General features: G+C 38.6%; 1 long non-coding RNA gene across 1 annotated transcript; it reads left to right on the forward strand.

The window, feature by feature from the left end:
- The first annotated feature begins 20,295 nt into the window (after positions 1-20,295).
- Positions 20,296-49,172, forward strand: LOC131808597 (uncharacterized). The gene is made up of 3 exons (XR_009344843.1): positions 20,296-20,370; positions 29,484-29,581; positions 48,759-49,172. It is a non-coding gene; the product is annotated as an uncharacterized LOC131808597 (long non-coding RNA).
- The last annotated feature ends 22,917 nt before the right edge of the window (positions 49,173-72,089 follow it).

The following is a 72,089-nucleotide window of genomic DNA, read 5'->3' on the forward strand; positions in this document are numbered from 1 at the left end:
GATAAAACATATTATAAAACATACAAATTGTTAAAAAGAAAAGCCCAGACCAATAAAAGCATCACTTAGGTTAAAGCCCCAAGTCAGTAGACCAAAACTTATTAACTACCCTCACTGTAGTTTCAACCTCTTCCTGAAATGCAGTGTCCACTGCTTAGTCAGGAACTTCCTGGTCAACACAATGTGATAATCTGTCACATGGACCCTTTCTATCCCCCAAAGGAAGATGAGGGAACACACCTACAAAGACCCCTCTGTCCCAAAATGAAGGAGACCTCATATTGGATTAGGGTTAGGATGAGTATTTCAATAAGGAAATATTGCCTATTGAAATAATTGCATATTGCCCTGAAATAATCCTTTTTTTTTTTCCTGTTTATGACTTCCTTGCTGTGCCTTAAGAAAACAAACAAACAAAAAAAAAAAAAAAAACAAAAAAAAAACCCTTTCCCTCTTGTAGTTCATTTGGAGCTCTCCTCTACTGGCTAGATACCATGCTGCCTGATTCATGAATTGATTAATAAAGTCAATTAGATCTTTACAATCTATTCAGTTGAGTTTTTGTTATTTAACACAATAAACAGCCAGATGAAAAGGTGCACACCTCCCAAACAAAAGGAGGTGCTGTCTCTATGGAGTTCGGGGTATGTCTCCCTTTGAGCACACATTGGTGTGTTCCCAATCCAGAAAATCTCTGAACCCTATTGCATAGTTTTTTTTTTGTTGTTGTTTTTTTTTTTTTTTTTTTTTTTTTTTTTTTTTTTTTTTTTTTTTACTGAGGTTCCACTACATAGGCATGATTGATTAAATAATTGGCCATTGATGATTCACTCAACCCACTGTCTAACTCCCTTACCAGGAGGCTGGAGGACAAGGCTGAAACTTCCAACACTCTGACAACAAACCACCATCTTTTAAGAGTCACCAGCTCATAGGATAAACTCAAGTATGGTTGAAAAGGGCTTATTATGAGTGAACCAAAGGTAGTCTTCCCACTCCCATCACTTAGGAAATTCCAAATATTTTGGTAGCTCATGTGCTGGAAACCAGGGATTAGGACCAAAGATAAATTTCTTATTATATTAGAGTATCCCATTGGAAGAGGTTGTGTTAGGACTTTTAGTTTAAAAAAACAAAAAAACAAAATAACCACCTTGAGGTAGCTTAAGTCAAAATGAATGTGTCTCTGAGCCCAGTGTCACAGTTGATAATGGACCAGAGCCAAATGCCTGGCTAGCTGGACACTTAATTCTGGCCATCTCACATACTCTCTGTGATCTTAAAAAGCTTGGTAGTTATAAGACCATGACCCTGTTTCTTTTATTCAAGAAGTCACTTAGACTGACAAGGAACCTGAGTTCAATCCTGAATTTCCAGAATAGGACCCTGATTAGTCTAGCAGAGTGAAGGTGCACTTGGAGTCCAATGAACCATGGCTGGCATGGAGAGGTTATAATGAACTGAAATGTAAGGCTGTTGAGGCACACTTTGGGATGTTGGTGGAGAATCAATAAGCTAGCAGCATGCTGGACAAACATCCCAAGAGAAGCCTACAGTATTACCTGCATCTTTGAATGAAAGTTTGGTTCTGAATGATCAATTGGATTCAAAGGAGTAGGAAACTCAAAATGAGGAACACTGCCTTTTTGCTACCTGCCATATGGCTTGTTTCAGCTTACATCACAGATGCATTATCCACAGTACAAGACTGGAAGTCCTTGTGGTAAGAAACCACATTGCTGGTTTTCTGACAAATGCCAAATATTCTGAGGCTCACAAATAAGCAGCAATGACATCATCACCATGGCTTTTTCATTACTGATACTAGTATGGAAGCTATCCTTCATGCCTTAAGTAATCCCCAAGTAATCAAAACAAGGTACAACCTAGTTGGAAAACCCATTTGTTTCACTGCTGGGGACTGCTGTAATGTGGAGAAGTGAGGCATATGAGAATGACGTATGTAAAGGTTCTTTACAAGTAGAGAATATCAGACCTTTTCCACCCCTCCTGTTTCATTTGACTATAAATTAGATTTTATGAACCTAGCAGAGCCCATGGCCAGCTGCATCCTCTTTCCATGAAGGATAGCACCAGCCCTGAAGCCAGAGAAACAGTGACAAGTTACCAGGAATCACAAGGAGTCTGAATTCTCAACAATTTAAATTTGAGGTGTCACGACATCACAGTAGCTGGACGTGAAGCTGGAGTGGAGATGGGGAAGTCACACCATGTGCCCTGTGTCCTACATCTGTCCACATGGCCTCTGTTGTCCCAACAATAAGCCTGCAGGTATTAAACTAGATCATGGAGCAGCAGATAACCACTGAACCACTTAATGCAAGATGCCATGAGAGATGTGCATTGTGTATGGTTCTGGCACAAAAATAGACACAGAGCAGTGGGACAGAATTGAAAGCCCAGAAATAAACTCTCACATATATGGTCAACTAACATTTGACAAGGGAGCCAAGAATACTCAGTGGGGAAATGATAGTCTCTTTGATAAATGGTGCAGAAAAAACTGGAATTCACATGCAGAAGAATGAAATTGGACCCCCTCTCTTATGCAGAGCACAAAATTTCTCCTAAAATGAATTAAAGACTCAAACAAGACCTAAAACCATAAAACGCAGAAGAAAACATCGGGAAAACCTCCTTGGTATTAGTGTTGGCAATGATTTTTTTTGTTTTGGACGTGACATCAGAAACACAAGCAATAAAAGCAAATCTTAACAAGTAGGACTAAATTAAACCAAAGAGTTTCTGCATAGCAAGAGAAACAAGAGAATGAAGAAACAGTCTATGGCATTGGAGAAAATATTTGCAAACCCTATATCTGATAAAGGGTTAATATAAAAAATACATAAAGAACTCATACAATTCAATAAGGAAAAAAAAAAAAAAGCCCTTACCAAAAAACAACTAATATATCTTTTCCAAAGATATTATAAACGGCTAACAAGTACTTGGGACAATTTTTGTAACAATGTGTGGAGAGTGGATTCAATTGTATATACTTTGGAGAAAAAATGTTTATTGTCTGTGGAACAACAACAAAAGCTGACTTAACCCTTTCAAGAAATGAAGGCAAGGCAGGGTTTGCTTATTTACAGGATCAGAGAGCTTTTGGCCAGATCCCCTGGAAGCCTAGAAGCAATGCTGAAGCCCAAGGAGATGAACAGGAAAGGGCTGGGATGTGTGTGTGCATGGCTGTGGAATTGTATCCTGAACTTCTTTAAGGAGGAGCCACGTTTCCTGAAACAGCCCGTCCCCATTATGACCTGAAGGAAAAGGGTGTGATCAATATCCTCTTTGAAAAGGATGGGAAAATGGCACCCTTCTCTGCGCTCACACACTTATTTCTGGCTCAGCAAGAAAAAGTGGGCCTTCCGAGACTCTGCTCACCATCTGTGTCTGAAAAGGTGGAATTACTAGTTATAGACAGACAGACAGATAGATAGATGGATGGATCTATCTATACATAGATCATAGATAGATATTTATATCTATAGATAGATAGATAGATAGATCTCACAAGACAGATACACTCTGGTTCTGAGACTCTTACTGTCTAAAGTTCAGAAAATTTCCTCAATTCTCTCTCATACCCAAGGCAGGCTTGAAACAGAAAAATATTGGTAGATAAATGATCAGAGAATGTATTCTGACAGGAATGTGGGTTCAGGATTTTTCTGGATTTGCACAGATAATTAAAGATTGAAAGTGCTCTGGGTTTTAGTTTATTTGTTCCCCAACAGCTAATGATCATTAATAAGTATATGAATGATAGCATTTGATTAAATTTTCTTTTTTTTTTAAGAGTTTAGTTTTAAATATTCTCTCTACCCAATGTGAGGCTAGAACTCACAACTCCAAGACCAAGAGTCACATGCTCTATCAACTGAGCCAGACATACACTCTACCATTTGTCCTTTCTTTTTTTTTTTTTTTTAAGATTTTATTTATTTATTTGAGAGAGAGACAGTGAGAGAGAGCATGAGCGAGGAGAAGGTCAGAGAGAGAAGCAGACTCCCCATGGAGCTGGGAGACCGATGCGGGACTCGATCCCGGGACTCCGGGATCATGACCTGAGCCGAAGGCAGTCGTCCAACCAACTGAGCCACCCAGGCGCCCCGCATTTGTCCTTTCTAAAAAGTTTAATTCCTATCATCTTTGAGGGCATCCTACCTGTCTAGGCAGCTGGCATTTATAAGGGCATTAGACACAAACAAACCACTGGATAAATTCGTAAAAAAATTTGTTTCTCTGACATATCTGGAGGTTCAGTCAGTTAAGCATCTGACTTTGATTTTGACTTAGGTCCTGATCTCCAGGTTGTGAGATCAAGCTCTGGGCTGGGTTCTGCAATGGGCATGGAACCTGCTTGGGATTTTCTATGCCCAACCCGCCCCTCCTGTCCCCCTCCCCCCAACTTGCTAACACTTGCTCTCTCCAAACAAACAAACAAACAAACAAAAAAGTTTCTCTTAAAGTGAATGTTAAGCATAATCATAGTCAAAAAATAAGATTTTTTTTTTCAAATAATAAAAAGTGACTTAAAACAGCAATGTGATAGTCCAGGTAAGATCAGGTTGGACCAAGAAATATAGATAAAAGGAAGATTAGAACAAAAAATAAGGAAAAGGCAAAATGATTGGGAACAGGAGCTTCTTCTTCATCTAAGAAAATCTTTGGAATGCTCATGACAGAGTTCTTTAGAGTCACCTTTTTTAGTTATCTCATATCTTTATGTTTAAATTAATTGTATAGTGAAAAGCATGTGGCACATATTTTCTTAATGTGACACTGTTAAATGGAAGATAAAAAATCAACTTAGCACCAGAGTTTTGCTTTCTTTTCCTTTAAGAGAAAGGAGCATCATAACATTAATTGTAAACTTTGATTGCATCCCAATTTCAGGAACATAAAGAATGTGACGGAAAAAGGGTGTGTATTGGAATCAGAGAGAATACAATAGCTTCCTCTCCATAGTGCAGTGCATTAGTGCTCACTAATGCTCTATTAAATTCAAACTACTCCAAATTAAAGAATATGTGACTTATTTTTTCCTCTCCTGAGTTTTACCACAAGGACCCCAGTGTCCAGACTGGACACAAACAGGTAAGGAGAAATTCTTGCAGAATCTCATTTTTTCAAAGTCTAGTCACATCCGGGATTCTATCTAATTAGAAGGGGACAATAGTGATTTTCATGTTTGGACTCTTCATGCAGGTGCCAGGAAACTGAATTGTATAAAGGAGCTCAGAGTCATAAGTTATGAGTCCCACCCTGGTCATGTGTCTCTCAAGGTCTTGTAGCACCATCAACCTTCTCCCCATTGCCTTTCCCCTGTCTCCTCCCACCCTTACCCCTCGTACTTTCACTTATATAATTGTTCTGGAGACATTGTTACTGAAACATTTCCCTTAAATGGACTAGTCACTCAACTATATATAAATGTATAAAATTCTCTCTCTCTCTCTCTCTCTCTCTCTCTATATATATATATATATATATATATATATATAATTAAAATAACTATCCTGTGTTGGATGTCATAGAGATCACCAAGTTATTAAATGGTACAAAAGATTTTGTTTTTTGTTTTATGGTGTTTTTTTTTTTTTTTTTGCTTTTTTATTTTCTTTTTGATCTCATAGGCCACTTATGTATTTATTCCACAAGATCATATTATATGCACAAGACTCCTCAAAGCATAATAGAAAGGCAAAGTGGGGGGGGGGAACCCACATGATTCTCCTAACACTAATTGATGCTTGGTCCTTTATTAACGTAACTAACCTAATTGCAAGAGGAGGAGGTGGGGCACAGGCCTGGGAGAAATGGTATGAGTGTTTTGTCTTACACCCATAACATTCACCTGTTGAAATCCTAAGTGATAGTATTAGGATGTGGAGGCTTTGGGAGGTGCAGAGGTGGTGAGAGTCAAATCCTCATAAATAGGATTAGTGCTTTTATAAAAAAGATACCACAGGGCTCCCAAGCTCTTTCCACCACATATGACACAGTGAAAAGATAGCTGTCTGTGAATGAGGAACGGGGCCTTCATCAGAGCATGACCAAACAGACACTTTGATCTTGGACTTCCAGCCTCCAGAACTGTGAGAAATAAATGTCTGTTACCTATAAATTATCTAGTCTGTGGTATTTTGTTACAGAAGCCCCAGTACACTAAGATGTTTAGATCCCTCTATTAGGACAGTATACTCATCCCCTAAGTGCTGGGTGTGTTAAAATTCCCAACACTTCCACATGGTCTAGCCCACAGTTTCCCCTTGTCATTAAATATCTGGAAGGTTAAATAGCCAATGGGTATCTGATACAGGAATACAATTCTAGGAATAAATTCAACTAAGGAGGTGAATGGAAATTTTATATTATATTGAAACTGTGAGATATTAAGGAAGGAAATTGAAGAAGACACAAATAAATGGAAAGACATTCCTTGGTTATGGATTGGAAGAATTAAAATTGTTAAAGTGTCCATATAGCCAAGAACAGATTCAACACAAAAGCTATCAAAATTCCAATGATATTTTTCACAGAAATAAAACAAACAACTCTAAAATTTGTGTAGAACTACAAAAGACCCTGACTAGCCAAACCAATCATAAGAAAGAAGAACAAAGCTGGAGGCACCACGCTTCCTCATTTTAAACTATTATTTCAAAGCTATGGTAATTAAAACAGTATGCTGTTCTGTTCTATGTATCTATGGCATAAAAACAGATACATAGATCAATGGAACATAATAGAGAGTCCAGAAATGAAGTTACATGTACTTGTGGTCAATTAATTTATAACAGAGGAGACAGGAATATACAATGGGGAAAAGATAATCTCTTCAGTAAATGGTGTTGGGAGAATTGGAGAGCTACATACAAAAGAATAAAATTGGGCACTATAGTACACCATACACAAAATTAACTAAAAATGATTGAAGACTTGTAAGTAAAATATGAAGCCATAAAAATCCTAGAAGAAAACATAGAAAATAAACTTCTTGACATAGGTTTTGGTGATAATTTTTTGACTCTAATACCAAAAGCAAAAGAAACAAAACCAAATATAAGCAAGTGAAACCACATTAAACTAAAAAGTTCCTCTACAGCAAAGGAAACCATCAACAAAATGAAAAGGCAGCCTATTAAATGGGAGAAAAAAAATCATAATCTGATAAGCTAATATTCAAAATATACAAAAAATTCCTACAACTCAATAGCAAAAAAACAATCTGATGAAAAAATGGGTAGAAGATCTGAACAGATCCTTTTTCCAAAGGAGACATACAGATGGCCAATAAGTTTATGAAAAATGCTCAACATCCCTCATTATCAGAGAAATGCAAACTAAACCACAGTGAGATATCACCTTACACATGTCAGAATGGCTGTTATCAAAAAGGCAACAAATAGCAAGCGTTGGTGTAGATATGGAGAAGAGGGAACCTTTGTGCATTCTTGTGGAAAATGTATATTGAGACAACCACTATGGAAAATAGTATGGGGGTTCTCAAAATTTAAAAATAGAACTACTGTATGACCCAGCAATTATACTTCTGATTATATTCAAAGAAAACAAAACACAATTCAGAAAGATACATACATCTTCATGTTTCTTGTGGCATTATTTATAATAGCCAAGGACTAAGTGAAAACAAATTAACTGTTCATTGATGAATAAATAGATCAAGAAATTGTGTGTTTCTAAGCAGGAAAAAATATACAGTGGGAAAAAGACAGTCTCTTCAATAAATGGTGCTGGGAAAACTGGGCAGCTATATGTAGAAGAATGAAACTTGACCGGTCTCTTACACCATACACAAAGATAAACTCAAAATGGATAAAAGACCTCAATGTGAGACAGGAATCCATCAGAATCCTAGAGGATAACATAGGCAGTAACCTCTTCGATATCAGCCACAGCAACTTCTTTCAAGATATGTCTCCAAAGGCAAAGGAAACAAAAGCAAACATGAACTTTGGGGACTTCATCAAGATCAAAAACTTCTGCACAGCAAAGGAAACAGTCAACAAAACAAAGAGGCAACCCAGGGAATGGGAGAAGATATTTGCAAATGACAGTACAGACAAAAGGTTGATATCCAAGATCCATAAAGAACTTCTCAAACTCAACACACACAAAACAATCATATCACAAATGAGCAGAAGATATGAACAGACACTTCTCCAATGAAGACATACAAATGGTTATCAGACACATGAAAAAAATGTTCATCATCATTAGCCATCAGGGAGATTCAATCAAAACCACATTGATGTACCAACCTACACCAGTTAGAATGGCCAAAATTAACAAGACAGTAAACAAGTGTTGGAGAGGATGTGGAGAAAGGGGAACCCTCTTAAACTATTGGTGGGAATGCAAGTTGGTATAGCCACTTTGGAGAACAGTGTAGAGATTCCACAAAAAATTAAAAACAGAGCTTCCTATGACCCTGCAATTGCACTACTGGGTATTTACCCCAAAGATACAGATGTAGTGGGAAAAAAAGGGCCATCTGTACCCCAATGTTCATAGCAGCAATGGCCACGGTCACCAAACTATGGAAAGAACCAAGATGCCCTTCAACGGATGAATGGATAAGGAAGATGTGGTCCATATACACTATGGATTATTATGCCTCCATCAGAAAGGATGAATACCCAACTTTTGTACCAACATGGATGGGACTGGAAGAGATTATGTTGAGTGAAATAAGTCAAGCAGAGAGAGTCAATTATCATATGGTTTCACTTATTTGTGGAGCATACCAAAAAGCATGGAGGACAAGGGGAGTTAGGAGATGGGAGTTGGAGTAAATTGGAAGGGGAGGTGAACCATGAGAGACTATGGACTCTGAAAAACAATCTGAGGGGTTTGAAGTGGCGGGGGGCTGGGAGGTTGGGGTACCAGGTGGTGGGTACTATAGAGGGCACGGATTGCATGGAGCACTGGGTGTGGTGCAAAAATAATGAATACTGCTATGCCGAAAATAAATAAAAAATAAATTAAAAAAACCTTAATCGGCAGTCAACGAACTCCTGAAGAATGAATGCAGGTTCCTGGAGAAGTAACCTTGAGGGAACCCCATACTTTCATGAGTCTTACCTCCAAGAACTCCACCAGGTTCTCAGGGCAGAGATCAGAGAAAACTTCCCACCCACTCCCAGAAGGAGGAGGTAAGTAACCACAGGGAGAAAATGTGTGTAGAGCATTCTGTTGTCCTTACCAAAGAACTTTAAGAAAAACCATTTGAGTCTAACCCCGTATGGATTAAGAGGAAATATCAATCTAATGCTTGGGTCCTACTTAAGGGAAGAAAAAAAGATGAAAAGTACTTTGCAAGTCATAGGTCAGAGGCACAGACCTGCTAAAAGCCTGAGACTTAAATATACTACTTCCTCTCCCCTCACCCAATTCACCATCGTATCAGTAGGAGCTCAGTATCATAACAAGGGATACAATAGAAAAAACTGTGAGTTTCAGATATTATTTAAGAAAAAGTCTGTAGGTAAACCTAAAGACAAAGAGACAAAAAAAAAAAAAAAAAAAAGAAAAGAAAAGAAGAAAAAGAACACTAGAGGAAATTAAGTTTCTGATGTTGTCAAATATAGCAGATATAAACACAGCCTAACTACTAGCCAGTTAAGCAAAAACACCTCACAATAAAGGCCTGTTTCTATTTCTCAGTTTCTTTTACTCAATATATCATGTGATCTTCCAGAAAATTACAAGACATACTAAAAGACAAAACTGAACAAAAACAAACAAAACAGCACAGTCTGAAGAGATAGTGTAATCATCAAAGCCAGACTCAATGATATATTGGATTGGAACTAGGGAACGGAGGATTGGAATGAGTATTGGAACTAAGGAATGTGAATTAACTATGATAATATGCTAAGGGCTTCGATGGAAAAAGGACAACATGGGGACGCCTGGGTGGCTCAGTTGGTTGGACGACTGCCTTCGGCTCAGGTCATGATCCCGGAGTCCCGGGATCGAGTCCCGCATCGGTCTCCCAGCTCCATGGGGAGTCTGCTTCTCTCTCTGACCTTCTCCTCACTCATGTTCTCTCTCACTGTCTCTCTCTCAAATAAATAAATAAAAGCTTTAAAAAAAAAAAAGAAAGAAAGAAAAAGGACAACATGCAAGAACAGATGGGGAATGTAAGCAGAGAGATGGAAACTCCAAAAGGAAATGTTATAAACCAAAAGTACTCTAAGAGAAGCGAAGAATGCCTTTGATGGACTTGTCAACACACTGAACACAGCTGAGGAAAAAAAAATCAGTAAGCGTGAATATATATCACCAGAAACTTTCCAAACTGAAAAACAAAGAAAAAAGAAAGACTAGAACATCCAAGGACTGTTGGATAATTTCAAAGGATGTACCTTTACATGTAATAGGAATTTCAGCAGAAAAAAATATATAAAAAGAAGAGAAAAAATATTTGAAGTATTAATGGCTGAGAATGTTCTGAGATAAATGGCAGATACCAGTCACAGAATCAAGAATCCCAGAGAACACCAAGCCAAATAATACTAAAAAAAAAAAAAAAAACACTACAATTAGACATACTATATTCATAATGCAGAAAATCAAAGACAAAGAGAAAATTTGAAAGAGGTCAGAGGGGGAAATAAAGCCACCATACCTACAAAGAAACATGGAAAAGAGTTCTATCATTCATATCTATATCTATATCTATATTTTTTTTTCAACAGAACCTGCGCAAACCAGAAGAAAGTGAAGTGGATATTAGAAGTATTAAAAGGAAAAGAAAAGCACTAATATACAGTATTGTGTCCAGTGAAATTATTCTTCATGAGTAAAGGAGAAATAAGCTTTCTCAGATAAACAAAAACAGATAATTCATCATGTTGACCTTTTGTTTAGGGAACTTGATATATTCATAACTTAATTTCAGAAGTATTTTGCTGTTGATTCTCAGGGATTTTCTACAGAGACTATCATGATCAGGTCATCTGTGAACAAAGATGTTTTCATTTTTCCCTTTACAGTCTGTATGTCTTTTATTTCCTTTTCTTGTCTTATTGTATTTGCTAGAACTTCAAGTATGATGCTTCCATATACTTTCTCTTTTCTCACACACTGTTTACCCAATTGTTACCATCTTCCATTAATGTGATATATTTTATACAATTGATGAGCTAATATTGATACATTATTATTAACTAAAGTTCATATTAAGGCTCAGTCTTTTTTATTTCTATAGCTCTGTGTGTTTTGACAAACACACAATGTATGGATCCATCACTACAGTATCATATTGAATAGTTTTTTTTTTTTAATTAAATTTTATATTGAATAGTTTTACTGCCTGAAAAATCCCCTGGACTCTATTACCTTTCCTGGAGGTATACTTATCCTTCCCTCTCTCCCCAGGCCCCCAACAATCTTTTTACTATCCCAGTAGTTTTGCCTTTTGTCCTATATTTGGAATCCTACACTATGTAGCCTTCCCATACTGGTTTCTTTCACTTAGCAATATTCATTTCAGATTCCTCTGTTTTTTGGTGGCTTGAGAGCTCATTTCTATTTATCCCTAAGTTATTTTCTATTGTATGGAAAGTATGTACTACATTGTATATAACGTGGTTTGTTTATCCAATTACCTGCTGAAGGACATCTTGGTTGCTCCCAAGTTTTGAAAATTATGAAGATACTGTAAATATTTATGTGCCGTTTTCTGTGTGGACATGTTTTCAACTCATTGGCTAACTGCCCAGAAGCATGATTGGTGTATGGTATGGTAAGTCTATGTTTAGCTTTGTAAGAAAATACTGAACTATTTTCCAAATTTACAATTTTGTAATCCCACCAGCCATAAATAAAAGCTCCTGTTACTCCACGTTCTCACTAGCATCTGGCACTATCACTGTTTGAGATTTTAGCCAATCTAGTAAGAGTGTAGTGTAGCATTTTATTGTGTTATCTAATTGTTTTAAGTTATAATTTCATAATGTTGTATGTTGAACATCTTTTCATATACTTATGCACCATCTGTGTAACATTTTTGGTGTGATGTCTAATCAAATATTTTGTTTTCTTGTTAAGTTTATAAAAAGTACTTTGTGTATTTTGGATACAATTCCTTTAACAGATATGTATTTTACAAATATTTTTCATCCAGTCTGTGGCTTGACTTTTCATTCTTTTAACAGAGTCTTTTATAGAGCTGAAGTTTGTAATTTTAAGTCCAACCTATTAACTTTTCTTTTTCCACAAAAATAATCGCCAATAGATTTGGCTGACATTATAATTACCAAGAATAGGTTTCCCTAGATTTTCCTCTATGTTATCTTAGGAGAGTTTTTTAGTTCTGTCTTTAACATTTACATCTATAATCCATTTTGAGTTAATTTTTGTGAAAGGTCTAAGGTCTGTGTGTGTATATATATATATATATATTTTTTGCATGTGGATGGCCAGTTATACCAGCACCATTTGTTGAAAAGACTATTGACTCCATTGATATGCCTTTGATCCTTTGCAAACATCAGTTGACTTTATTTGTGTGCTTATTTTTCTGGGTTCTCTATCCCATTCCTCTGATCTATTTGTCTATTCTGAAACCAATATTATACTGTCTTGATCACTGTAACTTTATTTTAACTCTTAAAATCAGAAAATGTTAGCCTGTATAAACTTTAGAATAAGTATGTTGATATCCACAAAGCGACTTTCTGAGAATTGGACTGGGATTGCATTGAATCTACAGATCAAATTTGTGAGGAACTGACATCTTAAAAATATTAAATTTTCTTAATCATGAACATGAAATATCTCTCCATTTACTTAGATCTTCTATGAGTTCTTTCATAAGCATATTTGTAGCTTTCTTCATATAGATCTTGTACATATATGAATGCCTATACACTATGTAATCATAGTGGTTTGTTGTTAAAAGAATTCTATTCTATTTCTGAAAGAAATATTGAAAATTATAGTTTTAAAAATATTTCATAAAAATGTTACACAGCCCATTTTCTCTAACAGAAGTGAATGCCCTAAGAAGTTAATTTTCCAGGAGTTTGAGAAGAAGGGAAGAGATGGGCAAATAGGTGGAACACAAGGAATTTTTAAGGCAGTGAAATCTTACAGTAAACTATTGTCTTTTAAAATAGAAATGTATCAATGTTTACTCATCAATTGTAAAAAATATATGACACTAATGCATGATATTAATAAATGAGAGAAGTATGAGGTGGGGAAGGGTGTATGTGGGAATTCTCTGTAGTTGTGCAATTTTTTTTCTTTTTTAACCTAGCCGTCTCTAAAAATAAAGTATGGGACACCTGGGTGGCTCAGTCTTTTGTTTATTTTATTAATTTATTTTTTATTTATTTTCAGCATAACAGTATTCATTATTTTTGCACCATACCCAGTGCTCCATGCAATCCATGCCCTCTATAATACCCACCACCTGGTACCCCAACCTCTCACCCCTCCGCCATTTCAAACCCCTCAGATTGTTTTTCAGAGTCCATAGTCTCTCATGGTTCACCTCCCCTTCCAATTTCCCCCAACTCCCATCTCCTTTCTAACTCCCCATGTCCTCCATGCTATTCGTTATACTCCACAAATAAGTGAAACCATATGATAATTGACTCTCTCTACTTGACTTATTTCACTCAGCATAATCTCTTCCAGTCCATCCATGTTGCTACAAAAGTTGAGTATTCATCCTTTCTGATGGAGGCATAATGCTCCTAGTGTATATGAACCACATTTTCCTTATCCATTCATCCGTTGAAGGGCATCTTGGTTCTCTCCACAGTTTGGCGACCATGGCCATTGCTGCTATAAACATTGGGCTACAGATGGCCCTTCTTTTCACGACATCTGTATCTGTGGGGTAAATACCCAGGAGTGCAATTGCAGGGTCATAGGGAAGCTCTATTTTTAATTTCTTGAGGAATCTCCACACTGTTCTCCAAAGAGGCTGCACCAACTTGCATTCCCACCAACAATGGAAAAGGGTTCACCTTTCTCCACATTCCCTCCAACACATGTTGTTTCCTGCCTTGTTAATTTTGGCCATTCTAACTGGTGTAAGGTGATGTCTCAATTTGAATCTCCCTGATGGCTAGTGATGATGAACAGTAGCCATTTGTATGTCTTCATTGGAGAAGTGTCTGTTCATATCTTCTGCCCAATTTTTGATATGATTGTCTGTTTTGTGTGTGTTGATTTTGAGAAGTTCATTATAGATCCTGGATATCAACCTTTTGTCTGTACTGTCATTTGCAAATATCTTCTCCCATTCCGTGGGTTGCCTCTTTGTTTTGTTGACTGTTTCCTTTGCTGTGCAGAAGCTTTCGATCTTGATGAAGTCCCAAAAATTTATCTTCCCTTTTGTTTCCTTTGCCTTTGTAGACATATCTTGAAAGAAGTTGCTGTGGCTGATATCGAAGAGGTTACTGCCTATGTTCTCCTCTAGGATTCTAATGGATTCCTGTCTCACATTGAGGTCTTTTATCCATTTTGAGTTCATCTTTGTGTACGGTGTAAGAGAATGGTCGAGTTTCATTCTTCTACATATAGCTGCCCAGTTTTCCCAGCACCATTTATTGAAGAGACTATCTTTTTCCCACTGTATATTTTTTCCTGTTTTGTTGAAGATTATTTGCCCATAGAGTTGAGGGTCCATATCTGGGCTCTCTACTCCCTTCCACTGGTCTATGTGTCTGTTTTTATGCCAGTACCATGCCTTGGTGATCACAGTTTTGTAATAAAACTTGAAATCAGGTAATGTGATGCCCGCAGTTTTATTTTTGTTTTTCAACATTTCCTTAGCAATTCGGGGTCTCTTCTGATTCCATACAAATTTTTGGATTATTTGCTCCAGCTCTTTGAAGAATACCAGTGGAATTTTGATCGGAATGGCATTAAAAGTATAGATTGCTCTAGGCAGTATAGACATTTTAACAATGTTTATTCTTCTGATCCAAGAGCCTGGAATGGTCTTCCATCTTTTTGTGTCTTCTTCAATTTCTTTCATGAGTGTTCTGTAGTTCCTCGAGTACAGATCCTTTACCACTTTGGTTAGGTTTATTCCCAGGTATCTTATGGTTCTTGGTGCTATAGTAAATGGAATCGATTCTCTAATTTCCCTTTCTGTATTTCTGTGTTTAACATTGTTAGTGTATAAGAAAGCCACTGATTTCTGCACATTGACATTGACATTGACCAAAAAGGAGAATTTCAGACCAATATCACTGATGAATATGGATGCTAAGATTCTCAACAAGATTCTAGTAAACAGGATCCAACAGCACATTAGAATGATTATCCACCATGACCAGGTGGGATTCATCCCTGGGCTACAAGGATGGTTCAACATTCGCAAATCAATCAATGTGATAGAACAAATTAATAAGAGAAGAGAGAAGAACCACACGTTCCTCTCAATCAATGCAGAAAAAGCATTTGACAAAATTCACCCTCCGTTCCTGATTAAAATGCTTCAAAGTATACGGATAGAGGAAACATTCCTGAACTTCATCAAATCTATCTATGAAAGACCCACAGCAAATATCATCCTCAATGGGAAAAAGCTTGCAGCCTTCCCATTGAGATCAGGAACACAACAAGGATGCCCACTCTCACCACTCTTGTTCAACATAGTATTAGAAGTCCTAGCAACAGCAATCAGACAACAAAGAGAAATAAAAGGTATCCAAATTGGCAATGAAGAAGGCAAACTCTCTCTCTTAGCAGATGACATGATTCTTTATATGAAAAACCCAAAAGATCCCACCCCCAAACTACTAGAACTCAACCAGCAATTCAGCAACGTGGCTGGATACAAAGTCAAAGGCTCAGTCTTTTAAATGTCTGACTCTTGATTTTGGCTCAGGTCATGATCTTGGGGTCATGAAATTGAGCTCCACATAGGACTCTGCACTGGATGTGGAGCCTGCTTAAGATTCTCTCTTTCTTTGCCCTTTTCCTCCCCCCCATGCTCTCTCTCTTGAAAGGAAAGAAAGAAAGAAAGTTATTTTTTTTAAATCATCTGATCTTTTCTATTAACTTTATTTGAGAATAGGATGTTTAGCCTAAAACTTATTTTTTTACATTTGAAATAAATCCCAATTACTATATAATCCTCTCTTTGTTAAGATTACCTCTTGTTTTATAAATTGCAATAAAAAAATGACCACAAGACATGAAAAGAGAAAGACCAACTCTTATGTTTCAGGCCAATTCCCATTAAACAATATAACAACAACAACAACAACAACAAATGAGCATAAGGAATAACACGGATGACATGCGGAGATGGAGAGGAGAAGTGAGTTGGGAGAAATTGGAGGGGGAGATGAACCATGAGAGACTGTGGACTCTGGGAAACAAACTGAGGGTTTTGGAGGGGAGAGGGTGGGGGGTTGGGTGAGTCTGGTGGTGGGTATTAAAAATGGCACGTATTGCGTGGAGCACTGGGTGTGGTCCATAAACAATGAATTTTGGAACACACACACAAAAATTAAATTAATTTTTTTTAAAATAAGCATCATTTATGATGCTTATTTTGCTTATTTATTGCTTATGATGCTTATAAGCATCATAAGCAAAAGCTTATGTGCTTTATGGCTCTAAGCCCACAGAAAATGTGACTTATTCTATGAGCCAACATGCTCTTTGGAGTCTAATCCCTGAATTTTAAGTGGTGACCTACTTATTATTGCTTTATAGTGGGTTTCTTATATGGATGTCTTTCAACACTCCTCTCTTCTCCCCATCCCTCCACCAACTCCTACACCCACCCTGAATAACTGCAGCTATCAGCACAGGAGGAGTGGGAATGTCTAATTATAGCCATAGAAAGTGGTTGGCAGCAGAGTTACAGTCCTTCCAGTAATGTGGCTTTGGCGGTACAAGAGGACTCAAAGCTGATGCCAATTTTATTTACATATGTCTCAAAGTTCAAAACAGTACATGGAAGGAACTATCACTACTGGAGTGGAGAAGGTTAAGGTAATAGAAAGTCTCTAAGCTCCTCTCTCCACCTGCACCATTGCCACTCCTGGGTACAAAGAACTGGATCAGGCAGAGTGCTCAGTTCAATGCACAATCCCAGCAAAGCCCCCATCACTCCATGCATTGCCCTTGGCTTGGTCTCACCGATTGATGGTTTGATTAATTCATTCATCATTTTACACCCACAACAAGAGCAAAGACAAGTAAATCTTAGAAGGAAGCAGAGTGGTGATACTAGTCAAATCCCAGTAGCCTGGACAAAGGTGGAAAAGGCAAATCAGATGGCAGCTGCAGTGTAAGCTTCTAGAAACTTCTGGGGCCTTAGAATAGCAGGAAGAGAGAACTCCTTAACAAGTCTGTATTCTGTGCCTGTGCTTGCTTTAAGAAATTACCCACACTTCATGTCTTAACATAGCATACATTGCAGGTTAGTAGTTCAGAGGTGCAAAATAAAATCCAGACGTCAGCAGGACTGCATTATTTTCTGAAGTTTCTGGAGGAGAATCATTTCCCTTGGTATTTCTGGCCTCTAGAAGCCTCCCACATTTTTTTTGGCCCATAGCACTCTTTCTCCATCTTCAAAATCAGCAACACTGGGTTGAGATCTTCTTAGGCTGCATCACTCTGACCTCACCCTCCTTTTTTTCCTGAATTTAAGCACTCTTGTGTTTATACTGGGTTCACTTAGATAACCCAGGATAATCTTCATATTTTTAGCAATCTTAATTCCATCTGCTACCTGAGTTCTTATTTGCCATGTAACATAACACGTTTACAGGATTTGAGGATTAATGTGTGGACATCTCTGAGGGGAGTTTATTATTCTGCCTTCCACAAAGCTCTTTAAGAATCAACAGTTGAGCTAACAGGATCTCTGTAACCCCCAAACAGGGATCTAGCTTAATCTAATATGATGAAAAAGAGAATGTAATTGTCTCAAAAGGCTGCCTAGCTAAAGCAAAGTGGGAAAGTAGCAGGGGAACTGGATTATTCCTGAGCCCTACCACCATAAGTTTATGGCAAACACCCTGCCAGCATTTTGTTTTTCCTATAGGATCTGGTAGGTATCATATAAGTATTTTCCCAGAGAGGCTGTGAAAATAGAAAGGGCTGAAACTCAGAGTTCTTGGGTCCCAACTGACCAGTGTGTCCTTGACAATTAATGACAGAGAGCTGAGACACTATCTGTGGTGAATATAGGATCAGCTTGGCCATTTTGTCTTAAAGACTAAAACCCACTGGAACTATATCCATATGGTTGTTTCTAAGGGAGAGCAGGGGATGGTAAGGAGGGAGATAGCACATGGAGTAGACACAGAAACAGGAGCCAGAGAATGTCAAAGCTGACCAAGACAACTCCCATTCTTGCAGTTGTTGTCTCAAGTTTGTACCTCCAGAAACTGACTTTGAAACAAATACTTAAAAGTGAGAAGTTTTTGGAGGTGATTCCAGCAAGCACACCTAGGGTAAGGGGAAGTATGATACAGAAGAGGAGGCAGCCAACTTAGTGTACATTAGTAAGCAGGTCAGTATTGGAACATGCGACTTTATCCCGTGGAGACATCTGGAAGTTGGGGTAGAACATGGCTCAGAGTTATCTTATCTGAAGATAGGGAAGCTGGGGCATTTATTCACCATCTTCCACTTTGCATTGACTGAAGTATCCTTTTCATTACTTTTGGTTTGCTCTTCAAACAGGCTGAACACGCCTCCTTGGCCAGAAGAAGCAGGACCTTGTAGCATAGAACAATATGCATAAATGCTAAATATTGAGGAAATAAGAATAGATCATCAATAGCAGGAGGAACGATGGGGCACAGTGGGATATCTTCAAGCTAGGGAGGGTTAGAGGTGAGTTACAGACACAGAGAATTCTAGATAAGGGGCTTGGGTTTTTCTCTAGGGACCTTTAAAATATTCTGGCCCAGTATGGTGAACAACATGCACATATGAATACCTAGATACTCTTTATATTTGTCTTTCATGTTCAGATACTATATAAAGATAGGGACTTAACAAAGGCTCACTGTCATGTATCTCCTGGGAGAGAATGTATGGAACCTTCCCCTGCAAACATAGTCTGACAATTTTTATGGTAATGACTCCTCATTACTGAATACTGGAAGGAGAAATGGAGACAGACGTTCGGAGGATGGGATATAAGCTGCCATCAGAATAAGCAATGCAGAACAGAGGAGAACAATATTAACCTTTTGCAGAGAAGTCTAAGCTTATCAAGGACTTGCAAGAGCCCATTAAGGAGGTGTTAATTAAGAGGATAATATTGGAATCCTACAGCATTTAATAATATTTGAGCCTCTGCTTTTGTGGAATCTAGCCAGTACAGACTTCCTAGTATGGGCTAAGGTAGATTAGCACATTTCAGCTTGGCTTTAGTAGACCTTGGACTGTTGCTAAGGAGTCAAAAGCTTGTTGCTAAGGAGTCAGGAATCAATATTAAGTAGAGGACTTAGGGAGTCCCCTTGGCTGATGAGAACTAAGACACAAATTGCCTTCATTTCCCTGTTGGGCATTAGCAATTTATAAAGAGGCCTGGAGACAAAAGACAAGGTTAATGAGGATGTGAAATACATAGCAGCATTTGTTTATTTAGATGAGATAATTATTTTCCGTGATAGCAGAAAATCAGAAGCAGGGTCCTTTGGATGTCTTGTGTCCCAGAGAAAACAGTTTAAAGTTGTCCTTGGATACGTATGCATACATTTCTGAACTACTATTCATATAGTGGATACACAGGGTCCCAACCTGGAGAGAGTGTTGATCCTAAAAGTATTATCTATATTATCTACTATCAACAATGGTAGCCTCTAATTAAACTATCAAAAATGGTGGCCTCAAGCCACCAATTGTAGGAAACTAAAAAATGCCTTAGGGTTTCTATAGATTTTCAGAAGACTACTCTTATAGTACTAATCTCACAAAAGTTGTATCAGGGTTTCATTGGGAAGCTTGAACACTTCCAACAAAGAAGAGAAAGACCACAGGACAAGCAATACCTATTATCAACTGACCTCAATTATCAGGAAGTCCCTAAAAAGCTCTCCATTAGTAATGGGAGAGTCTTCTTCTGTCTCTTGAGTTTGGGCTGACCCTGAGTTAGGGGAGGTGATTTTAAAAAAGGGGGGGCAGGGGTTATTGGTTGAAGTGTCCAGGATTATCTTCAAGCACTTCAGAATCCCACTGAACTCTTAGAACCAAATAGAATTCCTTAAATATGCCTTGTGCCACAAGTTCCAACCCCAGCACACAAGCAGCAGAATCCACTGTGTCACTCCCAGAAGAGCATTCTCCATGGACTTCTGTGATGTACTACTGGTGAGGAATCAATTGTGGTTTCAGTGGTGGACTAAAAATGTCTATGATAAAACTTGAAAAATGCTGGAAGATTATTTTAAAATACACTTTTAAATGAATGGCAGCTCTTGCTGCCATTCTGTGATGGCAGAAATAAAGTGAGATCAGAAGTCCCAGGAGATTAGCAGGTGCTATAGCCATCAGTTGACTTGGGAAGTCTATTTTTCACAGGAAGTTCACAACCTTCTGTTTTAACAGCTGCAAGCATTGGGGACAGCTCCTTGGAGACAGAGAACAAAGTGGGGAAAGTTGACTTTACAGATACCGAAGGATTATAAAGCCATGGTAATTTGAGTGAGGTTTTAGCATAGAGAGAAATGAACCAGTGGAAGAGTGAAGACTCAGACCCACACATGTATTCAATAAACAGTCTGGGACAATTGCATATCCACGTGGAGAACAAGAATGCACACTGCTTCATGCCATGCATCTCATGGAATAGAGATTTAAATATAAAAGCATAATGTTATGCTTTTAGAAGTACATATACAAGTGTATCCTTGGAACTTCAAGGTCAGAAAGGGTTTCCTTAATAACCAAGTATGAACCAAAGGAAATAATAGTGAAGCATTCAAATTCATTAAAACTGAGAGCTGCTCTTCATAAAAAAAAAAAAACTCAAAGAAAGTGAAAAAGAAGTGTCATACAGTTAAATGGCAATGGAGTAGGGGAAGGCGGGAGAGAGAGAGAGAGAGAAAGAGAAGAAGGCTCAGATTAGTAAGAAAAAGAGAAGACAGCCCAAAGGGAGAGAGTTGGGATTGGCATTTCATAGATGAAGAAACACAAATGGCAGGAAACATTAAAAATTCCCAATATCATTAGTTACCAGGGAAATATACAAATAAATTGCATTATACATATGCTGTCTGGCAAAGTTAAGATATTTGATCACATCTGATATCTGGCAGGGCTGTGGAGCAGCACGCAAAGGTACAACGGAACAACAGTGCATTTCTGGATAGACTGTAACTTAGGAGAATTTGGCACTGTCTGGTAAAGTAAAACTGCACGTATTCTGCCGTGGAGCAATTTCACACAGGATCATCTGCGCTGGTGAAACTGGCCTATGTGCACCAGATACGTGTTTAAGAATGTTCACAACAGCATTCTTCTCATAGCAAAAGCCCTGGGAGCAACCCAAATCTCCACGGACAGGAGGAGAGACAACTAACTCCAGGGTGGCAGATACCTCTAGGGGTGAAGTGGGAGTCAGGTCCAGGTAGTGTACCTGGGGGCTACTGATCTGTTTCTTTAATTGGGTGGGGGGCATGCAGTTTTATTTCTGGGCTTTATGACATGCATATTAAAATTGTGTGTATCAAACAATTTAGCTGTATTTCACAGCTAAAGAATTAGAGAGATATAATCTGGGCTCATCACTGGGGGTGTGGGGGGACCAAGAGTCAGAGTATAAACCCCAGTGTGAGAATTATCTTTTACTTGTAACGGAAGCCCTGCCCAAGTAGGCAGCTCAGCACCATTTCCATTTCCCACTGGAGTTACTCTCTTTAGAAGCTAAAGGTGTGTTGCTTATTCATTTTACACCTTGTCTTCAAGCCCACTTTATCTGAGGTCAGAAGGCACACCCAGGCCCAGGTAATTCTTGGTTCAGTGACTCTTGTCACATCACCAGTGGGACGTTGAGGATTGTGGGAAATACTTTAGCTTGCTAAAATCTGGAAATTCATATTTGTTCCCTGTCTCATCCATGAAGACCCACCACTAAGGATATTTTCTCTGAACGTGTCCCTTCTCAGGAGGCTGGGGACACTTCCTCTGGGAAGATAAGACAGTGGAGTCAGCCTCTGATCCCTCCAGGGCTGACATTTCTGCAGGGTGCCTCCATGACCTTAGGTGCATGCCCAGATCCAGTGGGGAAGCTGAGCAACCCACCCAGCTCCAGCCTCCTTTGCCTGGCCTTTAGGGACTTGGAGGATGATACCGACTTGTACTTTCTCTGCTTGTCTCAAATAATCCTCAGGAGAAAGTTTTGCACAGAGGGTCTTTGTCATCTTCGTGATGACATTTGAGTTGCAAAGAATTTCTTTTGTGAACACAAAAACAATTGCCAGGGAGAAAAAATAAATTGATGGATGGGGGCCTTCCTAGCCTCAACACACATGCACACACAAGTTCACACCCACACATGCATACCAGAGAGCCTATGGAGCTAGACATACATCATTCACCCTAACAAGAAAACACAAAAGGTCTTTGATTCTTAAGTTAAAAATCTCACCCGGGGTGGAGGAAGAAGGGATAAAGTAAACTCTCTAAGCCTGAGTGCCCCTGTGTCTTCATGTCCACTCCCAGTTCTCAGAAGATTCATGAAAATTTTCGAGGTCTGGCTACTCACTTCTCTCACCTCATCTCCCCTTGCCCAGCACCTACTAGCTGTGCTTCAGCCACACTTTCCATTCCTTCATGTTTTGTTTTGCCTCGGAGTCTCTCACAAAAAGATTCCTCAGAGAGAAGTCCAGAACATTCTCCTCCCTTACCCAGCCCCCATCCCCACAGCCCAGCACTGTGTGGCTTCAGTTTCCCTTTACCTTTTACTGTGTCCTCTGCCCACATCTCCCTCAGAATTAAGCACTCATTTGGCCTCAGCCAGTGAAATCTGAAGTCCCCTGACCATGTTACTTATATAAACACAAGTCTGCTACACCATGCTGTGTCTTCAGAGGTCCTAGGAGTCCCCGGTGTCATTACCCCACACGACTGACAGGGAGGGCTCTTGGAATGGGACGCTGCCAAGTGGAAGAATGGGCACAGTCACAATCTGCTGCTTTGCCAGACAAGAAATGAAGATACGATTTCCCAGTTGCTTGCCATGCAAGCCACCTTGCCAGAACTCCCTGGGACGTGGGAAAAGCATTTTTACCAGTGGCTTCCACAAGGCATATTAGGAAAGAGAACCCATGGTGCGCAGTAGCAAAAACCAAGCCATTTCCATTCAGTGAACCCACTGTGAGACTGTCACCACATCCTCCAGTCTTAGACGGCCAATATGGGCATGTGATGGAGTGTGTGACAAAACAGCCAGCTGGTCCTCTGCAAAGGCTGACACTGAGTGTACGACATGTATCTCTAGGAGTTTGTGGTTTCTAGCTGAAGAGATAGCTGCTGGTTTCCCTCATTCCCTATGGAACGAAACAAAACAAAACAAAAATGGCAAAAATGCCAAAGAATTAACTTTGCTGAGTTCCTATCTTTAAAAACACCTACATTGGTTTGTAGCAGGGATAGATCACGGACTTCTGAGACTTCATGAATCGCAGTCCTGGGAGTTAAAGCACCCTTTTATGCTAAATCCATACCTGCTCTTCTGTTCACCTGTGTGTTACCAGTTTGTTTATGTTCTGCCTTCTAATGTGGCACAGAGCCCATGGATACCCTTTTATACAAGACAGTTCTAATAACTGAATTTCTCCTAACCCCCATGACTATTTTCCTTTCCAAAAAAATATTTTGTTTCTTTGGTCATTCTTTATGGGAATTGTTTCTTAGGTTGTTCACCAGTTTATTTTACAACCTCTCAAAAGGTACAATACCCCAACTCTCCAGCACATGCCCCAAGTGTGAATAAAGGACAGTTCCCTTAAAATACCTTGTTTGACAAGCTTCTCACCTGACTTACGGACATTGCAACCTTGCATGCTTAGATTTGTTTGCTAGTTCACCCATTTCATGCCTGTCTGCTCTCATCTGAAACTGAGGGTTTCCAAATCTGCATTCAAGTAAAAGAGAAAAAAAATCAAATTTCCTGAATGAACCCCCAGGACATGCTCTAAAATTCTCTCTCAATTATTCCTGGGTCCATGCCAACTCCTTCCCACTGAACTGCACTGTGGCATTCCAGATCAAATCAATACTTTAATCGAAATTTAGATCAAATGGTGCAAGTTTTCACAGTGACATCCATACAAAGTGTATCAAGATATGAATATAAAGTTGTCTGGGCTTCATAGCAGCACTTGGTTTAGATTCACTTCTTGCATCAGCACAGCTTGAGAAAAACAGATCCCCAGTAAGTCACACATAATGTGACAGGTAAGTCACATTTCTGAGGGTATATGAGGAAAATTGCTTGCACAGAAATAAGGAAAGAAACTTTGTCCCAACTGCCCCAATCCTGCCCCTGGGCAAATGTTCACTCTTGCATCCACAACAAGGGACAGTGGGTAGGGAATTGTCAGGGTCTCCAAGCTAATCCATTTATATTTTCTCCTTTTACCTTCCATTTTGCTTAATCTCTTTCTGCAATATTTCTTACCAAGGTAAGAGGCACTTTTTGCTTTCACAGATGCAGTGATTTTAAAGACCTGAACACAGTAGCAGCCTTGGAAAAAAGCTCCAACAGGAAGGAGGAGTGCTGGGCAGGGGATGTCTATCTTCCGTCTTCTTGTTGAAAGAAGAGAGCATTGTCTTAGTTCTAGTTTCCTAGAATCCAATGGCTGTGACACAGATTAGAATGCAAGCAGTTTATTGTGAGGTGATGACAGGAAGTATTGGTAGGATCATGGGGAGGAGACGGGGAAAGAAAAGCAGCCAGTGAAGTGTTACCTTCAAGTGAATCAGCATGTTAGGGAACTAAAGTTTCATTCTGCTGGAGAAATCTGGGAACCAGGCTGCACCCACACCTTGGAACTGGTTGAGAGGGAGCTGCAGTATCTATCCACCACCTTCACTAGTCATTGCTTTGAGGGTAGTTCTTGGGCGTCACTAATTCTCCAGCACTTCTAGCCTGTTGTGCTTGGACAGGCAAGAAGTAGTCAGGCAAAGAAACACAGATGCTGGGGCACTTGGGTGGCTCAGTGGGTTAAAGCCTCTGCTTTCAGCTCAGGTCGTGATCCCAGGGTCCTGGGATCGGGCCCCCACATCGGGCTCTCTGCTCAACAGGAAGCCTGCTTCCACCTCTCTCTCTATCTGCCTGCCTCTCTGCCTACTTGTGATCTCTGTCAAATAAATAAATAAAATCTTAAAAAAAAAAAAAAAAAAAACAGAAACACAGATGCTGGTAGTGGAAAGGCAGATGTGCTGTTCTGAATTTCCTTATCAGGGAGAGAGTAGAAAACAGACTGAGCTCATAGGATGCTGAGGGGATAAAGGAGATGGCACCTGTGATAGGTCAGCCCTTCAGCTACAGGGAACAAGCAGGGGATGAGTGTTCTGTGAGTTGTCTGCATACTAGCTACATAGCAAGAGCCAGAGGTCCACATCTTTTTCAAAAACAAATGATTATACCTGCCTAATTCTTAATACACTTTCCTTTTCCCCCCCTTATTTCAAAGAAACCTCAAAATTCCTTGCCAGAAGCATACTAAATCCCATTTGCAACATTGCAAAAGATAGTTAAGATACCAATCTTAAAGATTTTGGTCTGTCACAGTCTAATCAACTTAGCCATCTAATCTATCATAATGCAAAAACCTTTTTTAGGGGGGCAGTTTTCTATTCTTCCTAATTTTTAATACAGTGCTAAAATCACTACATTACTACAAAGTGCTAAGATAGCCCACCAAGCCCCATAGGAAAGTAAGGAGGATAGGTTGTCTTACATGTATTGATCAAGAAGAACTAAAAGAAACATAAGGAAAAAGAAGAAAACCCAGGATTCCACATAAAACTGAATTTCTTCACTCTAATGCAAAATTCCAAATTTTGAAAATGGCAAGGTCAGTACAAAAGACATAGATCAGTACTTTAGTGGGGCAATTTGAAATTGCCGTTAAGTGAAGCAGCACAAAATCCTCATTTTTTTTTTTTAATTTTTAATGTTAGGCTTATTTTATCCTTCAGCTGTCTTCCAAGATCATTTAGACTGTTTTAAAGAAAGAAAAACCCCCTTCCAACAGGCTATTATTATTTTTTTTCTTCCAGCTGTTTCAGAATCTGTGGCTGGAAGAACTCTTTGCCATTAACTATAAACATTATTAATTGGTCAGCTACTGCAAAAATCAAACAATGTTTTTTTTCTGTTTGTAATTGGAAATGTTTGTATTTAGCTAAAAGGATTTTCATGGAAATGAAGAAGACATTCAATATAAGGAAAGATTATGGAATTGGTTTTATTATGCTGCTCACTGGCTATATTTGCCTTGTTCTTCTTTTTAATGGTGGGGAGTATGGAGTTCTGGTTAACTGTCTTTCCTGATTAATTGTACACCATAAATGAAACTATATTAAAGATCCTTCATGATGAAAACTCATCTGGAGAAAATTTTATTCTTCCTTGATGTTCCAGAAATGTTTAAAATTAAGACTAACCATTATGCAAATGGATTCTTAGATGTTGGTTATCTGAATGATAACTTGGAGTCTGGAAGAATTGTTTATGATTGATGGATCATTGAAAGACCAAAGATAACATATTGTTCTGATTTTTGTCTCCTGAAAGACTGTACATTACTTATAGGTTGTCTTTAATTATATATGCTTTTCATGATTCACAACATCATTCCTTTTAATTTTCCATAGTAATTATTAGTGAAGGGCTGGATGCATATTTGCCACAAGCATTGTATTATCATGATTTACTCTAAAAAGAAAAAGGTAGTAGAAGAAAAAGAAATCTTTTTAGTTACATCATAGAAGTCAAATCCCTCCCTGTGTCCATCACAGTGACTGGTCATTTCTCTGATCTTGACACTATTATCAAACCCATTGGATCCCTGACCCACCCAGATTAGTGAAGGTTCATAAGTTGGGTCTTCCAGATCTCTCAGTCCTTGATTAGACCTTACTTTTATCTTCTCTTCATCTCCTTAATGTAAGTTCCAAAGTGAAGCTGTCTTTGCATGTGGTTTCCACTAGGTCAGAAGGTGGGTCCTCCCTGAGGACTCGGTTGCTTGGGCACATCACCCCACTGTCCATTCACTTCTGTCTGAAAGGATTTTTATGGGAATTATATGTGGTGACACCTGAATGGCACTTAGAATATTAGTATTATTTTTATCTACAGTAAAGAGTCTTATATTGACTTCCCCAGAAGTACACCCTAAGACCAGGATATGTGAGCAAATGGCCTATTTGGGAGGTAGTCCCAGGAAGCATGGGTGGCAGAGTGAGGAAATGAGAAAAGACAGGGAGTAGTCTACAGATGAGTTGATGAGCAGGTTACATCTTTAGGAAGCTGGGATCAGTCCTGATGGGGACCTCTGACAAAGTAGGTAGGCCATGCTTCAGAGTTGTCCCGTCTCATGTTTGAGGAAGCTGGTTTTCTGTCTGACACTGGTTGTCACTGGTTGTCTCCCCTCCCCTTCATTTTTCCCTTCTTTCTCCTAATGTCCTCCATGTTATTCCTTATGTTCCACAAGTAAGTGAAACCATATGTTAATTGACTTTCTCTGCCTGACTTATTTCACTTAGCATAATCTCCTCCAGTCCCACCACATTGATACAAAAGCTGAGTATTCATCCTTTCTGATGGCTGAGTAATATTCCATTGGGTATATGGACCACATTTTATTTATCCATTCATCTGTTGAATCTGCTTTTTCTATAGTTTGGCTATTGTGGACCTTGCTGCTATGGACACAGGGGTGCATATATAGTTTTCACTACATCTGTATCTTTGGAGTAAATACCCAGTTGTACAATTGCAAGGTCATATGATAGCTCTATTTTTAATTTTTTGAGGAACCTCCACACTGTTTTCCAAAGTGGCTGCACCAACTTGCATTCCCACCAACAGTGTAAGAGGATTCCCCTTTCTCCACATCCTGTCCAACACTTGTTTCTTGCCTTGTCAATTTTTGCCATTCTAACTGGTATAAGGTGGTATCTCAATGTGGTTTTAATTTGAATTTCCCTGATGGTTAATGATAATGAACATTTTTCATGTGTCTGTTAGCTGCTTGTATGTCTTCTTTGGAGAAGTGTCTATTCCTGTCTTCTGCCCATTTTTTGACTTGATTGTTTTTTGGGTATCAAGTTACAAAGCTGTGATTACCAAGACAGTATGGTACTGGCACTAAAACAGACACATAGACCAATGGAACATAATAGAGAGCCCAGATGTGGACCCTCAACTCATGGTGAAATAATCTTTGACAAGGCAGGAAAAAATATCCAATGGAAAAAGACAGTCTCTTCAATAAATGTGCTGGGGAAATTGGACAGCTATATACAGAAGAATGAAACTCCACCATTCTTTTACATAAAACACAAAGATAAACTCAAAATGGATGAAAGACCTCAATATGAGACAGGAATCCATCAAAATATTGGAGGAGAACTTGGGCAGTAACCTCTCTGACATTGGTCACAGCATCTTCTTTCAAGAAACATCTCCAAAGGATTCCTGGGTGGCTCAGTCGGTTAAGCGGCTGCCTTCAGCTCAGGTCATGATCCCAGGATACTGGGATCGAGTCCCACATCGGGCTCCTTGTTCAGCAGGGAGTCTGCTTCTCCCTCTCCCTCTGCCTGCTGCTCTGCCTTCTTGTGCTCTCTCTCTGTCAAATAAATAAATAAAATCTTTAAAAAAAGAGAGAAAAAAAGAAACATCTCCAAATATAAGGAAACAAAAGTGAAAATGAACTTTTGGGACTTCATCAAGACAAAAAGCTTCTGCACATCAAAGTAAATAGTCAACAAAACAAAGAGGCAGCTCCCTGAATGAGAGAAGGTATTCACAAATGACACTACAGACAAAGGGCTGTAATGATGGATTTTAAATTTTCCTATAGACACATGCATGAGAGACAGTGCCCCTGAGTGTGACACTCTCCTATGGGTGGACCCAAGTTTTGACAACAATCTCTCAGATGTTGAGAACTGATAATACACTGTAATTATCTTATAATAAACATTTTAAAAAATTGTGTTATGTTAGTTACCATACATACACTATCATTAGTTTTTGATGCAGTGTTCCAAGATTCATTGTTTATGTAGAACAGCCAGTGCTCCATGCAATATGTGCCCTCCTTAATACCCAGAACTAGGCTCACCCATCCCCATGTAATCAGCATTTTATTCATGGTCAAAGTACAAGAACACCTCAAGAAATGCCTCAGTAAGGAAGGAAATTGGTCAATGCTTATTCTCATTCTGGCCATTCTATTCCTTCCCAGACAATCAAGCAAGTCCAAAGGAAGTTCCAAGAGTAAGATGTCAGACAATATTCACAGCTTCTCTGCACATCCACCAGCAAGTCTCCTGGAGAAAGTGGGTAAGTGGCCCAGGTGCCAGGCTCATAGCACTGAATTCAGAGACATTTTTGACTCACACTGTGTGAACTTGGGTTGTTTACTGAGACCTGGATGCTGTATTGTTGCAATCATGTGTATCTCATCCAGCTCTGCCATTTACAGGGAGCACTCAACCCAGGTATGTCAGCCACCATTTTGGATTCAGGAAAGATTACTTCCTGGATGGTATTAGCCTCATGTGTGTGAGGCAAGGCCTAAGGGGACAGCTGAGTTTCAGAAATCTTTCTCATCTACAACTGTGTGTCTGTTGGTGAAGATTTTTTGTGAGAGTGCGGGAGTATAAGAAGGTTAAACTTCCATCTGTCACTGGAGAATTTTTCTGCTAGGCATCATGACAGTCCAGCTCTTTTCTGTGTGAGTGATATAAGATACTGTCTCTCATCTCCACATCTTTTGAACCTAGTTTTGGCACTTATTAACATGGTTGCTGGGCAAGGAGTAATGTTGTTATAGTGATATCTAAAAATAGCTCTAATTTTCATCAAGGAAATAATTTCCAAGCTTTGGTACTTTTTGTATTTGTTGTAATTGCTTTTGACACATTTCCCATCTGATTGCAATGTGCAGGTGTGTAATGGGACCCATGCCCTCCTGGGTTAAACCAGTGCCAGGAGCAAGTTTTTCAGTGAGAATGATTCAGCACTATGCTCGTAATATGAATTTCCAATTGCTATTAGAAACCCAAGATCAGGGCATGTTAAAGACAAACAGAAGTTAAATAGAGTGTATCCCAATGTCTTTGTGAAAACAGTGAGAAAGCAGAGGTACTAAGGTGTTAGGGACTGCCCCAGTAGTTCCAGATTATTTAGCAGGAACTACAACAGAAACCAGATTCCAAGCTCCACTGTTTCCCGCATGAATCCAGCCAGTCAGCCTCAAAACCTCAGACTTGTCTAACTTTCTCTCCTCTTTCCTCCCCTAAATATAGTTGTTCATGTCCTGCCATTATGTCTTTCCTGATTTCTGTCTACTAAAATTCTCTGATTCCACTCCTATCATTTTAGCCCTTCATTCAGTCCTATATTAACTTCAGCTGTCACTCAACTTGTCTCCTTGGTGGCCATCTTTATCTGCTTCAACTCCCCACCCCCCATTCCTTCCACTTCCAGACTAGATTTCCCCATACATTGCTATGCATTCGTCTTTTGTAAAGTAAGGCTGTTCCTAAGTTACAGAAGTAGAGAGTTAAAAGGCATTTTTAATAAATGCCAATTAATTGCTGTAACAGCATACCCTTTATGTGTCCTTCCATGTCACCTCTATTCCAACCCATGCTGATGGTTTCCTACTGTGAGCTCCAGTGACTCAGTCTGAAGCTGTCTCTGGTTGAGAAAGAAGCTCCCCTTAATGCAGAGCAAGCAGGAAGCACCAGGCAATTGAGGCTTCAGGAAGTGACTCTCAACCAGTGATGTGTGGGAGATTCTTAATTCTTCTGAAGAAGTGTTCTTCTGTTCAAGGTCTCCAGTGGGGATTAACCGCATTTTCTCATGACGATAACCTACGTGATAGCACACCTGTATCAATTCCCTTCTCTTCCCTCTCCCATTTTTCCATTTTTCCATTTTCCACCTAGTGCTTCTTGGGATTACCTCCCAGATGAACAGCTTGCCCTCGAATTCTTGTCTCAGAAGCTATGTTTTTGGGAAGCTAATCTAACAAATATGGGGTAAAATTGGCTCAAGGCTCAAGCCTGGGATGAGGAAAAGAGAGCCAAGATGAAACTACACGTCAGGAAGGGATCATCCCACTGGAGCAGTGGGAGGTGTCAGAGAGACCTTTCTAAAGACCTGGGGAGAACTGAGGATGATTCATGTAAGGAAAACTAAAAGAATTTCTTAGAAGGCAACTTCCTATAATTTGTTCCAAGGCAAGGTACAGGGAAGTGAAAAGTGAAAGTTTGGTAAAGTGCTGACCAGGATCTTGGAAAGGGCTCTGTTCTTTATGCTGAGGGAAATGGGAGATCATAGAAGAGGTTAACAGAGAAAAGGAACATTATAATATTGGCAGTTTTGAAAGATTTCTGTCTCTAGTCTGTTTGTCAGATTGGGGTAGGGGAAAGAATGGAGGCAGAGAGACAGTGAAGAAGCTGTTATAGTTATTCAGGCAAGAGATGATGGGTTTGGAGGATATGTAGCAAGTGGAGATGAAAGACTTTGTTTTGTTGGGAGGTGGTGGTTGGGAAAAAGGAAAATTCCAGAATGACTAGAATGGTGGTTCAAGAAACTAGGTGAATAATGCTTTCATTCACTGAATGAGGGGGTTATGATGGGGAAGAAGATGATGGGTTTGGTTTGGGGCTTGCCATATTTGGGTTTTAAGTAGGAATGTTTATTTTTGACATATACGTAAGAATGTTGAATTAGATGGTGGGATTATATGGGTCTGAAGTTTAGGAAATAATCAGTATACAGGTACTAAGTGAAGGCATACATATGGACAAAATGTTTCAGGAAAACATTATTAATTTGTTTGACAGAGAGTGAAAAGATGCAAGTGCCAAGAGATTCATGATAATAGCATTTTATGGGTGGGTAGCAATCAGCAAAGGAAGCCAAGTGGGGATGACTCAAAAGTATGGGTGGAAAATCAGGAAAATGGGAATGCCACAAAGTACAAGGGAAGAAAAATGCTGTCAGGGATGAAGTTGAACTAAGAGCTGAAAACTCTCTGTTGGATTTCATGACAAGTAGGTCTTTTATGACGTGGGGAGAATGGATTTCCATTGAGTGATAGGGCCCCAAGATCCCTGCCAAGTGACTAAACTTGAGAATGTAGTGTGAGTGAGACAGGTGTAGACAGCTCTTTCTAGAATATGACTAAGAAAAGGCTAAAGAAATGGAGTAGCAGAGGAAGATGTTGGCTTTTATTTTTTTATTTTTTAAAGATTTTATTTATTTATTTGACAGAGAGAAATCACAAGTAGATGGAGAGGCAGGCAGAGAGAGAGAGGGAAGCAGGCTCCCTGCTGAGCAGAGAGCCCGATGCGGGACTCGATTCCAGGACCCTGAGATCATGACCTGAGCCGAAGGCAGCAGCTTAACCCACTGAGCCACCCAGGCGCCCAGATGTTGGCTTTTAAATAGTCAGAAATTAAATCTGCATTTTGACAATGACCATTATAGAAACATAGAAACTTACTGTAGTGAAAAGTGTGGAGCCTGGTGGATTCAATTTCTAGAGACATATAAAAAAGTTGGATCTAAAATTATGAGTCTGTCTTACAAGAGAATTGTTGGCTGATCTGAGAATCATCAGCACAGTAGTGATGATGGAGAGCGAATTGGATGGGAAGAGAAACTTTGGGGGAGGCAAACTTTTCCTCTATCCTCCTAGACAATCTGGGCCCCAAAACTAAGTTGATATAAGACAAATCAACAGGAGAAAAGCATAAACATTTTATTTTTCATGAGTACTTGGTAAACTTCACAGGAAAATGAAGACCCAAAAAGTGATTAAGCCTATGTGCTCATATACTAGTTTAGACAAAGAGTATTAACTGTAAAAAAAAAAAAAAAAAAAAAAAAAAAAAAAAAAAAAAAAGGTTAAAATGAGTGGGGAGCCTAAAGGAAGATGAGGATTATTTTAATATGGTTTGTTTTTACAGATTTCTCTCAGCCTGACTCCCCATCTCTGGGGATAAGAATGTTCTTTTCCTCCTGCTGTATGGATGGCATCTTTTACAGGGGAGTTTTATTGCTTGCTTTCAGAGAGAAGAGGAGAGGTCAAGAGTGTGCTTCCTGCATCTTCTATTTCTCATGTGCCTTTAGCTCAAAGTAATTTTGATGTCAGAGTTGGTACATTTCAGGGTGGTGTGTTTTGTTATCCTTCAAAAATCCAGTCTAAGAAAATATTTTATGTGGTTAAGAATACAGAACAATATACTTAGTAATACTTGTTTATTCAAAACTATAACTGGTGCCAGACACTGTGCTGAGTTTGGGGTAACCCAAGAAAGAATAGAAAGGGAAGTATCTGCAGAGAGATTGAGAATGAAGACCCAGGAATACTAAAAGAAGCCCATAGGATGCACATAATTCACATGAGAGAGCAATGATCTATGATCTCATTAGGATCCAAGGAGGTTCATATTTGTAGGTCTTCTGAGTGGAATCCAAACATGTTCACTGCCTTTCTGCTCATTTGACCTAACCTTTATGACTTGTAGGTCTTCTGCATTGCTTCTTGTTTCACTTTTGGTTCTCAAATGCTATGCTTCAGACTTCTACTCAAGAGAGACAACACGAATTTGAAATATGTGTTCTGCACTGGTGTCCAAGGCCAAACTAACCAGCAGGCTGGTACTCTGTCATTCCTCTCCCTGTGTACATTTCCATTATCAGCTCTTAGCAACCTTCATCATCTCACAGACTCACAGGGAACAATTGCCTTTTTTTACTTTCCAGAGCAATCTGTTAGGATTAAACTCAATCGTCCATTTTCTGTAACCATCAACAACCATGAATAGTTGCTATTGTAACGTGTTCCAGTGGTCACTACCATTTTCATTAAAACCAAACCATCATGGAAACAATCAAGACCACACAAATAATGCCAGGGGAGGGGATGGGAAGAGGAAGAGTCTAAGTGGAATGTGTCTTGAGGATGATCAGTGTCCAGAATTTTTTTTCTCATTTATTAAGTCAGTAGGAAATACTTCCAAAGATAACTCTTGTCACAGAGAGATGCTAGTTGACCTTCACCTTGTTTCTTGGTCTCGTGTCCTCTGACATCCTGATAGCGTTGATTACTTACATTTGCCTGATGTTGATTGTGATTTTATAGTACACCATTTGAAAAGTGAACTTCCAAAAATATGTCCATAAGTCATATGTGCAGCTGTTATACATCTGAGCTTAAGATGAGCTCAGCACTTCATGATGCAAATGTATTTCTATTGTTTAAGAAACTGCCATTTGGGAGAAAAGAATAAACAATAATATGTTTAGCAGGATTTTTTATTCAAAATTACTATTGGTGCCAGGGGACCCTGGGTGGATCAGTCAGTTGAGTGTCTGACTCTTGATTTCAGCTCAGGTCCTGATTTCAGGGTCGTGAGATTGAGCCCTGTGTCAGGATCTGCGCTCGACATAGAGTCTGATTGGGATTCTCTCTCTCTATCCCTCCTCACCCCCACAACCCCATCTCTCTCTCTCTCTAAAATAAAATAAAATAAATACTATTAGTACCAGACTTTATGCTCAGTCTGGTGTGTGAGGGAAAGTACAAATATGAATACAGTCTCTTGAACTCATTCACTGTCAGGGGAGAGAGATTTATTTTAAAATTCACAATATAATGTAATATGTGCTATAATAGAGATCTGCATATACTTCTTTTGGAGAAGATCCTAAAGTGCTATCTTTATTAATAATCAAGACCACATTTTACATAAGAAATCACTAGAGATTGTAAGAAATACATTTCAATATGAAACCTCTTGACTGTTTTGGTAAGTTTTTCTAATTTTTCTATTCCTGAGGAGATATTTTATGCAAAAAATATATGAGATTCTTTGAAATTAAAAATAATTAATGTTATCTTAGTCACTAAGGAACATATATTAAATAACAGTTCAACATAAAAAAAGTCTTAGGTTGATTCTAGCATAATTATTTTAAGAATCAAAGGAATATGAAAAACATCACAAGTTGTCTGATTCTGAGACCCCACATTGCACTGAGTAATTAACAAACTTTTTTTATTATGGACTAATTTTAGATTTACAGAAAATAATTATAACAGTAGTACAAAGCTTCTGGTACCCAGTTTTCCCTCATAGTTACCTCTTACATATCTATGCTACATTTCTTAGAACTAAGAAATTAAATTTGGTATATGACTATTAAGTCATAAAAAATTAAAATTATTACTATTATTATTAAAATTATTACTATTAAAATATGACTATTTTTTACTTAATTTTCACCAGGCTTTTTCTCCATTAATTTCTTTGTATACTCCAGGATCCAAGCTACAATCTTCCATTGGACTTAGTGTACTATCTCTTTAGTTTATGACTATTTCTCAGCCTATTCTTGTTTTTTTATGGCCTTGATGATTTTGAATAGTTTTGGCTACCCAATATTTTATGATCTCTAATTCAATTTGGGTTTTCTAATGTTTTGCTCATCATTAGAGCAAAACATCTCTTAACATTTAAAACATCATAACAATAATGTTAGCTCATCAAGTATGATTTTTGAGGAAGAATATTACAGAGGTGTGGTGTCCTTCTAAATACATCTTTTCACAGGCAGTATACAATATAATGGTGCGGTTAACCTTGATTATTTTGTTAAAGTGGTGTCTGCCACATTCTTCCACTCTGAAATTGCAATTTTCCCTTTCTATAATCCTCTTTGGAAGTGAGCAACTAAGTTCAGGCCACTTTTGAGTGAAGGGGGATGTTTAAGTTCCACTTTGTAGAAGGGAAACTGTTTTCATTTATTACTTTAAATTCACTGGTAAGGAAAATTTGTATCTTCTCTTTATTTATCATATATATAAATAATATTTAAAATATAATACTTAAAATATTATAATTATTACATTATTTTATTATATAATAAAAATGATAATTTTAAAATATCAGTATGGCCTCAAGGGTATTTATTTTATGCTTTGGATGATGATCCAACATTACATTATTTATAAAGTTTTATCAGAACACAGATTTGAGAACTGCTTATTTAGCCTGTTAGGGAGTTGGGAAGGTCTATGTCTCAAGGAGAGTGCTATTAGGAAGGAAGAAGAGGAATACAAGCTAAGAGGAAACCAGGCTTATTACTTCAAATAGTTTTACAGTTTGCTTCGATTTTTGCTTTCCTTTTTGAGAACTTGGGCTTCCTTTTTAGTGTTGATCTGTTGTTAAAGAGCATATGATATACAACTATGTCTGGTTCTATATTTACTGGTGATTTACGCAAATGGAATGAAGAAAAATGAGAAAGCAGCTTCCAGAAAGAATAGATGACTTTCCAGAGGTCCAAAAACTATATAAGGACTGAACTTAAGGGTTCAATCTCTTTGTCGTCTGTTGATTTAAGTGACAACCACCTTACCAGCCAATGTAGCACACACCCCTCTGGGCTCTGGGAGGGCCATCTTGAATTCCTCTATAAATATGTTGTATTCAATGGCTAACAGACACATGAAAAAATGTTCATCATCATTAGTCATCAGGGAAATTCAAATCAAAACCACATTAAGATACTACCTTATCCCTGATAGAATGGCAAAAATAGACATGTCAAGAAACAACAAATGTTGGAGAGGATGTGGGGAAAAGGGAATCCTCTTACACTGTCGGAGGGAATGCAAATTTGTGCTGTCACTTTGAAAAACAGTGTGGAGGTTCCTCAAAAACACTAAAAATAGAGCTACCCTATGACTCAGCAATTGTACTACTGGGTATTTACCCCAAAGATACAGATAGAGTGAAAAGAAAGGCTATATGCACTACAGTGTTCATAGCAGCAATGTCCACAAGAGCCAAAATGTGGAAAGAGCCAAGATGCCCTTCAACAGACAAATGGATAAAGAAGATGTGGTCCATATACACAATAGAATATTAGCCCTCAGAAAGGATGAATACACAACTTTTGCATCAACATGGATGGGACCAGAGAAGATTATTCTAAATGAAATAAGTCAAGGAGAGAATGTCAATTATCATATTGTTTCACTTATTTGTGGAACATAAGCAATAGCATGGAGGACATTAGGAGAAGGAAGGGAAAAGTGAAGGAGAGAAATCGGAGTGGGAGATGAACCACGACAGATTACGGACACTGGGAAACAAACTGAGGGTTTTAGAAAGGAGGGACCTGGGAAGATGGGTGATCCTGATGATGGAAATTAAGGAGAGCATGGATTGCATGGAGCACTGGGTGTTATACACAAAAAATGAGTCATGGAATACTACATTAAAAACTAATGATGTACTGTATAGTGACTAACATAGCACAATAAAAAAATAAATTAAATAAATCTGCTGTATTCTTAAATCCTGATATCCACACATTTTGTCACTTTATAAAAAGGACCATCTGAATTTCCCTGTGTGTCTCATATACCCTGGTCCCACAGGCACATGCATGTATGTATATGCATGTGCATACATGTCTGGGTGTTCCTCAAGAGCCTTGAAATCAGTAATTGAATTCATTGTCTTCCTACCAGCCTGCTGCTCTTCTTCTAATATCCTCTATCTTGGCCAATGATGCAGTCATCCATTTGAGTTTCCAAGCAAGAAATCTTACTGCGTAGAGCCCCAAATATGGACCCTCAACTCTATGGGCAAATAATTTTCGACAAAACAGGAAAAAATATACAGTGGGAAAAAGACAGTTTCTTCAATAAATGGTGCTGGGAAAACTGGACAGCTATATGTAGAAGAATGAAACTCGACCTTTCCCTTACACCGTACACAAAGATAAAATTGAAATGGATAAAGGACCTCAACGTGAGACAGGAATCCATCAGAATCCTAAGGGAGAATATAGGCAGTAACCTCTTCGACATCAGCCACAGCAACTTCTTTCAAGATATGTCTCCAAAGGCAAAGGAAACAAAAGCAAACATGAACTTTTGGGACTTCATCAAGATCAAAAGCTTCTGCACAGCAAAAGAAACTGTCAACAAAACAAAGAGGCAACCCAGGGAATGGGAGAAGATATTTGCAAATGACAGTACAAAGGGTTGATATCCAGGATCTATAAAGAACTCCTCAAACTCAACACACACAAAACAGACAATCATATCAAAAAAAAAAAAAAAAAACAGACAATCATATCAAAAAATGGGCAGAAGATATGGACAGACACTTCTCCAATGAAGACATACAAATGGCTATTAGACACATGAAAAAATGTTCATCATCACTAGCCATCAGGGAGAATCAAATTAAAGCCACATTGAGATATCACCTTACACCAGTTAGAATGGCCAAAATTAACAAGACAGGAAACAACATGTGTTGGAGAAAGGATGTGGAGAAAGGGGAACCCTCTTCCACTGTTGGTGGGAATGCAAGTTGGTGCATCCTCTTTGGAGAACAGTGTGGAGATTCCTCAAGAAATTAAAAATAGAGCTTCCCTATGATCCTGCCATTGCACTCCTGGGTATTTACCCCAAAGATACAGATGTCGTGAAAAGAAGGGCCATCTGTACCCCAATGTTTATAGCAGCAATGGCCACGAACGCCAAACTGTGGAAAGAACCAAGATGCCCTTCAATGGAGGAATGGATAAGGAAGATGTGGTCTATATACACTATAGAGTATTAAGCCTCCATCAGAAAGGATGAATACCCAACTTTTGTAGCAACATGGACGGGACTGGAAGAGATTATGCTGAGTGAAATAAGTCAAGCAGAGAGAGTGAATTATCAGATAGTTTCACTTATTTGTGGACCATAACAAATAGCATGGTGGACAAGGGGAAATGGAGAGGAGAAGGGAGTTGGGGGAAATTGGAAGGGGAGGTGAACCATGAGAGACTATGGACTCTGAAAAACAATCTGAGGGTTTTGAAGGGGTGGGGGTGGGAGGTTGGGGAAACCAGGTGGTGGGTATTCGAGAGGGCACGGATTGCATAGAGCACTGGGTGTGGTGCAAAAACAATGAATACTGTTAGGCTGAAAAAAGGAATGAAAGAAAGAAAGAAAGAAAGAAAGAAAGAAAGAAAGAAAGAAAGAAAGAAAGAAAGAAAGAAAAGAAGAAAGAAAATTGCACATTAAAAAAAGAAAAGAAAAGAAAAACATGTCTTCTACTGCCCAAAAGAATAAGGTTAACAATAAAACAAAACTGTCGTGTATTAAAATGTCCTCCACTTTAACAATATTTTTCTTTAAATTTTTTATTTCTTTTCAGTGTAACAGTATCCATTGTTTTTGCACCACACCCAGTGCTCCATGCAATTTGTGCCCTCTCGAATACCCACCACCTGGTTCCCCCAACCTTTCACCCCCCGCCCCTTCAAAACTCTCAGATTGTTTTTCAGAGTCCATAGTCTCTCATGGTTCACCTCCCCTTCCAATTTCCCCCAACTCCCTTCTCCTCTCCATTACCCTTGTCCTCTATGCTATTTGTTATGCTCCACAAATAAGTGAAACTATCTGATAATTCACTCTCTCTGCTTGACTTATTTCACTCAGCATAATCTCTTCTAGTCCCATCCATATTGCTACAAAAGTTGGGTATTCGTCCTTTCTGATGGAGGCATAATACTCCATAGTGTAAATGGACCACATCTTCCTTATCCATTCCTCCATTGAAGGGCATCTTGGTTCTTTCCACAGTTTGGCGTTCGTGGCCATTGCTGCTATAAACATTGGGGTACAGATGGCCCTTCTTTTCACGACATCTGTATCTTTGGGGTAAATACCCAGGAGTGCAATGGCAGGATCATAGGGAAGCTCTATTTTTAATTTCTTGAGGAATCTCCACACTGTTCTCCAAAGAGGATGCACCAACTTGCATTCCCACCAACAGTGGAAGAGGGTTCCCCTTTCTCCACATCCTTTCTCCAACACATGTTGTTTCCTGTCTTGTTAATTTTGGCCATTCTAACTGGTGTAAGGTGATATCTCAATGTGGCTTTAATTTGATTCTCCCTGATGGCTAGTGATGATGAACATTTTTTCATGTGTCTAATAGCCATTTGTATGTCTTCATTGGAGAAGTGTCTGTCCATATCTTCTGCCCATTTTTTGATATGATTGTCTGTTTTTTTTTTTTTTTTGATATGATTGTCTGTTTTGTGTGTGTTGAGTTTGAGGAGTTCTTTATAGATCCTGGATATCAACCCTTTGTACTGTCATTTGCAAATATCTTCTCCCATTCCCTGGGTTGCCTCTTTGTTTTGTTGACAGTTTCTTTTGCTGTGCAGAAGCTTTTGATCTTGATGAAGTCCCAAAAGTTCATGTTTGCTTTTGTTTCCTTTGCCTTTGGAGACATATCTTGAAAGAAGTTGCTGTGGCTGATGTCGAAGAGGTTACTGCCTATATTCTCCCTTAGGATTCTGATGGATTCCTGTCTCACGTTGAGGTCCTTTATCCATTTCAATTTTATCTTTGTGTACGGTGTAAGGGAAAGGTCGAGTTTCATTCTTCTACATATAGCTGTCCAGTTTTCCCAGCACCATTTATTGAAGAGACTGTCTTTTTCCCACTGTATATTTTTTCCTGTTTTGTCGAAAATTATTTGCCCATAGAGTTGAGAGTCCATATCTTGGCTCTCTATTCTGTTCCACTGGTCTATGTTTCTGTTTTTATGCCAGTACCATGCTGTCTTGGTGATCACAGCTTTGTAGTAAAGCTTGAAATCAGGTAATGTGATGCCCCCAGTTTTATTTTTGTTTTTCAACATTTCCTTAGCGATTCAGGGTCTCTTCTGATTCCATACAAATTTTTGGATTATTTGCTCCAGCTCTTTGAAAAATACCTGTGGATTTTTTATCGGAATTGCATTAAAAGTATAGATTGCTCTGGGTATTTTTACAATGTTTATTCTTCCGATCCAAGAGCATGGAATGGTCTTCCATCTTTTTGTGTCTTCTTCAATTTCTTTCATGAGTGTTCTGTAGTTCCTTGAGTACAGATCCTTTACCTCTTTGATTAGGTTTATTCCCAGGTATCTTATGGTTCTTGGTGCTATAGTAAATGGAATCGATTTTCTAATTTCCTTTTCTGTAATTCTGTATTTAACATTGTTAGTGTATAAGAAAGACACTGATTTCTGTACATTGACTTTGTATCCTGCCACATTACTGAATTGTTGTATGAGTTCTGGTAGTTTGGCAGTACAGTCTTTTGGGTTTTCCATATAAAGAATCATGTCATCTGCAAAGAGAGAGAGTTTGACTTCTTCATTGCCAATTTGGATAGCTTTTATTTCTCTTTGTTGTCTGATTGCTGTTGCTAGGACTTCTAATACTATGTTGAACAAGTGTGGTGAGAGTGGGCATCCTTGTCATGTTCCTGATCTCAACGGGAAGGCTGCAAGCTTTTTCCCATTGAGGATGATATTTACTGTGGGTATTTCATAGATAGATTTTATGAAGTTCAGGAATGTTCCCTCTATCCCTATACTTTGAAGTGTTTTGATCAGGAACCGATGCTAGATTTTGTCAAGTGCTTTTTCTGCATCAATTGAGAGGACCATGTAGTTCTTCTCTCTTCTCATATTAACTTGTTCTATTACATTGATTGATTTGCGAACTTGAACCTCCTTGTAGCCTAGGGATGAATCCCACCTGGTCATGGTGGATAATCTTTTTAATGTGCTGTTGGATCCTGTTTACTAGGATCTTGTTGAGAATCTTAGCACCCATATTCATCAGTGATATTGGTCTGAAATTCTCCTTTTTCGTAGGGTCTTTGCCTGGTTTGGGGATCAGGGTAATGCTGGCTTCATAAAAAGAGTCTGGAAGTTTTCCTTCTGCTTCAATTTTTTGAAACAGCTTCAGGAGAATAGGTGTTATTTCTTCTTTGAAAGTTTGGAAGAATTCCCCGGGGAATCCATCATGTCCTGGGCTCTTGTTTTTTGAGAGGTTTTTGATCGGCACTTCAATCTCATTACTAGATATCGGTCTATTCAGGTTGTCAGTTTCTTCTTGGTTCAATGTTGGGAGTTTATAGTTTTCCCGAATGCATCCATTTCATCTAGGTTGCTAAGCTTATTGGCATATAACTGTTGATAATAACTTCTGATGATTGTTTCTACTTCCTTGGTGTTAGTTGTTATCTCACCCTTTTCATTCATAATTTTATTAATTTGGGCTTTCTCTCCTTTCTTTTAGATTAGTGTGGCCAATGGTTTATCGACCTTATTGATTCTTTCAAAAAACCAGCTTGTAGTTTCATTGATACATTCTACTGTATCTCTGGTTTCTACCTCATTGATCTCTGCTCTAATCTTGATTATTTCCCTTCTTATGTGTAGAGTTGGTTTGATTTTTTGTTAATTCTCCAGTTCTTTAAGGTGTAGAGACAGCTGGTGTGTTCTGGATTTTTCAATTTTTTTGAGGGAGGCTTGGATGGCTATATATTTCGCCCTTAGGACCGCCTTTTCTGTATCCCATAAGTTTTGGACCGAAGGGTCTTCATTCTTACTGGTTTTCATGAATTGTTTAAGTTCTTCTTTGATCTCCTGGTTGATCCAAGCATTCTTAAGCAAGGTGGTCTTTAGCTTCCAGGTGTTTGAGTTCTTTCCAAACTTTTACTTGTGACTGAGCTCCAGGTTCAAAGCATTGTGATCTGAGAATGTGCAGGGAATAATCTCAGTATTTTGGTATCTGTTGAGTCCTGATTTGTGACCCAGTATGTGGTCTATTCTTTTTTTGTTGTTGTTAATTTTGTATTTCTTTTCAGCATAACAGTATTCATTGTTTTTGCACCACACCCAGAGCTCCATGCAATCCGTGCCCTCTCTAATACCCACCACCTGGTTCCCCCAACCTTCCACGCCCTGCCCCTTTAAAATCCTCAGATTGTTTTTCAGAGTCCATAGTCTCTCATGGTTTACCTCCCCTTCCAATTTCCCTCAACTCCCTTCTCCTTTATATCTCCCCTTGTCCTCCATGCTATTTGTTATGGTCCACAAATAAGTGAAACCATATGATAATTGACTCTCTCTGCTTGACTTATTTCACTCAGAATAATCTCTTCCAGTCCTGTCCATGTTGCTACAAAAGTTGGGTATTCATCCTTTCTGATGGAGGCTTAATACTCCATAGTGTATATAGATATGTGGTCTATCCTTGAGAAAGTTCCATGTGCACTTGAGAAGAACGAGTATTCTGTTATTTTGGGGTGGAATATTCTGTATATATCTATGAGGTCCATCTGGTCCAATGTGTCATTCAATGCTCTTGTTTCTTTATTGACTTTCTGCTTCGATGATCTGTCCACTTCTGTGAGAGGCATGTTAAGATCTCCTACTATTAATGTATTCATATCAATATGACTCTTTATCTTGATTAACAGTTTTCTTATGTAATTGGCTGCTCCCATATTGGGAGCAAAGATATTTACAATTGTTAGATCACCTTGGTGGATAGTCCCTTTAAGAATTATGTAGTGTCCTTCTGTATCTCTGACTACAGTCTTTAGTTTAAAACCTAATTTCTCTGATATGAGAATTGCTACCCCAGCCTTCTTTTGAGGCCCACTGGCATGAAAGATGCTTCTCCATCCCTTCACTTTCAGTCTGGGTGTATCTTTAGGTTCAAAATATGTCTCCTGTAGACCCATATTGATGGGTTTTGTCGTTTTATCCAATCTGCAACCCTGTGCCATTTTATGGGTGCATTTAGGCCATTCACATTGAGAGTGATTATTGATGGATACGTTTTTATTGACATCGTGTTACCTTTGAAGGCTTTCTTTCTGTAGATTGTCTCTATATTTCTGTTCAATGCTATTCTTTGGATTTTTCCTTTTTTTATAGAACCCCCCCCTTAATATTTCCTGCAGTGTTGACTTGGTGGTTGCATAGTCTTTTAAGCCTTGCCAGTCTTGGAAACTCTTTTCCTCCATCCATTTTGAATGTCAGTCTTGCTGGATAAAGTATTCTTGGCTGCATATTCTTATCATTTAGTGCCCTGAATATATCTTGCCAGCCCTTTCTGGCTTGCCAGGTCTCTGTGGACGGGTCTGATCTTATTCTGATGGACTTTCCTCTGTACATAAGGAGCCTCTTTGTCTTAGCGTCTTTCAAGAGATTATATCTACAATTATGATTCCTCAATTTTACTATCAGGTGCCTTGATAGGTTTTTTTTTTTTTTTTGAATCTATAATCTTGAGGGGAGACCATTCTGCCTCTAGTACATGAATGCTGGTTCCATTCACGAGATTGGGAAAATTTTCATGAAGAACTTGTTCCACTGTATCTTATAGACTTCTTTCTTTCTCCTCCCCTTCAGGGATTCCAATAATTCTGGCGTTGGAATGTTTCATGGCATCATTTATTTCCCTGATTCTGTTTTAATGGCTTCTAAGCTGTTTGTTCCAGGCTTCCTCCTGTTCCTTTCTCTCTATCTGTTTGTCCTCCAGATCACTAATTCTATCTTCTGTCACAGTTACCCTAGCTTTTAGAGAATTTAGATTAGATTGGAACTCATTGACAGCATTGTGAACCTCATCTCTGGTAGCTTTCAGTTCTGCCCTAACATTGTGAACATCATCCCTGGTCACTTTCAGTTCTGCCCTAATCAATTACATTTGGTCATCCATGGCTTTCTCCAACCTAGCTATTGCCGGGATAGTTGTTAGCCTGAATTCTCTTTCCGACACATTGTCTATGTTGATAGCCGTTAGCTCTGTTGCAGAAGGCCCATCCTCTGTATTTTTCTTCTGTTGGGCATTCCTCCTCCTAGTCATTTTGGTGTTAGATGGCTGAACAGATGTAGCTGGATGTGTCTACCATAGTGCAGTCAAGGTGCAACCTGGAACACTTCTGAGCAATCAGGATTCCTTACCCAAATGAGAGAAAAAAGAAAAGAAAAAGAAAAAAAGAGAGAGAGAGAGGTAAAAAAGGGAAGATAAAAGAGAAGGTTCGGGCCAAATGGGCCCCAAGGTAAAATTTATGAAGTATACAAACAAAAACAGACAAACAAAAAGACTGATAAAAGTATATGACAAGAGGAAAAAATATATACATATGCAAATAAAGGAAGAACCTGGTCAAAAAAGAACCCCAAGTATAAGATTTATATACTACCAGGACAAGCACAAAAACACAGAAACACTGGCAGAAGAAAAAAATGGGAGAGTGGTTATAAATTCTCAGTGTGGATGAGGAAGATTATTTTGATTCTTCCTGGATGTATCTTGATGTCTTTGTTAAAGGACTCAACTTTCCTAATATAAAGAGGGATTAAAAATTGGTTTACCTATAGGGGCAGCATTGATTTGGGAAAGGGGATTACCTTGAAGTTTAACTCTATATGAATATTAGAAAATAAAATAAAAAAGGAATAAACTAGACTAAACTAAACTAAAATTTAAAAAATATTAAAAAATAGAAATACAAAAGAAAAACACAGGTATATGTATCAAAAAGTTCAGGTTAGAAGGTTATTATGGAATTTGACATACTGGACATCTCACTGTAATGGTAAATAGGTTAAAAAATTATCTATATAAAAAAAAATGAACCAGAATAGTGGGAATGAGTTAAAAATAAAAGTTGTATCTATGAAGTAGTGGCGGTTGTTCTCTTGTAGTCTTTCTTTTCTTTTCTTTTTTTCCTTTCCTGGTTGGTTTTCTGGGGGAGGGACCTGCCACGTGGGTTTTCAGTCAATGATGTTCCCTGAGTTAAGTCCTCCCACCCCCCTCAAGGGGGTGGGCTCTGAGGAAACCGATTTTTTCAGGCTTGTGTTCTCTGGAGGTTTTTATGTTTGTTCACTTTTTTTGTCTCGCCTTGACCGCTTTTGATGGTTTTTGGAGGTTTAGAGGAAAGCAAACTACACCCTGCCTCCCTTTCAGAGAAAAGCCTCAGTCTGCTCTCCTGTGGGTGCTTCAGAGCCCATATAAATTCCCCCTTGGCTGCTGGCAGAGCAGGTTCTGAGTTGTGGTCCCTGCGGACACAGGCTCTTCTGCTTGTACCCAAAACCATGTCAGCGGTGGCTGTATGGGCAGCTCAAGACCGCCAGAGAGGTTCCAAGCAGTGATTGCACACTGAGATTTTCCTGCTGGCCTGGGCTGGGAGTACCTAGTCTTTCTAGGTCTAAGAGCACCAGACTTGCATGCACCTCTCTCAGGGGAGGGTATGGGTCACACGCATCTCAGGCTCTGATAACAGGGCGTGGGTCTGAGATCACCAGGCTGGGCCTTCTCACACCTCTCTCAGGGGAGGGTGAGGGGCATGCACATCTCAGGCTCTGTTAGCACAGCTCGGCTTTCCGCTGTCTGGTGAGGCTCCCAGCCCCTCACAGGAGCTGGACCCCACGCATTCTCAGGTGTGCTGGTGGCTCAGGGACCAAGACCTCACACCTCACTCTCTCCGACTCAGTACCCAGGGAGGCTGTCCTGGGTTTGGGGACTTAAGCCCCTGTCCCTAGCCACCCCGATTCCCACAATTTCCCCTCCGTGATCCTTTGCTCTTTTTGAGTGCTTTCAACCAGTCTCCAAGTTAATGCTGGTCCCCAGACATAGGGCATTCTCGTACTGGGTGTATTACTTTCCAATCATTCACCTCTGGTGGCTCCCTCCCCCTTTTGTTTATCTTCTGATATCAGTCTGACATTCTCATTCCGCTTTACCTGCCCACTGGCATCTTCTGCCCCTGTAGAGATTCAGACGTGTATAATTCTGATCTCAGGCTGATTTCATGGGTGATCAAAGTTCTTTGGTAGGTAATCAGCTCACTTTAGGGTTCAGGTTGAAACGGCGCCTCCTCCTACTTCCCCGCCATCTTGTCTCCCAATGTACTTTAACAATCTTTCAAAACTTCCTATCTATATCTTCATGCCTCCATCCCCCTTTCCCTTCCTGGAATTTCCATCCTTTTTGGAAAACCTACTTAACTTCTAAGCCCTTGCTCTTCAAAGAGTGATCTGCCAACCAGCAGTATTAACATCACTGGGAACTTGTTAGAATTATAGAATGTTGAGTTCAACTTCTGACCATTGATTCAGAATCAGCATTTTAATGGCACCCTCAGGTAATTCTCATGTCTAATAAAGGTCAGGGAGCACTATAGTAAGATATCTCAACTAACAACTTCCCAAGGAAGCCTTCCCTGATATGCCCTTCATCTTTGCCAGATGCCTGTCTCCCTCCTCTCTACCTACTTCAGTGCTGTGGAATCATTTGTTGGTAGAAAAAGAGATGTTTCATATTCATCTTCTTATCCTCAGAGATCACTTGTATTCTCAGGGATAACTTTCTTTCATCCCAGAAATAACTACTGAGCACCTGTGATAGTCCAGTCACAGGAAAACATGAGGAGGATGCCACTGGTGAACACAGGACACCATTCCTTTTTATAGTCTGGGCATCAAAATGATGTTCATCAAAGAGAAACAGAGACCTTACTGATAGTCTTGTCAAGTTATCTAAGCCTCAGGTATTTGAACTTGGAAGAGCAGATAAACATTCATTGACTTTGGGATCCCACTACTCCATAAGCATATAACTGTATCTATTCAAGGTCACCATTTGCATATGTAAGTTCAAAACAGAGAAAACAAGCACGTGGAGTTAATGCATAAGCATTAGGACTGTACCTAGAGAAATTTCACTCTCGGAAAAGTTTTTACAGGTTACAGCTACTAACCTGTTGTTTGGTTCCTTTTCAGAAACCCTGCCCCAGGATTTCCCATATTCCCAGTATTTATGCTGCCATAGTCAGAGAACTCCCCACACCTATAAGCAATCCATGGCATCACCAGTTATCTTTGACAGCTGACTTCCTCCTCATTGATTGACTTGATAAGTTTATCTGTGCCTACTTTTGGCTTTCTGAATAGTGTCTCTCACTGCCTTGGATAGTCCTCATGTTCTTCCTACTCTCTGCTTCCCAGGTGATATACCAATATGAGTAGCCCAACAAAGATTCTTCATGAAGAAGTTAATGCTGAAGACAAGTGGGCTGTCATCCTATTTAGAACCACTGAATGAGATGTCACAGAGTAATCCCACCTGAGGGGCCAGGAAGTTGGAATATCCTCCATAACTCATTCATCATTGGTCAAAGGCTGTTTTTAGGGCTGATACTTCTGGCCTGCCATCTGGGCAAAATAAGTGTTCAATAGTCAGAACAAGTGCAAGGCCTTTGCTTGCAGAAGTGAGTACTAAGAGAGTGTGAACAAGACACCAGCAATACCTGCTACAGAGAGGGGCAAGGAGGAGAGTGTGGATATCATAATATAGAACTTGGCCACTGGAGAGCTGAAGTAGGAAATATATATATATTTTACAGCATTTCCTTTAAGAAAAACAGTGAATAGTCTCGAATCTACAAAAACAGTATAAATAGCACAATAGCAGCACTTTTTAAATCAGATGTTGCAAAGACAACTCTAACTGTTTCTCTGCAATTTTTAGAATGACCTCACTCATAGCCAAGGCAACCTACATAGCATAGCTAGAATCTGGAGAAGAATCCCTTCCATCTTTTTTCTTCCTCCAGGGGGTGTCCCATGCCACCACCAGCTGTCGCGTCTCCCAGTCACATCAGGTATCTGAGGAGTGGCTACTCAAAGAATACTGAAACACCTTGGGATAATGGAATCCCTGAGTCAAGATCCACTGGCATCATCTTTTATTCCTTGCATGTTACAAGAATCACCTCCACCCCCAAGAGTGCCCTTGTGTTCTCTGAAGGTGTTTTCATGAAGACCAAGGAATACAGATAAGGAGGTTATTCTAAGCACAAAGCCTTCTGCCCTCTTCCACTAAGAAATACACAAATTTTTAGGAATTCATAGTCCCTTATAAAGGTGGTAGCTGCAGGGTTCCTAAACTCAGGGCATGGGCCAAATAGAAAAGATTTCCCTGTTACCTACAAATGGGATCTCTTAGGTGTATGCCTCCTAGCATGCCTTTTTTAGATGGGTAGTTTTTTAGTCTCTCCAAACATGTGGGGAGGGACCTCATTTTTAGACATGGAGTGATGGGGAGAATGGGGTACAGCATCCAGAAGAAACAGAAGAAAGTTCTAGCTAATCAATTATGAGCTGGGGAAGGAATGAAGTAGTGAGAAAATTGGGGGATATGATGATCTTAACTATGAGAAGTTAAATTCAAATTTTTAAGAAGGAAAAAAATCTGTAAATGTTAGATGGCTATATAAGGAAGTATTCCATTCTGGGTTGTTTTAAGATACATCCTTTCTCCAAGACCCTGTAACAAATCTTGAAAAAGTACAGTGTTTTGTTTTGTTTTTTAATCTGAAATCAGATGAGTCTAGCCATAGTGACATTTTTCTAGTCAGCAAAATCATGAATCACTCCTTTCTCAAAGGACTTCATTAATGTCAGCACAAAAGACTCAAATTTCTCCTCATATTTATCATTTGGAATTAAAAACTGTTGACTTACTGTGCATGCCAAGGAATAGATGAAACTGATAAAGAAAATTCTAAGATTAACAAGTGCAATTTACTTGTCAAATGGATATATTTCATCACTTCCCTAAGTTGTTCTCTCCACAGAGAAGTGCTGGTATTTTGCACCAGAGACCAGGCTGGATCCAGCTGGAAGTCAGTGTTTCAGGGTTGGTGGGATAGACTGAGGAACACAATTCCAGCTTTTCTTCTACCACCAAAGAAGAAAAATAAGAAAGGACCTCTCCTTATACTCACTAAGTTAAAGAAAGTTTTAAGTATATTGATATAATAAAAGAAACCACAAAAAGAAATGAAAACAATATTATAGTGCACAAAAAAATCTATACTGTCCACATTTCTTAAATTAAGACATAAGTGTATATATATTATTCATAGCCATTGCATATGAATCATAATAACAGCTAGACAAGCGAAAATGCACTATAAATCCTCCAAATGGCCAGAAAGCAAACATATTATCATGAATATGGAAAAAATAAAGAAGAGGAAAGAAAGCGGGAAAGAGGGAAAAGGACAGGAAGAGAGAGAGAAAAGGAGAAAAAGGGAGGGCAAGTAAAGAAAAATAAGGTAATTCCTAGAGTAAATGAGGGAAATACAGACTATATTGAAAACTAATAAAAATCCCCCAGATTAAGCTAGTGACATGTGAAAGATAAAATGTAATGTTCAATCAGTACATTTAGATGGAATAATACTAATAAATGCAGATAGGATAAACATACTTACATGAAGAAACACTTGCAGAATGAGGTACTTAAAAGAGTAACAAACATAAACAGAATGGGCAAAGACTTACGAAGCAAACACTAACAAAAAGAAAGCTAGACATCACAATAATATCAGATAAGGACAGAGTTAACACAGAAAGTGATAAATTAGAGCAAAAATGATAGCAAATATTAATGTATGGTACCACCCACAGTGATATGCAACTGCAGTTTACATATCAAATGACAAAGAAAAGAACCATAGAGCATAACTCTAGAGACTTCCAGAGTAAATCAACAACAACAAAAAAATAGTATAAAACTAACTCATCCTTATGATATCATGATTGATTAAATGGATATGAATTTAGATTAATTAAGGAGGTAGAGCAGTCATTCTGAGCTAGCCTCAGAATCCTCAAGCAAGTTTGTTCAAACACGAACCACTGGGCCCCACCCCAGAGTTTCTGCTTCAATTGGTTGGTCTGGGTGGGCTCTGGTATACTGCCCGGTTGGAAATTCAGTAAAAACAAAACAAAATGAGAGAAACACAAAATTATCTGTGAAGAAATAGTTCCATTGAAGACAGGGGTGATTCAAAAAGACCTGGTAGCAGAAATCTCCAGGAAGGAAGAAGGTGGTTCCACCAACCTGGATTCTTCTAAGAGAACCCAGAGGGGATTGCTACAGAGCCTTCTGCCAACTGCAGCCCCAGTGTGAGAGCAGCAAGCTGTGAGGGTTCAGAGAAGTAACGTGACTCACTTAGGTCAGTGGATGATTCTCCTAGGACAGAGGAAATTCTGCCCCCAAGGCTGTCTGTTTTCAAGACACAGGCATATTTAACCTGGGAGAGAAAAGGGAAGGGTCCTATGTCCTCTCCTGGTCTTATTACCTCAGCTTCTGAAGTGATGAAATTTTCCTTGAAACATACATTCTGTCTCTGCCCCCATTAATTTATTTTCTTGTATTTGACCATGTGCCAAGTACTTTACACACATTCTTCTACTGAATAGCCCTGCAAGGTGCATCTTCTACTATCCTCACTTTAAGGATGAGGGATCTGAGGTCAGTGAATTCGATTAACTGGACAGAGTGAGAACTAAAGAGGGACTTGAATCTCCAGCTATCTTGATTTAACACCAGTATATTCCAGTGCTACATAATACTACCCCACTTCCCCTCTCATTTTCCTTATCTACTAACGTCTTTTCTTTTGCATTTGCGTCTTTCTCCTAGCAAGGACGGGTGGGGCTCTTCAGTTGTTTTTGTTTTTGTTTTCCTTTCTTTTTTTCTTTTTTTTTTTTTTTCTGGTTCTTTCCCAGAAAACAGTCAAGTTTCTATAAGTCTCAGTCAAAGCAGCCTCCCATGGTCACATACCACTATCTGCTTAACTTATTCTTTCCTTTTGGCATTTTGTTCTGTTTGGAGGGCAGAGGCTGCCATCAGAAGACAGTCTGCTATTGACAGCCATAATTTCCCACATGCTGGTCTGTCCTCACATAGCCTGCCATACCCCAGTGCCTGATCCTTGGCTGTGAAAGTCTCCCCAAATGGTGGCATCATAGGTTAGAAACAGTGCTTCCTAATTCTTTAATTCAGAAATCATTTGCCTTTAAGGTGCTTTTAATTTTCCATGTTGAATTCATAAGTTAACTCCCAGAGTTTTGAAGACACTGTGCTTACCATCTTTGTCTGCCTGTCCTGTTGATCAGAAGGAAACTGCCAGACAAGTGTATCAGACCAAGAAATCGAATTCAGACCCTGATTTCAGCACTATTAGAGCAGCCAAGTGAGGGTGGTCTCCAGGAGCCCTCCCTTGCTAGACATTCTGATGGTTCACCAATGCCCTCTGGAAATGCAATGTTGGACTCAACCCTGAAGTCTGGAAAACTCTAGACTTTAAGGAGATAGTCATGCTCCAAAAATTGATATAGCAAAACAAACAGGATTGAAGAGCCTAAGGACACTGCTTTAATTTCCAACTATTTCCAAAATGTTTTCGGCTGAGCAAACCCCAAACACATTTTGTAAAGCTCTTCCCTTTATAGATGTTAAATCCACATGTCAAACTAAGAGAAATCATTTCCATATGAATCTAATTCATTCATTATCAATTAATGTAAAGTTTGGCAGAGAACAAACTGATGGTCAAGAAGCCTCCTTTGGTGGCCTGAGGACTTCTATCCTGTCTCCAGATTGTCCACACAAAGAAGATGAATGAGGAGAGCAGACAGTGGGATCTTTACACATAAATCAGTCTCTTTCAATGGCCAAGCTCTTGCCCCTTTCCATCACCAATAAATCATAGCTAATGTCGAGAAGATAGTGACCATGATTAGGATGAACATTCTGTCACATAAGTCTCCTTGCCCATTCTCTACACCTTAGATAACGGTTCTCCCTCCAGTCATGACCCTTGTTAAGAGACATTAGCTTTTCTCTCCTGATTATCTCAGTAGCCAACCTTCTGGTCTTATTGAGTCCCCTTCTGCCCCTGTTTAATCTACCTCCTTCCTACTCTCCCCTGTTTCTGAATGATATTGTCAATCATGTTACTGCTCTGCTCAACAAAAACTTGTGATCTCTCTCTAAACAGCAAACGTTACAGACTCTGTGTTATTTTACATTACTACTTGATAAACTTCCTTCCACACATTAAATGAGCAACATAGTTAATTTGGCTTTTTTGTTTTCTGTTTTTATTTTTTTTAAAGATTTTGTTTTATTTATTTGACAGAGAGAGAGGGGGGACACAAACAGGGGGTAGCTGCAGGCAGAGGGAGAAGAAGCAGACTCCCTGTTGAGCAGAGAGCCTGATGGGAACTTGATCTCAGGACCCTGGGGTCATGACCTGAGCAGAAGGCAGATGCTTAGCCAACTGAGATACCCAGGCACCTGGCTTTTTAAAAAGCATACTATTTTATTCTTCCCTCACTGTTGTCTCTGAAATTCTACTCTCTAAAGATCCATTTAAATAGCACCTCCTCTGTGAAGCTATCCAGTTATTTTACTTGTATTTTAAAATAATTTTAGATTTACAGGATACATACAAAAATAAGACAGTCCCTGTACTATTTCCTCATCTTTCCCTAATGCCAACAGTCTTACCTAGCCATAGTCCAAATATCAAAACCAAGAAGCTCAGTTTGGTTCAATACCATTAAATAAAATAAGAATCACTAGATTACTAGTCTTTCCACAAATGTCTTTTTTGCGGTTCTGGGATCCAATCCAAGATCTTGCTTTCCACATAATTGTTGTGTTGTGTGTTGCTTTGATCTCCTGAAAAATGTGATGTTTCCTCAGTTTTTCTCTTCATGTTCTTGGCATCTGAAATGAAAACTCATCAGTTATTTTGATGAATGACCTATAGTTTGGGGTTGTCTGAAGTTTTGCAAAGTTATTTGTGATTCCACCACATTTAATATGATTATTTCTCCTCAGTGTTCCTGGAACACTCAGAGGGACTATATCCTATATACTCCTCACAGATAGACTGACAATTTGCCTACCCCAGCACCACTGAGGAGAAAGACTGTTTTATGTATCACCCTTCCCTGACACACATCATCTTGATACTCAATATATGCAAGTCAAACCACTGAATAGATAAATGGATGGATGGTGAGCAAAAAGAAAAAATAAAGTTCATCAAGACCTTAAGCAACTTTAAAAACAAAGTTTTCACCAAAAACCTCAAGAAATTAAAAATAGAACTTCCCTATGACCCTGCCATTGCACTCTTGGGTATTTATCCCAAAGATACAGATGTCGTGAAAAGAAGGGCCATCTGTACCCCAATGTTTTTAACAGCAATGGCCATGGTTGCCAAACTGTGGAAAAAACCAAGATGCCCTTCAATGGACGAATGGATAGGGAAGATGTGGTCCATATACACTATGGAGTATTATGCCTCCATCAGAAAGGATGAATACCCTACTTTTGTAGCAACATGGACAGGACCAGAAGAGATTATGCTGAGTGAAATAAGTCAAGCAGAGAGAGTCAATTATCATATGGCTTCACTTATTTGTGGAGCATAACAAATAGCATGGTGGACATGGGGAATTAGGAGAAGGGAGGTGGGGGAAATTGGAAGGGGAGGTGAACCATGAGAGACTATGGATTCTGAAAAACAATCTGAGGGGTTTTAAGTGATGGGGGGTGGGAGGTTGGGGGAACCAGGTGGTGGGTATTAGAGAGGGCATGGATTGCATGGAGCACTGGGTGTGGTACAAAAACAATGAATACTGTTTTGCTGAAAATAAATAACAAATAAATTTAAAAAAAACTTAAGAATTTTTTAAATATTTACCAGTTTTTTATTTTTTTTTAATTTGAGATAATCACAAATTCAATTGTAGTCGTAAGAAACAACAGCAAGTGATTTTTAAAGGGGGGAGTAGTCTCAGGGAAGGCTAACATAGTAGTTGTCTTTACCAATTTCTCTCAGAAAAGTGAAATTTCAAAAGGGGAGAGTTCTGTGATGGAAATAAATGGCTTCCCAATGACCAAAACTGCTCTTTTCTAAGAGCCAGGGTACACTCTTGGGTCAAATGCTTTCATGCCTTTAATTCAACCACTTGAGTTCCTAACAACAGTCTTCCTCACAGTAAAGATGGGACATGGTATCCTGTTAAATTTGTGTTTCTCCAAAGAACAAATCTTACAATAAACATCTCAGCTGACTGCTAACTATACATGTGACATTCAAAAGACTGGCAATATACAGACAGAACAAACAGTTTGAACTCTTCATCTTAAATCCAAATACATAAATGTCATGCAGTAGAAGATTTTTCCCACTCAAGGTTATCATCCCTATTTTTTTTTAATTTTCAGGAAAGAGTTTATGTAGAAATATATTGAAACAGGTCATCCTTATGATGACCTATTGATAGAATGTGAGGTATCTATTCAATAAATATTTATTGAATGCCTATATGTGCAAGATGGTTGTGGAAGGGGCAAAGTGTCACCAGGGAATTGGGGACATCATGTTTTTCTGGAATCTGTGTTTATTTAGGGACATGTGATTCCCAGAACATTGATTCTCAGTGGTTATTATTCAGTCCCAAACTGCTCATGTTTTACACAGCTAGTCTAACACATACTTCCCCTTCTTTTTACTTTAGATTCCGTACACGTTACCTCATGCCATGTTAGCTCAGGAGAGAGCTCCACCCAGAGCTCCATTATTTTAGATTTCTCCATGAGCATGTCTATGGAATTGGGTTACACAGAAGTGCTCTTACCTTCTATGGAACTTGGCCTGAGAAATTTCTATTGACCATACTGTACATTATGTCATCCATGCCTTTTAAAAATCCAAGGACGATTCTTCTAAGAGCTGAAATGCTTTGAGAAAAGTTTGTTTCTTCTAACAAAATAGCCTGATTTATTTTATTATAAGGATTTTTGCAACCCATTTTCTCTTTTTATCTGCTTTGGGTATTTTAAATTTGGAGTAGCATCTCATGCTTGAACAGAACAACTGATTAGACACATATATTTTGGGGGTACAATTTATCTTCACTATTGCCTTCTCACCAGTCACCATCACCAAAAATAAAAGACTAAATTTTTGAAATTTATGTTGATTCTAGTCTTTTCTGGGAGTATGGAGTATGCATAAATAGAAAATGATAGATGATGGTGATAGATTGATAGTTACATCTAATTAGATATGAAGAAAGGAAGAATCAGTCATACAGTTGACTTTTGTTGGCAGAACACAGAGAATATTTTGAAAATCCACTTCCAAACAATGTTAGCAAACCAGCATGCTTTGAACTCAGATAAGAATTACTCCATAAACTTTCATTTGCTACAAAAAGTAGAAGAAAGCTTTCAAATTATGACCCAGGTTTCCAAATCATGAAATTCTTCTCTGAAGAACTATGGAAAAGAGTTAGCTGAAGAAGCTTCCTAACTAGTACAGACTGGAGAGATCAAAGCTTCCAAAACAGTAGAATCATACTGTTAAAAACATAGAAGGAATCTTCAGGGGCACAAACTGTTGACAGTTTTGCTTTACACTCATGTGTATCAGATCTAGCTGAAAAATAGACCATAAAAGAATGTGTATGTTTATAAACTAAGAAGTTTCCACTTTGTCTAATCGCTGATGAAATCAGAGGAACTAGGAAACTTTCCTTACTGGAGAAGTCAGAAAACTTTCAAATGTCCTATTCTTTCAAAACTAGTCTTTCAGTCATTAACAAGAAAAACATTTATTGTTCTAGCCTGATACTCACAGACACTCCAGATCCATAAAGAAACTCATAATGGTCCAACACACCACTGAGTCCTCATGGGAGGTGGAATGTTTATGTCTGTTTGCCTCTATCAAGGTGCTAAAAGGTGACCCACTCTATGGTGAAGACCAATGATAGAATTAATAATGTAATAATAAAAGCTTACATAATCATAATATAAAAATTGTTATTTACAAAGTAATAGCTCAAGCCTATAAAATATAGAAAGACAGTTTCATTTTCCATCACAATTCCTTCAGATTTATTCTCTGAAAAAAAAAAATGCTTTGTGTGTGTGTGTGTTTATAACAAAATATATATACCTCAAACCAGACATATTATTTTTTTTAAAGATTTTATTTATTTATTTGACAGAGAGAGATTACAAGTAGGCAGAGAGAGAGAGGAGGAAGCAGGCTCCCCGCTGAGCAGAGAGCCCGATGCAGGACTCGATTCCAGGACCCTGAGATCATAACCTGAGTCGAAGGCAGCGGCTTAACCCACTGAGCCACCCAGGCACCCCAGACATATTATGTTAAACAGGTGCAGGGATGTGGAGAACCTGGCCACTTCTCCGACAGTGCTAGGAATATCCCCATCACTTTGCTAGTAAATATGGTGTTGCTGTGGTTTCCCATCAATATCCATGATCATGTTGAGGGTAACCCTCTTTGGTTGCTGAAAAATGTTGACTGTTTCTCTTTCCTGAGTGAAATTCTATTTGGTAAGAGTATTAATTATTTTAATATAAAGTTAGATATACTAATGCTTGATTTATTATTTTTGCCTTTGTATTCATAGGTGAAATTGGCTCTTTGTTTCTTCTTGTCCTCCCCCTCCTCCTCCTCCTTCTTTTTGGATTTGCTTGTTCAGAATGGTTTCACTGTCCGTCATATTCCCTTAGAATGTATCATTCTGGGGCATTTTATTATATAAATACATTATCTCGTCCTTAAAAATTAAGTTAGATTATTTTATAACATCACTTGGGTATAGGGCCTTTTGAAAGGATGATTTGAGAAACTTTTTCAGTTTCTATTACAGTAGTGAGTCTATTCACTATTGAATCTTTTCTTGGCAAATTTTTGTAACTTGTGGGAAAAAAGCATCAAATTCATCTGTATTTTAAAGTGTTTTGGATGGAATTTATGAAGAATTAAAAATTAAATTAATTAATTAAAAATTAATTAAAAATAAAAAATTTAATATCTGTCTTTACCTCTCTTTTCTCCTTTGCAGGTTGTGCTTTGGGAATCTTCATGTTTTTCTTGAAGAGCTGTGCATGAGATTTTGTATATCTATAGATTTGTATAATATATACATTTGTTTCATATATTCTATAGATTTTTTTGTTTGTGGTTACTCTGAGGATTACATCTTAACAACATCCTAAAGTTGTAATAATCTATTTTAAATTGGTAACAATTTAACTATAATCCCATAAAAAAACACTTTTCTACAGTTCTGCTTCCCTACTTTACATTATTGATGTCATAAATTACATGTTTATCTATTGTGTACTCATTAATATGGGATTTATTTTTATGCTTTTTAAATGTTATTTTTTATTTGTTTCTCTGGTTGTTCTGCAGATATATATTTTATATTTTAAATCTTATAAAAGCATTTAAAGTGGACTTTTGAATCGAAATTACATAATACAGAAAACACAAAACAAATTTTGTTCATATATCTACCTTTACCAGAGAACTTTATATTTTCATATAGCTTCAAATTACTATTTAGCATCCTCTTGTTTCAATTTGAAAGACTCCCTTTACCATTTCTTTAAGGGCAAATCTAGTGATAATGAACTCCCTCAGCTTTTGTTAATCTGTGAATGTTTTAATTTCTCCCATATTTTTGAAAAACAATTTTTTTCTGATGAAATATTTTCCGTCAGCAATTGTCTTCTTTTATAACTTTGTATCATTCCTTTGGCTTCTACTCTGCAAGATTTATGTTGAAAAGTCTGCTATCTTACAGATATTCCCTTGCAGTATAGATACCCTGATATCTTCTAAATACTCCCTTATATTCTTTGTATTTGTATCTTATAGATAACCCCTGATGTCTTATTGATATTCCCTCATATGTAAAAGTCACTTTTACTTGCCGCTTTTAAGATTCAGTGTTTGTCTTTGACTTTCCACATTTTGATTATAGTGTGTTTCAGTGTGGTCTCTAGGTTATCCTTCTTGGAGTTAATTTAGCTTCTTGTATTTATGTATCCATTTCTCTCCTCAAATTTGAGAAATATTCAGCCATTATAACTTTAAATAAACTTTCTAATCTTTTTTCTCTTTTTTTTTTTTTTAAGATTTTACTTATTTATTTGACAGACAGAGATCACAGTAGGCAGAGAAGCAGGCAGAGAGAGAGGGAGAAGCAGGCTCCCTGCTGAGCAGAGAGCTGGATGAGATGCGGGGCTGGATCCCAGGACTCTGGGATCATGACCGGAGCTGAAGACAGAGGCTTTAACCCACTGAGCCAACCAGATGCCCCTTCTTTTTCTTCTGGGACTCCCATAATACATACATTGGTCTTCTTTAGTGCCCCATAAGTTCTTTATGTTGTATTCACTTTCAAATTACCTATCTTCAAGTCCTCTGAGGTTTTTTTTTTTAAGATTTTATTTGTTTATTTGACAAAGAGAAATCACAAGTAGATGGAGAGGCAGGCAGAGAGAGAGAGAGAGGGAAGCAGGCTCTCCGCTGAGCAGAGAGCCCGATGCGGGACTCGATCCCAGGACTCTGAGATCATGACCTGAGCCAAAGGCAGCGGCCTAACCCACTGAGCCACCCAGGCGCCCCTCCTCTGATTATTTTAATGCTCATTTAAATCTGCTATTGAACTCCTAGTGTTTTATGTATTTCTGTTTTGGAGGGGTTTGTTTGTTTTTGTCCATCCCTAAACATACTCCCTATTTAGTTATTGTAGTTTTTTAACTCTAGAATTTATGTTGGTTATTAAAAAAATTACTTATCTCTCTGCTGATGTTCTCATTTTGTTTGTATGTCATTTTCTTAATTTTGTTTAGTTTTCTGCTGTACTGTCCTTTAGCTCAATGAGCATACTTAAGACAGTTATACAAAAATATTTTTTAAGAGACTCAGAGAACTGTGTCTCTTTACAGTCGGTTTCTGTAGATTTATTCTGTCCCTTTAAATGGACAATATTTTCCTTTTTCTTTGTATGTCTTGTGATTTTTTTTTTTAATTGGGCATTTGAAAAACAGCCATCCCTTTCAGTCTTTGTGGATTGGCTAATCAGTCCAATATGAAGGCCCAGGGTCCTCTCAAATTTAAAGGTCCTCAAGGTATTCCCTGGGCCTCTGCACATGATTTTGTTCCAGTTCCCCTCCCCTCATATACAGCTGATCTTAAATCACTTAATTTCCATTATAGTCTTGCCCCTGCTGCTGCGGCTTCTTTTTTTTTTTTTTTTTAAAGATTTATTTATTTGAGAGAGAGAGAGAAAGAAAGAAAAAGCACAAAAAAAGGGAAGCAATAGAAGAAGAGGGAGAAGTAAGCTCCCCACTGAGCAGTGAGCCCTACATGGGGCTCAATCCCAGGACCCTGGGATTATGATGTGAGCCAAAGGCAGATATTTAACCAACTGAGCCATTCAGGCACCCCACCCCTGCTTCTTCTCAGGGATTTAGCTAATCTACTGTATTCTTCTGCCTATAATTTCATGATTCCATGTACCCATATGTCTGAAGTCCCCTTGTTCCACGGCACCTGACGCTGCTCTGAGCAACCTCTAATTTAATATCAAATTATGCTATGCTCCCCTCAGTGCTCCAAGTCAAGCAAGACAGAAATCAATCCATCAAGCAGCTCCCAAATAAACTAGAATGTTGCAACCAAGTTCTATACTTCTCCTTAAACACCAAGGAAGGAACTGGGAATTGGGCAGCCTCCTCCTGATAGGACTGCACTTGGGAGGGGTCAGAGTAAGATTGAGCAAAGTGCTACAAAATTTCCTACCATTTTAAGTGTGGTTTTTTCTTGGTTATGCATTTGCTAGAGTTCTCATAAAGATATTTTTTCCCCCATATGTTATGTTTATTCAAGGTTTCTGTGTGAAATTGAGGGCCTGGAGCTTTCTGATCTGCTGTACTACTGTTGTTATTCTGAAGATTTTTTTTTTTAATATTTAAAATCCACCTGTCATAAATTGCTCAGATATACTTGAGACCTACACAAAGTTCTTAGCAGTAGAAATCTTATACATAGTAGCAGAAATATTTCTAAGCTGGGTAGAAAATTACTCACTATACTAATCAAGATTCTGATGCCCCAAATGGGTAAAATCAACCAAGATTTTCAAGCACATTGAGTTGTTGTTGTTTTTTTTTTCTTAAGATTTTATTTATTTATTTGAGAGAGAGAGAGAAAGAGAGAGAGCACAAGCCAAGGGGAAAGGCAAAGGGAGAAGCAGTCTCCCTGCTGAGCAGGGAGCCCAACATGGGGCCCAATCCCAGGACCCTGTGATCATGACCTGAGCTGAAGGTAGCCACTTAACTGACTGGACCACCCAGGTGCACCAAGCACATTGATTTTTATCAAGGTCAATGTGCAGAAGTTGATGGAGACACTTTTCAGAATCTTGAGTAATTTTTGTTCTTGAGCCCGGCAGTCATCTCAACAGACACAATGTTCCCTATACTCCTGAATACTTTTAAATTTATAGCAATTTCTTTTTTCTCAGAAACCATTTTTCTTCTAATGATATCTCAAAGAATATCAGCAGAAATCTGTGTTACCGTGGGTCTGTTTTATTCTTTACATTCTTCTCACTTCTGAAATGCAGCTTTTTTTGAGTTTCTATCTCTCTCTTCACTCTTATATAAAACTTTTGTAGGAAGTCCGATTTGTTAGATCACCCAGAAAAAAGTCCAGACACATCCTATTTGGACTGCCTGAGAGTAATTGGCTTTGTCCTCTGATCAATAAATACTTCATAACCTTTTTCAGTTCTTCATGCAATTGCAATGAGATTTCAGAATGTAGTGTGTCTCTCTCTGCCTCTTTATTTCTTTGCTTCATAAAACACTGGTTAAGATATTAGCACTACTAGAGAATTTTTTCCCCACTGTCTTTAGGTGGGTTCCCCCAGTCAGATCAAGCAGTTAATTGGGGTGGGGGTGACCTGGGAAACACCAATAAGGGAATGAGAAATTGAACCAGGGAAAGGGAGGAAGTCAACAAAAAGCTACCTTATTGAGCAGGTTCCTACTGTGGGCAACTGGAGCTCAGGCCCCTGGGGCTATCTGGGAGAACAGGTGGAAGGCATCTTAGAATTGTCCTATCTGGAATACAAGAAACCTGGATATTGCCCACCAATCTTTCTCAGTCACTGACTATAAGGGAATTCTCCTGAGGGACATTAACTTGTCTGTATTTCTGGCCTCTCCCATGGAGGGGAGCAGGCTTAGTCAACTAGAAATTGCCCATTGGCCAGAAGTCTCAAGTACCTACAGTTGGCATTCTTAGTATGTGGTCTGCACAATGTAGGATGATGAATGTGGGAGGTTGTGGGTGTGTTCTCATGACCATTCTATACTCCCTTTCTACTTTCTTCTATTCATGGAAAATCATGTCAAAATTCCAAGATTTCTTTGCAATTCTCCACCTATATACTCTGAGAGGTCCTAGGAGCAAAGGAGATCATGATTTGGGCAATTAAAAAAATATTTTTATTTTTAGCCAAAGGCATTTTTAAGAGAATAACTTAAAAGAGATGTAAATTTTCTTCTGTCCTTAAGATATATCTCTGTATATAAATGCATTAGGTTATTGTTAATGTAAAATAAAAAGAAAAGTCTCGGAATATTAGTATTCTTGATGATGTGATCTACACAAAATGCTTTAAGAATACTGATATAGCATGGAGGACATGGAGAGATAGAGAAGAGAAGGGAGTTGGAGGAAATTGGAAGGGGAGGTGAACCATGAGAGACTATGGACTCTGAAAAACAATCTGAGGGTTTTGAAGGGGCGGGGGGTGGGAGGTCGGAGTACCAAGTGGTGGGTATTATAGAGGGCATGGATTGCATGGAGCATTGGGTGTGGTGCAAAAATAATGAATACTGTTATGCTGAAAATAAAAAAAGAAATTTAAAAAATTTAAAAGAGAAAAAAAATAAATGTCATGATTAGTTACTAAAAAAAAAAAAAAAAAAAAATACTGGTATTATTGGGGCACCTGGGTGGTTCAGTGGGTTAAGCCTCTGCCTTCAGCTCAGATCATAATCTCAGGACCCACATCGGGCTCTCTACTCAGCAGGGAGCCTGCTTCCCCCTCTCTCTCTGCCTGCCTCTCTGCCTACTTGTGATCTCTCTCTCTCTCTGTCAGATAAATAAATAAAATCTTTTAAAAAAATGAAGAATACTGTTATTATGGAAGCAGCAACAACTGGGGAGGAATCTTCCTATGTCACAAATGCAATTTATTTCCAACTCTGTGTGTCTGTGTGTGTGTGTTTGAATCATCATTTAGCAATTAGAAAAGCATTTGAAGATATTTGTAAATCTAATGATTTGCCTTCCTTCTTAGCTCTACTTGCCCACCCCTGGTAACAGTTGTGATGTTGAATGTGCTTCCATTAACTGGAAATATGTCTACATTTAACTTATTTGTAGTGGAAGAAGGAAGAGAAGTATAAGTAACAAAAAGAGTTGCATTCAAATAATTTATCTGAACACAATAGCAGTCTCTCAGTGACATATGATATATTGTGGCAAAATAAAGTGATCTGAGCAGGGATGTTGGGAAAGATATTTTTCAGTTAAAAATGGTTGTAATTTACAGACGTTATGAAAACATGCTATTAAAGACATGAGTGTAGTATATTAAACTGAACATTTGGTTTTTAATAAAGGAATATTTGTTCATTGCTTCTTGGCAGATTTGAGCATTGTGTAGCCAAACCAAGTTCTAATTTCCTTCCAATTCTCTATCCCTCACATTTTTGTGACTCCTCTTTCTCTTGAAGTCTCTGCACAAAGCAGGCCCAGAGGTCTTTGATTCTAACTTTGGTTGCAATAAAAGATGCCAGTGGTATATTATCTCTAGTTATTTGCATGTTAAGCAGGAAGATGAGAACAAATGTACCAGCTCCCAGATGGAAAATGGCAGGGGTGTATGGCACTCTGCCCAGCCCACAGCAGACGTCACTCATTAATCTTGGCTCTCAACAAGTCTTGGTGCTGGCTCAGAATTCTCCTTACAGAGTGATGCACATCCTTAAAATGAGAGCTACTTAGCCATTTTTTTTTTTTTTTTGTCCTGGATCAGCAAGTAAAAGTACACAACCCAAAGTACTGATACTTTTTTTGTTGTTGTTGTTGTTCAGAAGCCCTAATGTACCTTGTTGTTGTTGTTCAGAAGCCCTAATGTACCGTTTTTTGTTGTTGTTGTTGTTGTTCTGTTTTTTTTTGTTGTTGTTGTTCAGAAGCCCTAATGTACCTTGCTTGCTCTTGAGAAGAGCTCAGCTGACTGCCTTTAGTATATGGGCATTGAGGAAAGGGTTTTTACATTGTGATTTTCTTACCCATTGCCTACAGTGTTGCAAATTGTCTCTTTATTAAATTGTCTTCAAATTACCCAGTTTAGGTGTATCCTATTTTCTGCTAGGGTTAGGCTTTACATTAGGTTTGGGTGAACATTGTTGTGGTCTTGATGAGAGATACTGAAGCCCATAGTGAAGATATGCGAATAGAGAAAACATGGTAGAGGACAAGTATATCTAGAGTATTATCCCAAGGACCTAGGGTGTAGAGTAGAGAATTCAGATGACTTCTTGGTCAGTACTTGGCCATTAGAGAATGGCTGTGACCATAGCCCAAGTGTAAAAGTCAGATGAAGATTGTGTTCAGAAATCAGGCAAGGGGTTTGGATCAGACAAGCAGAACCTGAGAATTATGTAGAACAGAGAGAAATGCCCAGGAGATATAGAAAGCAGGGGTTTGTAGCCTAGAGATTGTCCTGAACTAGAGATTCAGATGTGTCAAGGATGGGTTTGAAGCTTGTTCTTTAAATTATGAGAGAGGAAGGGGTTGTCTATAGAAAGGAGTGAGAAGAGCAGGGAATTTTAGAAATAATTTAGGAGAAATGAAGACCTAATAGATCTATACAAACACTTAATATTTTCTCAATTAACAATCATTTTATAATACATATTTTCTCCCTTTTTCATTCATTTTACAAATACTTTTTTAAGCAACTGCTAAGTGACCAGCATTGTTCTAAATATGCATGATACCTCAGTAGTCAAAAGAGACACCAGCTTCTTGCCTCATAGGGCTGGCATTCTAGCAAGGGGAGGTAGAAAATAAATAAAAACCCTACTAAGTAAGTGTCATAGTAATTCCATAGGTGTTGATGATATAAAGGAAAAAGTACATGTGGTGTAGGCCTCACAGACAGGTGGCTTTTGACAAAGTCTTGAAGGAAGCAGGGTGGCTAGGCATTAAGATATCTGGGAAGACTATGCCAGGGAGGAAGCAGTAGGGCCCTGAAAGAGAAAAAAGTCTGTCATGGCCAAGGAGTAGTAAGGTCAACAGGGCTGAACAGGAAAGAATGATGTGGGCAGAAGAAGAAAGATGATGTTAGACACAGAGGACATGGCATTTGGGCCTTAGAAGCCATGGAGAACTAGTGTTGAGGGCTGAGGAAGCCATTGTGAGGAAGTGGGGAGACTTTGTGAAGAAGACATTGTGAAGAAGTGGGGAGATATAGTGAAGCCACTGTAAGAAGGGGAAGCCATTGTGAGGGAGGGGAGTCACTGTGAGGAAGGAGCTACTGTGAGGTAGGGGAGCGACTGTGAGGAGGGGGAGCCACTGTGAAGAGGGAGTTTCCAGTGTGAGGGAGAAGATCCCCTAACAGTTGAACAAAGGTGTGATAGGAGATGACTTACACTTTACCAAAATCACATTGTCCCTGCTTGGAAGTCTGGGAGGGGCCGAGGTTAAAAACAGGGAGATTATACAGAAGCCATTGCAAAAGCACCAATATGAGACTGTGACCACTGTGATAAGAGTGGGCAGGTAAGAAGTTCTGTGCATATGTTGAAGACAGAAACAGCAGGTGGGAAAACCAAACTAATTCTTGTCATAGTAGTTATAGACTGAGATGACTAGATTCTGAAAACAGTGGGTGAAAATTGATGAGAAACATGACCTTTATTTCAGCTATCTCTCTATAAGATATGTATTAATTACAAAACTAGGGGAAATCTGGAAGACACAGACACAGTAGTCATCAGGTGATCAGAGTTAATTTCACAATAATGGGACAAATAGACACTGTGTGTCTCAGTGACATAAAGCACTGAGAAGGACACAATGGTGTCTCAGTTGTTAACCTTGCCCAAATGTAAAACTTGAATCTAAGCATGAAAAAACATCAGACAATCCAAATTCAAGAACATTCTGCAAAATACCTGGCTTGTACTAAAAAAGGAAAGAAAAACAAACAAAAACAAAAACTTTCTGATAAAAGGAAACTTAAGTTTCTTAGCAAGATCATGAATCATTCTTTTGCCACAAAGGACATTAGTGGGTGAATTGACAAAATCTAAATTAGGTTTTTAGATTAGAAATATTACACTAGTGTTAATTTCCTGATTTTGATACTAATACTGGGTTAAGTAAGAGGTTGCACTTGTTTTTAAGAAAAGTGCCTTGATGCATTTAAGAATAAAAAGAAGGAAAATTAGATGTCACATTTGCAAGTGACTCCCAAATTATTCAGAATATACTAAAAATATGTATATATAGAGAGAATGATAATGTGAATGTGGGAAAATGTTGACTTCTGGGGAATCTGGGTGAAAGATATACAGGAAATCCTCATACTCCCCTTGCAAATTTTCTGTAAGTTTAAGGTTGTTTCAAAGTATAAAGGCAATTTTAATTCATAAATACTCTTCCCAGAAATTTTGGGAATTTCCAAAGTTTTCCAATTCTCTAATTTATTCCAGCTTATGACTCAGTGCCAAAAATGTTATATTAAAGACATATTTAAATTCCTAAAATAAAATAACCAAAAAGGAAAACCCACTACTTAATAAATGTATTCCTGGGAATTTATAGATCTTTTCATTTATACTAAGTTCATTAGGCAGTGGGTTCTTTTTTTCTTTTTCTGTCTTTTGTCAAAGGAACTTCGCCTGCAAATGACATTTCATGCAGCTTGTCTCCAAGTCTGAACCCTGAAAGGTTCTACTCCCCACTTCCTCTTACACTTAGAGAAGCCTGGAACATCTTGGTGAGTTCTATGTGTTCCTGAGAACCCAGTTTGAAAATTGTCCACCTGAGAACCAATGATGGAAATGCTTTTAGAAAGGGAATGCTCAATAGCTTTTCAAGGTGATATGCATTTCGTACACTGAGTTTGCTTAAATCAAACTATTTACCACTTCCTTCATTTGAAAACAGAACTTTGCAAACCAGGATTCTTTCCTGTACAGTAATATCTAAATCACTCTTCACTTTTTGATATCCAACACATTGTTTCAGAGAAATGTTTTTAAAAGATGCACACATGCAAAAGAAATCTTGCATTGCAGACCATGCAGAAACAATCAAAAGATGTGTCAACGACTCTGGGAAGATGTCTTCAAATTGTAAAATATGGAAGGAAGAAGGAACTATGGAAGGCTCTTATCTGAGCCTGGAGATGCGGCTCAGTAACTGGGAGTTTGGCAGCTCGATTTTCAGAGAGCTCACCAGATCATAGTGGGGAGAAGCAGTGATTCAGGATTCAGACATCTCAGCTCAATGAATAGCATGTCATGGGCCCCTATTCAAGCCATGAAGTCCTTGGACATCATTTTTCTCATCCTCATATCGTGGTGATTAGATCAGATGTTTTTATTTTACTGATAGCATCTTTGAGTTCTACGCATCAAAGAACCCACTGAACTGACTTGAATAAAAAGGGATTCTGGGAAAATAAGATGCAGCTTTTGAATCTCTTCACTTCCTCACATTAAAGCAAACAGAAAAGATCCCCTGTAAGCTCCAAACATAAGGAGATGAAGACAACCAGCCAACAGGCACAAGTCCTGAATGCTATCACCATGTGTGGAATAGAGAACAGAACCAAAAAGTAATGAGATGTCTGATAGAGGAACCCACAGTCACCAACAGGCATGAATGTACCAAGGCAGGCACTAGAGGAGAGGGCCCAACCCAGCTGGAAGGAGTGTCACTGACAATGGTTAGGACTATTGTTTGAGGCTATAGTAGGGAGCAAAACAACTTTAAGCCACGTCTACTGTTAGTCACTTCCCTGCACAAGATTTATAACCATGACAATAACAAACTGTAGTGTCCAGGGATGCACATTTTGTGACAAAACTATGAAGAAGCACAAGCAAGTGATTACTCTAAGCATTCAGGATAGTAATTACACTTTGGGGAGGGAGTAGTTTCAGATCTTAGGTGCTTCTGAGGTGACTGGCAAAGTTCCATTTTCTAACTTCTGTGGTTACAAATGTGTTTATACTACTCACTGAGTAGCGCATTGTGCTTGTGTCTCACTTAGGATAAATTATTTTTTAATAGCTTGAATAATAGAGGGAATACAGAGATGACACTAATTGGAAGACCAGAGTAGGTCACTCTAAATGGGGCTTGATCCAGCAGGTCTTCAACTGTCATCAAGGGACTGCTTTTCTTTAGCTCTTGCCTCTGTTCTCTATGGGTTGCCTCAGTAGTAAAATGGCTACAGCTACCTCAACCCTAATCTCTCCAAACTCTCTTGTCCAGAGGAGAGGGAAACTTTCTGTTCTTAGATCCAGTAGAGTCATGGAATCACTCTCACTGGTCCAGACAAAGTCATATACCCACTCTGGGCCAATCACTAGCTAAGCCAATTCAATGGCAAGTGACCAATCCCACCCACTATTTATTTCTGAGCTTGGTAGAGGGAAAAGAGGACAGGGCTAGTGAGAGATAAGAAAATAGGTACTAAGAAAGCATTCCAAAATGATGTCACTACACACTTCAACCCTAAAACCTCTTGACTTAACCAATTGAACAAAGGGATATGTGGCAGATTTGGAAAATAGTAGCAAAGAGATGAGGGGGAAAAATGACCAGTCTTTGGAAAGCATCCCCAAGAGGTCATGCAGGTGGACCTTGAGTTCTCTCCTGCGCCAAGGTTCCACCTGCACAAGGACTCCTTATGTGTGCATCAGCATAATGGTTACTTGCCACCGTGTGCCAGGTATCACTGCTGCCAAATGGCCACAGCACTGTCTTTGGGAAACCAAAGAACATGGAGCCTGAGGGAAGTTGGTTTAAAGAGAGAGGTTAAGGAAAGCAGCTGATGCAGTGTTCATCAACAAATATCTAATGTGCACCCTCTGTGCACTCACTCTTCTCTCCATAAAATAGCTTTCATTTGGGAGGGAACTCACCAACACCCTAAAATATTCCAGAGTCCATGATGGCTTCTAGTTCAGACTCTGGCTCTCTTTTGTGACAAAAACACTTTAGCAGTATAGGGTAATCCTGCAGACCTCTTCTCATCATAATACTACTCAATGTACAAAACACAAAAGATTACAAAGGAAGCCAATGATCTAAAAAGGTACTTATCAAAATATTTTAAATTGTGATATAATGATCTTCTTCAACAAATTGAGAAATGATGATCTACTATGATGAGTTTCATACTGACCATGATCTCAAACTATTGATGAGTATATTGAATGATCCCAGATATTAGTGGTGACTGTAATGTGATATGAAAATACCTGTGATCGGGACACCTGGGTGGCTCAGTAGGTTAAAACTTCTGCCTTTGGCTCAGGTCATGATCCCAGGGTCCTGGGATCAAGCCCCATATCTGGATCTCTGCTTAGCAGGGAGCCTGCTTCCTTCTCTCTCTCTCTCTCTGCCTGCCTCTCTGCCTACTTGTGATCTCTGTCTGTCAAATACATAAATAAAATCTTAAAAAAATATACCTGTGATCTTTAGGAGTGACAAGGCAAATGTTTTGCTAAAAACTGACATGGTTTGCTGCCTACATTCATAATGCAAGTACAAAGTAAGTGAAAGAGGTGAGGTGTAGGTTTCAACCCATAACTCTTTATAGATCCCTGTCTCCAAATTAAGAACTCTACCCCACATAAGTTCCCACGGCAACACTATTCTTTGGGTAGAAGTGGTATAGACTAGATTTATGAGAAAACTTTTTAATAGTAAGCTTATAAAAAGATATATAGCACATCAAGGAAGAGTCTGCATCATTTACATTTCATACAGTACTTGTAGTTTTTATTTTGAGTAATATCATACTTGCTTCCTTCCTAGGGAAGAAAGCAGATGACAACATGCTTGTTTATGTTTCTTTCCATTTGCCCTAGAGAGTGAATGCCCTAGAAAGTGGAATCCTTGAGATGCAAAGGATATTTCTATTTCTTTAAGCAAGGAGTAGGAATCTAACAGTTTGTTTGCATTCAGACCACATGCATATATATATAAAAAGTGACTGAGAAAGATTCTTTGAGAATCTTTCATTCATATGCATACATATGGAATTTCTCAAAAGAAATAGAACTTTTAAAAAAGACATTTTTCCAATTCCAGCCTTCATTTCTCTAAGGCACTGAATCTGAAAACAAAATGATCATCTCAGGTGTCTTGTACTTTTCTTCAAGTAGAGGAAACACTTAAGCTTTGTTGTAAACTTGGGCAGTACAGTCTGGCTGGTTCCTGGTGACATTTTCTGATCCAGAATAGGACTTCCCATTATTTCACATTATTACTCAAGTTCTCTCAGCAAAGATGAGTGGAGGCTGGGGCAGTGTAATTTATGAGTCATGGTCAGGCCGGATAAAAGAACACATCTTTCCCATTAAGAATGTTTCTGAATACTTACTTCCTGCCAAGAGGAAAAGCAATAGTGGTACTGCAGAGATCTTGCATGAAAATTTCATAGGACTTGCTCTGACATCTGGTTCAGCCCCAACCTACAAGCCAAATCATGCTTCAATCACCCAGGAGCCTGGGGCTGGGAAGGAAACCTGGGCTGCTGGGCCTGGGCCACCAACCAGTTGTGGTATTATTATAAAATACCATAGGCAGGATTCTTAAGCAATAAACATCTATTTCTCAGAGTTCTCAGGATGGAAGTCTGAGATTAGAGTGCCAGCTTAGTTGAGTTTCTTGATGAGGGCTCTCTTTCTGGTATACAGATGGCTGCCTTCTTGCTGTGTCCTCACATGGCAAAGAATGAGTGAGATCCAGTCAGTCTCTTCTTATAAGAACACATTTTATTGTGGGGGTTCCACACTCACAGCCTCACTGAAATTTAATTACCTCCCAAAGACTTTATCTCCAAATATCATAATATGTGGGATTGGAAATTCAATGTATGGATTGGTGTATGTGGAGGGGGGACCATAAACATTCAATCCATACCAGCTGCATATTTTTGAAGATTTTCAAGAGAGACCATTAAGTCACATATGTCACTAATATACACTGACTATGAAACAATTTTTTGTTGAGAAAGCTACCCTTCAGTCTACTTTATGCTGTGAACTACAAAATATATTTTCATTTTTCAAATGAAAGAAACGAATTCATTTTCTTGGACAGTATAAATTATTTTTTAAAACTTATAAAGGGGAAAGTAAAAGTCACCTGAAAACCCTTGGTCCAGGGATAACCATCATCACCATTTGGTAAGCAGACATTTTTCTAGACATCCCTCTATTCATGTGTATGTCCATATGTGTCTACACATATATGATTGTACATAAAATATGTGCCTTAAACATAATTTTCACCCTGTTTTTTTGCACCTTGTTTTGTGCTGATTTTGCAACTCCAAATTTTTCCTCATCACCAAATATAGACACACATCATTATAGGTGTCATAATAACATAGGGCATATCTCTAAACTGTTTTGTTTAAACTCCTGCCCCTCCATTGGCAAGTGTTTATGCTGTTCCTGCTGTGATGGGCAGGTTGCATAGATACTTCCTCTCCCACCAACCCTATGAAGAGGAACCCATTTCCCCATACCCATGTCAGCTATAGATTTATTAATCTTTGTTATCTTGACCAATGTGATCATTAAACTCCTTATTGGTTTGGTTTACATCTATTTGATGCAAACAGATTGAACATCTTTTTCATAGATTTATTGGCTAGCTAGACTTAGTTCACAACAACAGCAAAGCATGCAAATTATCTTTATGAAGAAGATGCAGCATAAGCACTAGGTAGTTATCAACTAAAGAATCTTGAAAAATAAGTTCTAAATGGAAACAAATCTTAAATTTCCCCAAAGTGTGAAATGATTTTGAGTCAGAATAGTATTGCTTAGGACCTATACATTCGTAGTTGTCCTTCTTTTTTTTTTTTTTTAAAGATTTTATTCATTTTATTTGACAGAC

Source organism: Mustela lutreola, chromosome 9, assembly GCF_030435805.1.
Source record: "Mustela lutreola isolate mMusLut2 chromosome 9, mMusLut2.pri, whole genome shotgun sequence".
NCBI lineage: Eukaryota > Metazoa > Chordata > Mammalia > Carnivora > Mustelidae > Mustela > Mustela lutreola.